The sequence below is a fragment of the Salmo trutta genome, unplaced genomic scaffold (genome assembly GCF_901001165.1).
Source record: "Salmo trutta unplaced genomic scaffold, fSalTru1.1, whole genome shotgun sequence".
NCBI classification, from domain to species: Eukaryota; Metazoa; Chordata; class Actinopteri; order Salmoniformes; family Salmonidae; genus Salmo; species Salmo trutta.
Genome location: NW_021822672.1, coordinates 209,456 through 281,544, shown reverse-complemented (window position 1 = coordinate 281,544; position 72,089 = coordinate 209,456). Strand labels below are relative to the sequence as shown.

Here is a 72,089-nt window from a genome sequence, read left to right as displayed (position 1 = left end):
CTCCCCTTACTGACATAGAACCCTGTTTAAGCTCCCCTTACTGACATAGAACCCTGTTAAATCTCCCCTTACTGACATAGAACCCTGGTATAGCTCCCCTTACTGACATAGAACCCTGTTTAAGATCCCCTTACTGACATAGAACCCTGTTACAGCTCCCCTTACTGACATAGAACCCTGTTAAATCTCCCCTTACTGACATAGAACCCTGTTACAGCTCCCCTTACTGACATAGAACCCTGTTACAGCTCCCCTTACTGACATAGAACCCTGTTACAGCTCCCCTTACTGACATAGAACCCTGATACAGCTCCCCTTACTGACATAGAACCCTGTTACAGCTCCCCTTACTGACATAGAACCCTGTTAAATCTCCCCTTACTGACATAGAACCCTGTTTAAGCTCCCCTTACTGACATAGAACCCTGTTTAAGCTCCCCTTACTGACATAGAACCCTGTTATAGCTCCCCTTACTGACATAGAACACTGTTACAGCTCCCCTTACTGACATAGAACACTGATACAGCTCCCCTTACTGACATAGAACCCTGATACAGCTCCCCTTACTGACATAGAACACTGATACAGCTCCCCTTACTGACATAAAACACTGATACAGCTCCCCTAACTCACATATAACCCTGTTACGCTCCCCTTACTGACATAGAACCCTTTTAAATCTCCCCTTACTGACTTAAAACACTGATACAGCTCCCCTTACTGACATAGAACCCTGTTACAGCTCTCCTTAATGACATAGAACCCTGTTATAGCTCCCCTTCCTGACATAGAACCCTGTTAAATCTCCCCTTACTGACATAGAACACTGATACAGCTCTCCTTACTGACATAGAACCCTGTTAAATCTCAACCCTTACTGACATAGAACCCTGTTACAGCTCTCCTTATTGACATAGAACCCTGTAACAGCACCCCTTACTGACATAGAACCCTGTTAAATCTCCCCTTAGTGACATAGAACACTGATACAGCTCCCCTTACTGACATAGAACCCTGTTACAGCTCCCCTTACTGACATAGATCCCTGTTATAGCTCCCTTACTGACATAGAACCCTGTTACAGCTCCCCTTACTGACATAGAACCCTGTTACAGCTCCCCTTACTGACATAGAACCCTGTTACAGCTCCATTACTGACATAGAACCCTGTTACAGCTCCCCTTACTGACATAGAACCCTGTTAAATCTCCCCTTACTGACATAGAACACTGATACAGCTCTCCTTACTGACATAGAACCCTGTTAAATCTCAACCCTTACTGACATAGAACCCTGTTACAGCTCTCCTTATTGACATAGAACCCTGTAACAGCACCCCTTACTGACATAGAACCCTGTTAAATCTCCCCTTAGTGACATAGAACCCTGTTACAGCTCCCCTTACTGACATAGAACCCTGTTACAGCTCCCCTTACTGACATAGAACCCTGTTTAAGCTCCCCTTACTGACATAGAACCCTGTTAAATCTCCCCTTACTGACATAGAACCCTGGTATAGCTCCCCTTACTGACATAGAACCCTGTTTAAGATCCCCTTACTGACATAGAACCCTGTTACAGCTCCCCTTACTGACATAGAACCCTGTTAAATCTCCCCTTACTGACATAGAACCCTGTTACAGCTCCCCTTATTGACATAGAACCCTGTTACAGCTCCCCTTACTGACATAGAACCCTGTTACAGCTCCCCTTACTGACATAGAACCCTGATACAGCTCCCCTTACTGACATAGAACCCTGTTACAGCTCCCCTTACTGACATAGAACCCTGTTAAATCTCCCCTTACTGACATAGAACCCTGTTTAAGCTCCCCTTACTGACATAGAACCCTGTTTAAGCTCCCCTTACTGACATAGAACCCTGTTATAGCTCCCCTTACTGACATAGAACACTGTTACAGCTCCCCTTACTGACATAGAACACTGATACAGCTCCCCTTACTGACATAGAACCCTGATACAGCTCCCCTTACTGACATAGAACACTGATACAGCTCCCCTTACTGACATAAAACACTGATACAGCTCCCCTAACTCACATATAACCCTGTTACGCTCCCCTTACTGACATAGAACCCTTTTAAATCTCCCCTTACTGACTTAAAACACTGATACAGCTCCCCTTACTGACATAGAACCCTGTTACAGCTCTCCTTAATGACATAGAACCCTGTTATAGCTCCCCTTCCTGACATAGAACCCTGTTAAATCTCCCCTTACTGACATAGAACACTGATACAGCTCTCCTTACTGACATAGAACCCTGTTAAATCTCAACCCTTACTGACATAGAACCCTGTTACAGCTCTCCTTATTGACATAGAACCCTGTAACAGCACCCCTTACTGACATAGAACCCTGTTAAATCTCCCCTTAGTGACATAGAACACTGATACAGCTCCCCTTACTGACATAGAACCCTGTTACAGCTCCCCTTACTGACATAGATCCCTGTTATAGCTCCCTTACTGACATAGAACCCTGTTACAGCTCCCCTTACTGACATAGAACCCTGTTACAGCTCCCCTTACTGACATAGAACCCTGTTACAGCTCCATTACTGACATAGAACCCTGTTACAGCTCCCCTTACTGACATAGAACCCTGTTAAATCTCCCCTTACTGACATAGAACACTGATACAGCTCTCCTTACTGACATAGAACCCTGTTAAATCTCAACCCTTACTGACATAGAACCCTGTTTAAGCTCCCCTTACTGACATAGAACCCTGTTAAATCTCCCCTTACTGACATAGAACCCTGTTATAGCTCCCCTTACTGACATAGAACCCTGTTTAAGATCCCCTTACTGACATAGAACCCTGTTACAGCTCCCCTTACTGACATAGAACCCTGTTACAGCTCCCCTTACTGACATATAACCCTGTTAAATCTCCCCTTACTGACATAGAACCCTGTTACAGCTCCCCTTACTGACATAGAACCCTGTTACAGCTCCCCTTACTGACATAGAACCCTGATACAGCTCCCCTTACTGACATAGAACACTGATACAGCTCCCCTTACTGACATAGATCCCTGTTAAAGCTCCCCTTACTGACATAGAACCCTGATACAGCTCCCCTTACTGACATAGAACCCTGTTACAGCTCCCCTTACTGACATAGAACCCTGTTACAGCTCCCCTTACTGACATAGAACCCTGATACAGCTCCCCTTACTGACATAGAACCCTGTTACAGCTCCCCTTACTGACATAGAACCCTGTTAAATCTCCCCTTACTGACATAGAACCCTGTTACAGCTCCCCTTACTGACATAGAACCCTGTTACAGCTCCCCTTACTGACATAGAACCCTGTTACAGCTCCCCTTACTGACATAGAACCCTGATACAGCTCCCCTTACTGACATAGAACACTGATACAGCTCCCCTTACTGACATAGATCCCTGTTACAGCTCCCCTTACTGACATAGAACCCTGATACAGCTCCCCTTACTGACATAGAACCCTGTTACAGCTCCCCTTACTGACATAGAACCCTGGTACAGCTCCCCTTACTGACATAGAACCCTGATACAGCTCCCCTTACTGACATAGAACCCTGTTAAAGCTCCCCTTACTGACATAGAACCCTGATACAGCTCCCCTTACTGACATAGAACCCTGTTACAGCTCCCCTTACTGACATAGAACCCTGTTACAGCTCCCCTTACTGACATAGAACCCTGTTACAGCTCCCCTTACTGACATAGAACCCTGTTACAGCTCCCCTTACTGACATAGAACCCTGTTACAGCTCCCCTTACTGACATAGAACCCTGTTACAGCTCCCCTTACTGACATAGAACCCTGTTATAGCTCCCCTTACTGACATAGAACCCTGTTACAGCTCCCCTTACTGACATAGAACACTGTTACAGCTCCCCTTCCTGACATAGAACCCTGCTACAGCTCCCCTTACTGACATAGAACCCTGTTACAGCTCCCCTTACTGACATAGAACACTGATACAGCTCCCCTTACTGACATAGAACCCTGTTACAGCTCCCCTTACTGACATAGAACCCTGATACAGCTCCCCTTACTGACATAGAACCCTGTTAAATCTCCCCTTACTGACATAGAACCCTGTTACAGCTCCCCTTCCTGACATAGAACCCTGTTACAGCTCTCCTTACTGACATAGAACCCTGTTACAGCTCCCTTTACTGACATAGAACCCTGTTAAAGCTCCCTTACTGACATAGAACCCTGTTACAGCTCCCCTTAATGACAGAACCCTGTCACAGCTCCCCTTACTGACATAGAACCCTGTTACAGCTCCCCTTACTGACATAGAACCCTGTTACAGCTCCCCTTCCTGACATAGAACCTTGTCACAGCTCCCCTTACTGACATAGAACCCTGATACAGCTCCCCTTACTGACATAGAACCCTGTTACAGCTCTCCTTACTGACATAGAACCCTGTCACAGCTCCCCTTACTGACATAGAACCCTGTTACAGCTCTCCTTACTGACATAGAACCCTGTCACAGCTCCCCTTACTGACATAGAACCCTGTTACAGCTCTCCTTACTGACATAGAACCCTGTCACAGCTCCCCTTACTGACATAGAACCCTGTTACAGCTCCCCTTACTGACATAGAACACTGATACATTTTCCATTTGTTTTGTCTTGTTTTCCCGCACACCTTAGAACCCTGTTATAGCTCCCTTACTGACATAGAACCCTGATACAGCTCCCCATTACTGACATAGATCCAATTCAGCCTTGCTGCACTAATCCTTCCCTCCACTACCTTCATCCACGTATAGCTCCTCCCTCCCTGGTTTCTGTCCCTCCACACATCCACTAGTCCATGCTGTTTCAACAGATTGGTTCAGACCACCCACAACTGTGGATTGGCTTATTTCCAGATCCCATCTAGTGTGTTATCTGTTGAACAGTTCCTGTCCCGTCCTCCATTACAATACAGCTCATCGCTGTCGTACTGCAGCAGCTCCTGTCTTAAGCGTCTCAAAAAGCTCCCCTGTACTGGGAGCATAGACATTTAACAAACAGAAACCTCCCCTATTTCTGACAGAACCACTAACACCCACCCCTACTCCACCTCTGAGGCAGATATTACTTTAAGATCGAGGCCTGATGAGAACAGATTTGCCGTAGTTACATTGGAACCAGGACTAAAGAAGTTCCCTCCCACTCCATGCACCACCACTACCTCATTAACACTATCACCGTGAGACTAATGTAAGAACAGCTGTTTAAAAGTTTACGCCTAGTGAGCTCAAACCCTACGGCCGTCCTATTCACATCTCTACCCTCCATTCATGGTTAAAGAACTCTTAAAGCTGCGGTGAACAGGAATGAGAAGGAAAGCAGGAAACCAAACGGAGGCAACATCATGATCCATCAACAGAGGAAACATCATGATCAGATCCATCAACAGAGGAAACATCATGATCAGATCCATCAACAGAGGAAACATCATGACCAGATCCATCAACAGAGGTAACATCATGATCAGATCCATCAACAGAGGAAACATCATGATCAGATCCATCAACAGAGGAAACATCATGATCAGATCCATCAACAGAGGAAACATCATGATCAGATCCATCAACAGAGGTAACATCATGATCAGATCCATCAACAGAGGAAACATCATGATCAGATCCATCAACAGAGGTAACATCATGATCAGATCCATCAACAGAGGTAACATCATGATCAGATCCATCAACAGAGGTAACATCATGACCAGATCCATCAACAGAGGTAACATCATGACCAGATCCATCAACAGAGGTAACATCATGATCAGATCCATCAACAGAGGAAACATCATGATCAGATCCATCAACAGAGGAAACATCATGATCAGATCCATCAACAGAGGAAACATCATGATCAGATCCATCAACAGAGGTAACATCATGATCAGATCCATCAACAGAGGAAACATCATGATCAGATCCATCAACAGAGGTAACATGATGATCAGATCCATCAACAGAGGTAACATCATGATCAGATCCATCAACAGAGGTAACATCATGACCAGATCCATCAACAGAGGTAACATCATGATCAGATCCATCAACAGAGGAAACATCATGATCAGATCCATCAACAGAGGAAACATCATGATCAGATCCATCAACAGAGGAAACATCATGATCAGATCCATCAACAGAGGTAACATCATGATCAGATCCATCAACAGAGGTAACATCATGATCAGATCCATCAACAGAGGTAACATCATGATCAGATCCATCAACAGAGGTAACATCATGATCCATCAACAGAGGTAACATCATGATCAGATCCATCAACAGAGGAAACATCATGATCAGATCCATCAACAGAGGTAACATCATGATCCATCAACAGAGGAAACATCATGATCAGATCCATCAACAGAGGTAACACCATGATCAGATCCATCAACAGAGGAAACATCATGATCCATCAACAGAGGTAACGTCATGATCAGATCCATCAACAGAGGTAACATCATGATCAGATCCATCAACAGAGGTAACATCATGATCAGATCCATCAACAGAGGCAACATCATGATCAGATCCATCAACAGAGGAAACATCATGATCAGATCCATCAACAGAGGTAACATCATGATCCATCAACAGAGGTAACATCATGATCAGATCCATCAACAGATGTAACATCATGATCTGATCCATCAACAGAGGTAACATCATGATCCATCAACAGAGGTAACATCATGATCCATCAACAGAGGTAACACCATGATCAGATCCATCAACAGAGGTAACATCATGATCCATCAACAGAGGTAACATCGTAATCAGATCCATCAACAGAGGTAACATCATGACCAGATCCATCAACAGAGGTAACATCATGAACCATCAACAGAGGTAACATCATGATCAGATCCATCAACAGAGGTAACATCATGATCCATCAACAGAGGAAACATCATGATCAGATCCATCAACAGAGGTAACATCAGATCCATCAACAGAGGTAACAGAGAGAGAGAGAGAGAGAGAGAGAGAGAGAGAGAGAGAGAGAGAGAGAGAGAGAGAGAGAGAGAGATCGTTTAAGCTCCGGAATAATTTAGCTTTTCTCTCCGAAGAGCATCAAATCTGCATTCATATAGTAATGCTGTTCCTATAGTAATGCTGTTCCATATATCTGTTCCTATAGTAATGATGTTCCTATAGTAATGCTGTTCCTATTGTAATGCTGTTCCATATAGCTGTTCCTATAGTAATGCTGTTCCCTATAGCTGTTCCTATAGTAATGCTGTTCCATATAGCTGTTCCTATAGTAATGCTGTTCCATATAGCTGTTCCTATAGAAAATGCTGTTCCCTATAGCTGTTCCTATAGTAATGCTGTTCCTATAGTAATGCTGTTCCATATAGCTGTTCCTATAGTAATGCTATTCCATATAGCTGTTCCTATAGTAATGCTGTTCCATATAGCTGTTCCTATAGTAATGTTGTTCCTATAGTAATGCTGTTCCATATAGCTGTTCCTATATTAATGCTGTTCATATAGTAATGCTGTTCCTATATTAATGCTGTTCCTATAGTAATGCTGTTCCTATAGTAATGCTGTTCCTATAGTAATGCTGTTCCTATATTAATGCTGTTCCATATAGCTGTTCCTATAGTAATGCTGTTCCATATAGCTGTTCCTATAGTAATGCTGTTCGTATAGTAATGCTGTTCCATATAGCTGTTCCTATAGTAATGCTGTTCCTATAGTAATGCTGTTCCTATAGTAATGCTGTTCCTATAGTAATGCTGTTCCATATAGCTGTTCCTATAGTAATGCTGTTCCTATAGTAATGCTGTTCCTATAGTAATGCTGTTCCTATAGTAATGCTGTTCCTATAGTAATGCTGTTCCATATAGTTGTTCCTATATTAATGCTGTTCCTATAGTAATGCTGTTCCTATAGTACTGCTGTTCCATATATCTGTTCCTATAGTAATGCTGTTCAATATAGATGTTCCTATATTAATGCTGTTCCATATAGCTGTTCCTATATTAATGCTGTTCCATATAGCTGTTCCTATAGTAATGCTGTTCCATATAGCTGTTCCTATAGTAATGCTGTTCCATATAGCTGTTCCATATGGTAATGCTGTTCCATATAGTAATGCTGTTCCTATATTAATGCTGTTCCTATATTAATGCTGTTCCATATAGCTGATCCTATAGTAATGCTGTTCCCTATAGTAATGCTGTTCCATATAGCTGTTCCTATATTAATGCTGTTCCTATATTAATGCTGTTCCATATAGCTGTTCCTATAGTAATGCTGTTCCCTATAGTAATGCCGTTCCATATAGCTGTTCCTATAGTAATGCTATTCCTATAGTAATGCTGTTCCATATAGCTGTTCCATATAGCTGTTCCTATAGTAATGCCGTTCCATATAGCTGTTCCATATAGCTGTTCCTATAGTAATGCTGTTTCATATAGCTGTTCTTATAGTAATGCTGTTCTATATAGCTGTTCCTATAGTAATGCTGTTCCATATAGCTGTTCCATATAGCTGTTCCTATATTAATGCTGTTCCATATAGCTGTTCCTATATTAATGCTGTTCCATATAGCTGTTCCTATAGTAATGCTGTTCCTATAGTAATGCTGTTCCATATAGCTGTTCCATATATCTGTTCCTATATTAATGCTGTTCCATATAGCTGTTCCTATAGTAATGCTGTTCCATATAGCTGTTCCATATATCTGTTCCTATATTAATGCTGTTCCATATAGCTGTTCCTATAGTAATGCTGTTCGATATAGCTGTTCCTTATAGCTGTTCCATATATCTGTTCCTATATTAATGCTGTTCCATATAGCTGTTCCTATAGTAATGCTGTTCCATATAGCTGTTCCATATAGCTGTTCCTATAGTAATGCTGTTCCATATAGCTGTTCCTATAGTAATGCTGTTCCATATGGCTGTTCCTATAGTAATGCTGTTCCTATAGTAATGCTGTTCCATATAGCTGTTCCATATAGCTGTTCCTATAGTAATGCGGTTCCATATAGCTGTTCCATATAGCTGTTCCTATAGTAATGCTGTTCCATATAGCTGTTCCATATAGCTGTTCCTATAGTAATGCTGTTCCATATAGCTGTTCCATATAGCTGTTCCTATAGTAATGCTGTTCCATATAGCTGTTCCTATAGTAATGCTGTTCTTATTTTCCTCATGGCAGAAACACACTTCTCCCCTCCGCTTCCCCCCTCTGGCTTTATTCCTCAATACAAGGCTTTATCTCAGTGAGGTGGATGAGCTAACATTCCACAACACAAGGCTTTATCTCAGTGAGGTGGATGAGAAACATTCCGCAACACAAGGCTTTATCTCAGTGAGGTGGATGAGAAACATTCCTCAATACAAGGCTTTATCTCAGTGAGGTGGATGAGAAACATTCCACAACACAAGGCTTTATCTCAGTGAGGTGGATGAGAAACATTCCACAATACAAGGCTTTATCTCAGTGAGGTGGATGAGAAACATTCCTCAACACAAGGCTTTATCTCAGTGAGGTGGATGAGAAACATTCCTCAATACAAGGCTTTATCTCAGTGAGGTGGATGAGAAACATTCCTCAACACAAGGCTTTATCTCAGTGAGGTGGATAAGAAACATTCTGCAATACAAGGCTTTATCTCAGTGAGGTGGATGAGAAACATTCCGCAACACAAGGCTTTTTATCTCAGTGAGGTAGATGAGAAACATTCCACAATACAAGGCTTTATCTCAGTGAGGTGGATGAGAAACATTCCACAATACAAGGCTTTATCTCAGTGAGGTGGATGAGAAACATTCTGCAACACAAGGCTTTATCTCAGTGAGGTGGATGAGAAACATTCTGCAACACAAGGCTTTATCTCAGTGAGGTGGATGAGAAACATTCTGCAACACAAGGCTTTATCTCAGTGAGGTGGACGAGAAACATTCTGCAACACAAGGCTTTATCTCAGTGAGGTGGATGAGAAACATTCTGCAACACAAGGCTTTATCTCAGTGAGGTGGATGAGAAACATTCCTCAATACAAGGCTTTATCTCAGTGAGGTGGATGAGAAACATTCCTCTATACAAGGCTTTATCTCAGTGAGGTGGATGAGAAACATTCCGTAACACAAGGCTTTATCTCAGTGAGGTGGATGAGAAACATTCCTCAACACAAGGCTTTATCTCAGTGAGGTGGATGAGAAACATTCCACAACACAAGGCTTTATCTCAGTGAGGTGGATGAGAAACATTCCTCAACACAAGGCTTTATCTCAGTGAGGTGGATGAGAAACATTCCACAATACAAGGCTTTATCTCAGTGAGGTGGATGAGAAACATTCCACAATACAAGGCTTTATCTCAGTGAGGTGGATGAGAAACATTCCTCAACACAAGGCTTTATCTCAGTGAGGTGGATGAGAAACATTCCTCAACACAAGGCTTTATCTCAGTGAGGTGGATGAGAAACATTCCTCTATACAAGGCTTTATCTCAGTGAGGTGGATGAGAAACATTCCACAATACAAGGCTTTATCTCAGTGAGGTGGATGAGAAACATTCCTCAATACAAGGCTTTATCTCAGTGAGGTGGATGAGAAACGTTCCTCTATACAAGGCTTTATCTCAGTGAGGTGGATGAGAAACATTCTGCAATACAAGGCTTTATCTCAGTGAGGTGGATGAGAAACATTCCTCAACACAAGGCTTTATCTCAGTGAGGTGGATGAGAAACATTCTGCAACACAAGGCTTTATCTTAGTGAGGTGGATGAGAAACATTCCTCAATACAAGGCTTTATCTCCGTGAGGTGGATGAGAAACATTCCACAACACAAGGCATTATCTCAGTGAGGTGGATGAGAAACATTCCACAACACAAGGCTTTATCTCAGTGAGGTGGATGAGAAACATTCCTCTATACAAGGCTTTATCTCAGTGAGGTGGATGAGAAACATTCCACAATACAAGGCTTTATCTCAGTGAGGTGGATGAGAAACATTCCTCTATACAAGGCTTTATCTCAGTGAGGTGGATGAGAAACATTCCCCAATACAAGGCTTTAGCTCGATGGCCTAACACAGTCTTGTCACCCAGATTCAATCCGTACAGGGTTAAACACCTCATCAAGCAGCAGCGTATATCTGTAGCCCCCGCCAGCCAACTACAGACACCTCTGTTCTCTCACTGTCACCCATTCACACAAACACAAAGCCTGCCGACTTTAATCATCACCATGGAAACCGCCTGTCAGTCGCACCATTAGGATTCCGTTGGCGACGAGACCGTCAGAGCGCCGTAGCAACGAGCCAAGCCTAACCTGCTTGTGGAGATGTGCTCCGAGCAAGAGACAAACAGCGTCAAGCCGAGAAAAAAAACAGCATCGGTAATAATCATACAGAACAAATCATGATAGGCAAGGAAAATGGAGAGGAGAGGAGAGGAGAGGAGAGGAGAGGAGAGGAGAGGAAAGGAGGGAAGAGGAGAGGAGAGGAGATGGAGGGAAGAGGAGAGGAGAGGAGAGGAGAGGAGGGAAGAGGAGAGGAGAGGAGATGGAGGGAAGAGGAGAGGAGAGGAGATGGAGGGAAGAGGAGAGGAGAGGAGAGGAGAGGAGATGGAGGGAAGAGGAGAGGAGAGGAGAGGAGAGGAGAGGAGAGGAGAGGAGAGGAGAGGAGAGGAGAGGAGGAGGAGGAGGAGGAGGAGAGGAGAGGAGATGGAGAAGGAAGGAGAGGAGAGGAGAGGAGAGGAGATGGAGGGAAGAGGAGAGGAGAGGAGAGGAGAGGAGAGGAGAGGAGAGGAGAGGAGAGGAGGAAGATGGAGAGGAGAGGAGAGGAGAGGAGGAGGAGGTGGAGAGGAGGAGGAGGAGGAGGAGGAGAGGAGAGGAGATGGAGATGGAGGAGGAAGGAGAGGAGAGGAGAGGAGAGGAGAGGAGAGGAGAGGAGAGGAGAGGAGAGGAGAGGAGAGGAGAGGAGAGGAGGAAGATGAAGGGAAGAGGAGCGACGAGGAGGAGGAGGAGGAGGAGGAGAGGAGAGGAGGAAGAGGAGGAGGAGGAGGAGGAGAGGAGTAGGAAGAGGAGAGGAGAGGAGAGGAGAGGAGAGGAGAGGAGAGGAGAGGAGAGGAGAGGAGAGGAAGAGGAGGAGGAGAGGAGAGGAAGAGGAGACGACAGCACCTGCTGTCTCGACCTTTGAATGATCGTCTATGAAAAGCCAATTGACATTTACTCCTGAGGTGCTGACCTTTCGCACCCTCGACAACCACTGTGATTATAATTTGACCCTCCTGGTAATCTATGAACGTTTGAACATCTTGAAGAACAATCAGGCCTTAATGGCCATGTTCTGTTATAATCTCCACCCGGCACAGCCAGAAGAGGACTGGCCACCCCTCATAGCCTGGTTCCTCTCTAGGGTTCTAATCTCCACCCGGCACAGCCAGAAGAGGACTGGCCGCCCCTCATAGCCTGGTTCCTCTCTACCCGGCACAGACAGAAGAGGACTGGCCACCCCTCATAGCCTGATTCCTCTCTACCCGGCACAGCCAGAAGAGGACTGGCCACCCCTCATAGCCTGGTTCCTCTCTACCCGGCACAGCCAGAAGAGGACTGGCCACCCCTCATAGCCTGGTTCCTCTCCACCCGGCACAGCCAGAAGAGGACTATCCACCCCTCATAGCCTGGTTCCTCTCTAGGTTTCTTCCTAGATTCCTGCCTTTCTAGAGAGTTTTTCCTAGCCACCATGCTTTGACATCTGTATTGCTTGATGTTTTGGGTTTTATGCTGGGTTTCTGTATTGGACACTCTCTCCCCCCCACCACAAAACATACACACACACACACACACACACACACAGTCTCTCTCTGAGTCAGAGATTTGTCTCCATTTGTTCTGGTGATCTGATCCATACAGAGCTATCTGCTGAATCTCTCAGCCGGTGGTGTGTGTGTGTGTGTGTGTGTGTGTGTGTGTGTGTGTGTGTGTGTGTGTGTGTGTGTGTGCTCCCATTATTGTTCAGTCTGTTTGAGAGGATCAGTGTGTTGACAGAGAGAGGAGAATCTCTCCCAGGTCTCAGATAGACAGACAAATGTTAGTCCCAAATAGCACCCTATTCCCTATATAGTGCACTACTTCAGACCAGGGCCCTATTCCCTATATAGTGCAGTACTTTTGACCAGGGCCGATAGGGAGTAGGGTGCCATTTGGGTAGCGGACAAAAGCCTGGCCCCCAGGTCAGCGAGAGACAGACCAGAACAGAGCCGGGCTTCAAACAGGATTTCACTGCATTTTATGTTCTATTCAATTATGTTTCAGTTAGTCAGCTGTTTATTAGCTGACTGGGTTCACGGTCCCGAACAGAGCTTATGACGGCACGTCTTATGTCTTGAAAGGACAGCAGAGATATTTCTCGAAAGATCAGTGACCAGGAGTTGGAGGAATATGAGAGAAAAATATATAAATGGCATCCCTATTACACCTCGTCACCAGCCTGAACTGCTGACACCAGGCAGGAAGTGGCCTGTTTCTAATCCTGTACCGGCCTGAACCGCTGACACCAGGCAGGAAGTGGCCTGTTTCTAATCCTGTACCGGCCTGAACCGCTGACACCAGGCAGGAAGTGGCCTGTTTCTAATCCTGTACCGGCCTGAACCGCTGACACCAGGCAGGAAGTGGCCTGTTTCTAATCCTGTACCGGCCTGAACCGCTGACACCAGGCAGGAAGTGACCTGTTTCTGGGGTGTCCCTGCCTTCCCTCCAGTGACTGGCTGGGTGGGTGAAGGTCGGGGGGTGTCCCTGCCTTCCCTCCAGTGACTGGCTGGGTGGGTGGTCTGGGGGTGTCCCTGCCTTCCCTCCAGTGACTGGCTGGGTGGGTGAAGGTCGGGGGGTGTCCCTGCATTCCCTCCAGTGACTGGCTGGCTGGGTGAAGGTCGGGGGAGTCCCTGCCTTCCCTCCAGTGACTGGCTGGGTGGGTGAAGGTCGGGGGGTGTCCCTGCCTTCCCTCCAGTGACTGGCTGGGTGGGTGAAGGTCGGGGGTGTCCCTGCCTTCTCTCCAGTGACTGGCTGGGTGGGTGAAGGTCTGGGGTGTCCCTGCCTTCCCTCCAGTGACTGGCTGGGTGGGTGAAGGTCGGGGGGTGTCCCTGCCTTCCCTCCAGTGACTGGCTGGGTGGGTGAAGGTCGGGGGTGTCCCTGCCTTCCCTCCAGTGACTGGCTGGGTGGGTGAAGGTCTGGGGTGTCCCTGCCTTCCCTCCAGTGACTGGCTGGGTGGGTGAAGGTCGGGGGTGTCCCTGCCTTCCCTCCAGTGACTGGCTGGGTGGGTGAAGGTTGGGGGGGTGTCCCTGCCTTCCCTCCAGTGACTGGCTGGGTGGGTGAAGGTCGGGGGGTGTCCCTGCCTTCCCTCCAGTGACTGACTGGGTGGGTGAAGGTCGGGGGTGTCCCTGCCTTCCCTCCAGTGACTGGCTGGGTGGGTGAAGGTCGGGGGGTGTCCCTGCATTCTCCACATTGACTAGGTTACTGTACATCTGCATTCTCCACAGTGGCTAGGTTACTGTATATCTGTATTCTCCACAGTGGCGAGGTTACTGTATATCTGTATTCTCCACAGTGGCTAGGTTACTGTATATCTGTATTCTCCACAGTGGCGAGGTTACTGTATATCTGCATTCTCCACAGTGGCTAGGTTACTGTATATCTGTATTCTCCACAGTGGCTAGGTTACTGTATATCTGTATTCTCCACAGTGGCTAGGTTACTGTATATCTGTATTCTCCACAGTGGCTAGGTTACTGTATATCTGTATTCTCCACAGTGGCTAGGTTACTGTATATCTGCATTCTCCACAGTGGCTAGGTTACTGTATATCTGTATTCTCCACAATGGCTAGATTACTGTATATCTGTATTCTCCACAGTGGCTAGGTTACTGTATATCTGTCAAAGGTGTCCCTGCATTCTCCACAGTGGCGAGGTTACTGTATATCTGTATTCTCCACAGTGGCGAGGTTACTGTATATCTGTATTCTCCACAGTGGCGAGGTTACTGTATATCTGTATTCTCCACAGTGGCTAGGTTACTGTATATCTGTATTCTCCACAGTGGCTAGGTTACTGTATATCTGTATTCTCCACAATGGCTAGATTACTGTATATCTGTATTCTCCACAGTGGCGAGGTTACTGTATATCTGTCGTCTCCACAGTGGCGAGGTTACTGTATATCTGTATTCTCCACAGTGGCGAGGTTACTGTATATCTGCATTCTCCACAGTGGCTAGGTTACTGTATATCTGTATTCTCCACAGTGGCTAGGTTACTGTATATCTGTATTCTCCACAGTGGCTAGGTTACTGTATATCTGTATTCTCCACAGTGGCTAGGTTACTGTATATCTGTATTCTCCACAGTGGCTAGGTTACTGTATATCTGTCAAAGGTGTCCCTGCATTCTCCACAGTGGCTAGGTTACTGTATATCTGTATTCTCCACAGTGGCGAGGTTACTGTATATCTGTATTCTCCACAGTGGCTAGGTTACTGTATATCTGTATTCTCCACAGTGGCTAGGTTACTGTATATCTGTATTCTTCACAGTGGCTAGGTTACTGTATATCTGTATTCTCCACAATGGCTAGATTACTGTATATCTGTATTCTCCACAGTGGCGAGGTTACTGTATATCTGTCTTCTCCACAGTGGCGAGGTTACTGTATATCTGTATTCTCCACAGTGGCGAGGTTACTGTATATCTGTCTTCTCCACAGTGGCTAGGTTACTGTATATCTGTATTCTCCACAGTGGCGAGGTTACTGTATATCTGTATTCTCCACAGTGGCGAGGTTACTGTATATCTGTATTCTCCACAGTGGCGAGGTTACTGTATATCTGTATTCTCCACAGTGGCGAGGTTACTGTATATCTGTATTCTCCACAGTGGCTAGTTTACTGTATATCTGTATTCTCCACAGTGGCGAGGTTACTGTGTATCTGTATTCTCCACAGTGGCTAGGTTACTGTATATCTGTATTCTCCACAGTGGCGAGGTTACTGTATATCTGTATTCTCCACAGTGGCGAGGTTACTGTATATCTGTATTCTCCACAGTGGCGAGGTTACTGTATATCTGTATTCTCCACAGTGGCGAGGTTACTGTATATCTGTATTCTCCACAGTGGCTAGGTTACTGTTTATCTGTATTCTCCACAGTGGCTAGGTTACTGTATATCTGTATTCTCCACAGTGGCGAGGTTACTGTATATCTGTATTCTCCACAGTGGCGAGGTTACTGTATATCTGTCTTCTCCACAGTGGCTAGGTTACTGTATATCTGTATTCTCCACAGTGGCGAGGTTACTGTATATCTGTATTCTCCACAGTGGCGAGGTTACTGTATATCTGTATTCTCCACAGTGGCGAGGTTACTGTATATCTGTATTCTCCACAGTGGCTAGGTTACTGTATATCTGTATTCTCCACAGTGGCTAGGTTACTGTATATCTGTATTCTCCACAGTGGCTAGGTTACTGTATATCTGTATTCTCCACAGTGGCTAGGTTACTGTATATCTGTATTCTCCACAGTGGCTAGGTTACTGTATATCTGTATTCTCCACAATGGCTAGATTACTGTATATCTGTATTCTCCACAGTGGCGAGGTTACTGTATATCTGTCTTCTCCACAGTGGCGAGGTTACTGTATATCTGTATTCTCCACAGTGGCGAGGTTACTGTATATCTGTCTTCTCCACAGTGGCTAGGTTACTGTATATCTGTATTCTCCACAGTGGCGAGGTTACTGTATATCTGTATTCTCCACAGTGGCGAGGTTACTGTATATCTGTATTCTCCACAGTGGCGAGGTTACTGTATATCTGTATTCTCCACAGTGGCGAGGTTACTGTATATCTGTATTCTCCACAGTGGCGAGGTTACTGTATATCTGTATTCTCCACAGTGGCGAGGTTACTGTATATCTGTATTCTCCACAGTGGCTAGGTTACTGTATATCTGTATTCTCCACAGTGGCGAGGTTACTGTATATCTGTATTCTCCACAGTGGCGAGGTTACTGTATATCTGTATTCTCCACAGTGGCGAGGTTACTGTATATCTGTATTCTCCACAGTGGCGAGGTTACTGTATATCTGTATTCTCCACAGTGGCGAGGTTACTGTATATCTGTATTCTCCACAGTGGCGAGGTTACTGTATATCTGTATTCTCCACAGTGGCGAGGTTACTGTATATCTGTATTCTCCACAGTGGCGAGGTTACTGTATATCTGTATTCTCCACAGTGGCGAGGTTACTGTATATCTGTATTCTCCACAGTGGCTAGGTTACTGTATATACCATAGTACCATTAAGCTGGTTTGGGGGGAAACCTCTCTGTTGAATGTAAATCATTTTTTAAGGGTTGAGAGTTTGAAAGACATTTTATTCCCTCGTCTCCATTCAGCCATGTGGACTTTAATTCCTAGTCTTGGAATCTCAATAAGAAGATGTATGGTCAATTATTAAATATGTTGGCTCTGAATTTCTTAGTAATAAACAAAGCAGGATAGAAAATCATGGTAAATCATTCATTCACACGAAAAATACATGATCAACTTCAAAGCAGTGCTCATTCAATATGTTAAACTAGTCAGAACAGTAATCATTGTGTTATATACTAGTCAGAACAGTAATCATTGTGTTATACTAGTCAGAACAGTAATCATTGTGTTATATACTAGTCAGAACAGTAATCATTGTGTTATACTAGTCAGAACAGTAATCATTGTGTTATATACTAGTCAGAACAGTAATCATTGTGTTAAACTAGTCAGAACAGTAATCATTGTGTTATATACTAGTCAGAACAGTAATCATTGTGTTATATACTAGTCAGAACAGTAATCATTATGTTAAACTAGTCAGAACAGTAATCATTGTGTTAAACTAGTCAGAACAGTAATCATTGCGTTAAACTAGTCAGAACAGTAATCATTGTGTTATACTAGTCAGAACAGTAATCATTGTGTTATATACAGTCAGGAACAGTAATCATTGTGTTAAACTAGCAGAACCGTAATCATTGTGTTATATACTAGTCAGAACAGTAATCATGTGTTAAACTAGTCAGACCAGTAATCATTGTGTTATATACTAGTCAGAACAGTCATCATTGTGTTATACTAGTCAGAACAGTCATCATTGTGTTAAACTAGTCAGAACGTAATCATTGTGTATATACTAGTCAGAACAGTAATCATTGTGTATATACTAGTCAGAACAGTAATCATTGTGTTATACTAGTCAGAACAGTAATCATTGTGTTATATACTAGTCAGAACAGTAAATCATTGTGTTATAATAGTCAGAACAGTAATCATTGTGTTAAACTAGTCAGAACAGTAATCATTGTGTTAAACTAGTCAGAACAGTAATCATTGGTTAATACTAGTCAAGAACAGTAATCATTGTGTTAATACTAGTCAGAACAGTAATCATTGTGTTATATACTAGTCCACGTAATCATTGGTTATATACTGTCGACAGTAATATTAACTAGTCCAGAACAGTAATCATTGTGTTATATACTAGTCAGAACAGTAATCATTGTGTTATATACTAGTCAGAACAGTAATCATTGTGTTAAACTAGTCAGAACAGTAATCATTGTGTTATATACTAGTCAGAACAGTAATCATTGTGTTATATACTAGTCAGAACAGTAATCATTGTGTTATATACTAGTCAGAACAGTAATCATTGTGTTATATACTAGTCAGAACAGTAATCATTGTGTTATATACTAGTCAGAACAGTAATCATTGTGTTATAACTAGTCAGAACAGTAATCATTGTGTTATATACTAGTCAGAACAGTAATCATTGTGTTTAAACTAGTCAGAACAGTAATCATTGGTTATATACTAGTCAGAACAGTAATCATTGTGTATATACTAGTCAGAACAGTAATCATTGTGTTAATACTAGTCAGAACAGAATCATGTGTTTATACTAGTCAGAACAGTAATCATGTGTTAAACTAGTCAGAACAGTACTCATTGTGTTATATATAGTCAGAAACAGTAATCATTGTGTTATATACTAGTCAGAACAGTATCATTGTGTTATATACTAGTCAGAACAGTAATCATTGTGTTAAACTAGTCAGAGCCAGTAATCATTGTGTTAATACTAGTAGAGCAGTAATCATTGTGTTATACTAGTCAGACCAGTAATCATTGTGTATACTAGTCAGAACAGTATCATTGTGTATAACTAGTCAGAACAGTAATCATTGTTTTAAACTAGTCAGAACAGTAATCATTGTGTTATACTAGTCAGAACAGTAATCATTGTGTTATATACTAGTCAGAACAGTAATCATTGTGTTAAACTAGTCAGAACAGTAATCATTGTGTTATATACTAGTCAGAACAGTAATCATTGTGTTATAAACTAGTCAGAACAGTAATCATTGTGTTATATACTAGTCAGAACAGTAATCATTGTGTTATATACTAGTCAGAACAGTAATCATTGTGTTAAACTAGTCAGAACAGTAATCATTGTGTTATATACTAGTCAGAACAGTAAACATTGTGTTATATACTAGTCAGAACAGTAATCATTGTGTTATATACTAGTCAGAACAGTAATCATTGTGTTATACTAGTCAGAACAGTAATCATTGTGTTAAACTAGTCAGAACAGTAATCATTGTGTTATATACTAGTCAGAACAGTAATCATTGTGTTATATACTAGTCAGAACAGTAATCATTGTGTTATATACTAGTCAGAACAGTAATCATTGTGTTAAACTAGTCAGAGCAGTAATCATTGTGTTAAACTAGTTAGAGCAGTAATCATTGTGTTATACTAGTCAGAACAGTAATCATTGTGTTATATACTAGTCAGAACAGTAATCATTGTGTTAAACTAGTCAGAACAGTAATCATTGTGTTATACTAGTCAGAACAGTAATCATTGTGTTAAACTAGTCAAAACAGTAATCATTGTGTTAAACTAGTCAGAACAGTAATCATTGTGTTAAACTAGTCAGAACAGTAATCATTGTGTTATATACTAGTCAGAACAGTAATCATTGTGTTAAACTAGTCAGAACAGTAATCATTGTGTTAAACTAGTCAGAACAGTAATCATTGTGTTATATATTAGTCAGAACAGTAATCATTGTGTTATACTAGTCAGAACAGTAATCATTGTGTTAAACTAGTCAGAACAGTAATCATTGTGTTATATACTAGTCAGAACAGTAATCATTGTGTTATATACTAGTCAGAACAGTAATCATTGTGTTAAACTAGTCAGAACAGTAATCATTGTGTTATATACTAGTCAGAACAGTAATCATTGTGTTATACTAGTCAGAACAGTAATCATTGTGTTAAACTAGTCAGAACAGTAATCATTGTGTTATATACTAGTCAGAACAGTAATCATTGTGTTATATACTAGTCAGAACAGTAATCATTGTGTTAAACTAGTCAGAACAGTAATCATTGTGTTAAACTAGTCAGAACAGTAATCATTGTGTTATATACTAGTCAGAACAGTAATCATTGGGTTATACTAGTCTTCCAAGGTTAATATTTGTTTGAAGTGGTGACTGTATTTGTTCTGTTTGTCAGAGCTACTGAACCCTTCAGAGAAATTATCCCCTGTTTGGTTTCGCATAGAATGGAGGACGATTAATACAACCCTCTCTCTCTCTCTCTCTCCTTCTCTTTAATCCAACCCTCTCTCTCTTCTCTTTAATACAACCCTCTCTCTCTCTCTCTCTTCTTCTCTCTCTTCTTCTCTTTAATCCAACCCCTCTCTCTCTCTCTCTCTCTCCTTCTCTTTAATACAACCCTCTCTTTCTCTCTCTCTGTCCGTCTTGCTTCCTCCTCCTCTCTCTCCCTTCCCAGCCTGTGCTGCTGTAGTACAGATTATCAGAGTAGATAGAAGACAAAGCTGCTGTCTCTCTGTAACGTCTCCCCGTTGATGTGAACAAGGCAGCAGTCTTGCATGTTTATATCATAATGTGTTTGTTTGTGGTTAAATCCTGCCCTCCAGGGCACCGTGCTGCTCAGTACTCAGCCCTGCAGCGCCACAGTACGGCCGCATCCTAAATGGCACCCTATTTCCTACATAGTGCACTACTCTCAACCCGAGCCTTACGGGCACTATAAAGGGAACAGGGAATCATTTGGGACGTAGGCTGAGCCATTAGAAGCAGCAGCTGTTTGACACAGAGCTTGATAGCAACTCATACATATTCATTTCTGGCTTATTGAGAGGATCAGTGGGCGGAGTCAGACACAAAAACACATTCTGGTTCTCAGCCACCATTCACCCCACCTCTCTCTCTCTCTCTGTCTCTCTCTCTCTCTCTGTCTCCCTCTGTCTCTCTCTCTCCCCCTCTCTCTCTCTCTGTCTGTCTCTCTCTCTCTCTCTTTGTCTCTCTCTCTTTGTCTCTCTCTCTCTCTCTCTGTCTCACTCTCTCTCTCTCTGTCTCTCTCTCTCTCTGTCTCCCTCTCTCTTTCTCTCTCCCCCTCTCTCTCTGCTTTAAGCCAGGGCTAAATCAAGCACCCGTTCTGTTTCAGCTGGATGTGTCCAGACATCAGAAGGAGGAGCGTAGCCATGGTGCAGGTGTGTGTTGGCATGAAGCAGACGTTGGCAGTGGGCACAGAGCTCTACGGCTTGCTGTGCTGGGATTGGTTAGCGGACGGTCATGTGGAGCAAGTCTCTGATGTCACTGCATCGTCTAGGAGCTCAGTACCAATCAGAGAGTGTTGGCGGGGGGGGGGGAATTATAGTTTGGCGTGGCTGGTATGAGGTGTCATGGGTGTTGGTGTGTGTGTGTGTTTTGTGTTGAGCTAGTGCTGATGGTTTTGGAGAACAGTCCCCAGGCTAGATGGTAAGCCAATAGGGAGCCAGCCATTCAAACCCACTACTGAACACTGTGCTGTTCCTCATCCCTCCACCAGGTGTCAGTATTTGTCTAGATTTTACCCCAGCCAGCTCCGACGAGCATCAGAATGTCATGCTGTTCAATGTGTTCCTGTCATGGAGTGTTCTGAACAGGACAGAGAATGGCACTGTTGCCAGACGACAGGACTGTTGCCAGACAACCGGACTGTTGCCAGACAACAGGACTGCTGCCTGACAACCGGACTGTTGCCAGACAACAGGGCTGCTGCCAGACCACCGGACTGCTGCCTGACAACCGGACTGCTGCCAGACAACCGGACTGCTGCCAGATGACAGGACTGCTGCCAGATGACAGGACTGCTGCCAGACCACCGGACTGCTGCCTGACAACAGGACTGCTGCCAGACCACCGGACTGCTGCCTGACAACCGGACTGTTGCCAGACAACCGGACTGCTGCCAGACAACAGGACTGCTGCCAGACAACCGGACTGTTGCCAGACGACAGGACTGTTGCCAGACCACCGGACTGTTGCCAGACGACAGGACTGTTGCCAGATGACAGGACTGCTGCCAGACGACAGGACTGCTGCCAGACGGCAGGACTGCTGCCAGACGACAGGACTGCTGCCAGACGACAGGACTGCTGCCAGACGACAGGACTGCTGCCAGACAACCGGACTGCTGCCAGACAACCAGACTGCTGCCAGACGACAGGACTGCTGCCAGACAACAGGACTGCTGCCAGACAACCGGACTGTTGCCAGACGACAGGACTGCTGCCAGACCACCGGACTGTTGCCAGACGACAGGACTGTTGCCAGACGACAGGACTGCTGCCAGACGGCAGGACTGCTGCCAGACGACAGGACTGCTGCCAGACGACAGGACTGCTGCCAGACGACAGCTGCAGACGACAGGACTGCTGCCAGACGACAGGACTGCTGCCAGACGACCGGACTGCTGCCAGACAACCGGACTGCTGCCAGACAACCAGACTGCTGCCAGACAACCAGACTGCTGCCAGACAACCAGACTGCTGCCAGACGACAGGACTGCTGCCAGACGACAGGACTGCTGCCAGACAACCGGACTGCTGCCAGACAACCGGACTGCTGCCAGACGACAGGACTGCTGCCAGACAGTTCAGTCTGCAGTTCGACAACATACAACAACACAGAGTTACACATGGAGTAAAACAAATATACAGTCAATAATACAGTAGAAAAATACGTCTATATACAATGTGAGCAAATGAGGTGAGATAAGGGAGGTAAAGGCAAAATAAGGCCATGGTGGCGAAGTAAATACAATATAGCAAGTAAAACACTGGAATGGTAGATTTGTAGTGGAAGAAAGTTCAAAGTAGAAATAGAAATAATGGGGTGCAAAATAAATAAATAAATAAATACAGTAGGGGAAGAGGTAGTTGTTTGGGCTAAATTATAGATGGGCTATGTACAGGTGCAGTGATCTGTGAGCTGCTCTGACAGCTGGTGCTTAAAGCTAGTGAGGAAGATATAACAGATAAAGACTGGCTTATTTGACGCCAAACCAACAACATTAGTTACTAATAACATAAATTGCTAACGTACGATGTAAAATGAGGATTTTATGATATAATGTCAACTTTATACATTTCTATCCCGGGACCAATTCAATTTTCAACTCACCCGCAGAAATTCTCCATAAATCTGCTGTGGATTACCCAGAATCCCATAATTTTATCACTGAGTGGATTAGAAAATGTAAACACACTAATCCACCAGGAGGTGGAATAACACCCATTTTATGCAGGAATTTAACAACTTAATCACACCGCTACATAGGCTACAGGACCAGTATGTTTCTATAGGCTACAGGACCAGTATGTTTCTGTAGGCTACAGGACCAGTATGTTTCTATAGGCTACAGGACCAGTATGTTTCTGTAGGCTACAGGACCAGTATGTTTCTGTAGGCTACAGGACCAGGATGTTTCTGTAGGCTACAGGTCCAGGATGTTTCTATAGGCTACAGGACCAGTATGTTTCTATAGGCTACAGGACCAGTATGTTTCTGTAGGCTACAGGACCAGGATGTTTCTATAGGCTACAGGACCAGGATGTTTCTATAGGCTACAGGACCAGTATGTTTCTATAGGCTACAGGACCAGGATGTTTCTGTAGGCTACAGGACCAGTATGTTTCTATAGGCTACAGGACCAGGATGTTTCTGTAGGCTACAGGACCAGTATGTTTCTATAGGCTACAGGACCAGTATGTTTCTGTAGGCTACAGGACCAGTATGTTTCTATAGGCTACAGGACCAGTATGTTTCTGTAGGCTACAGGACCAGTATGTTTCTGTAGGCTACAGGACCAGGATGTTTCTGTAGGCTACAGGTCCAGGATGTTTCTATAGGCTACAGGACCAGTATGTTTCTATAGGCTACAGGACCAGTATGTTTCTGTAGGCTACAGGACCAGGATGTTTCTATAGGCTACAGGACCAGGATGTTTCTATAGGCTACAGGACCAGTATGTTTCTATAGGCTACAGGACCAGGATGTTTCTGTAGGCTACAGGACCAGTATGTTTCTATAGGCTACAGGACCAGGATGTTTCTGTAGGCTACAGGACCAGTATGTTTCTATAGGCTACAGGACCAGGATGTTTCTGTAGGCTACAGGACCAGTATGTTTCTATAGGCTACAGGACCAGTATGTTTATATAGGCTACAAGACCAGGATGTTTCTGTAGGCTACAGGACCAGGATGTTTCTGTAGGCTACAGGACCAGTATGTTTCTATAGGCTACAGGACCAGTATGTTTCTGTAGGCTACAGGACCAGGATGTTTCTATAGGCTACAGGACCAGAATGTTTCTGTAGGCTACAGGACCAGAATGTTTCTGTAGGCTACAGGACCAGTATGTTTCTGTAGGCTACAGGACCAGTATGTTTCTGTAGGCTACAGGACCAGAATGTTTCTGTAGGCTACAGGACCAGTATGTTTCTGTAGGCTAGAGGACCAGTATGTTTCTGTAGGCTACAGGACCAGTATGTTTCTATAGACTACAGGACCAGTATGTTTCTGTAGGCTACAGGACCAGTATGTTTCTGTAGGCTACAGGACCAGTATGTTTCTATAGGCTACAGGACCAGTATGTTTCTGTAGGCTACAGGACCAGTATGTTTATATAGGCTACAGGACCAGGATGTTTCTATAGGCTACAGGACCAGGATGTTTCTGTAGGCTACAGGACCAGTATGTTTATATAGGCTACAGGACCAGGATGTTTCTATAGGCTACAGGACCAGTATGTTTCTATAGGCTACAGGACCAGTATGTTTCTGTAGGCTACAGGACCAGTATGTTTCTGTAGGCTACAGGACCAGTATGTTTCTGTAGGCTACAGGACCAGGATGTTTCTGTAGGCTACAGGACCAGTATGTTTCTATAGGCTACAGGACCGGTATGTTTCTATAGGCTACAGGACCAGTTTGTTTCTGTAGGCTACAGGACCAGTATGTTTCTGTAGGCTACAGGACCAGTATGTTTCTATAGGCTACAGGACCAGTATGTTTCTATAGGCTACAGGGCCAGTATGTTTCTGTAGGCTACAGGACCAGTATGTTTCTGTAGGCTACAGGACCAGTATGCTTCTGTAGGCTACAGGACCAGTATGTTTCTGTAGGCTACAGGACCAGTATGTTTCTGTAGGCTACAGGACCAGTATGTTTCTGTAGGCTACAGGACCAGTATGTTTCAGTAGGCTACAGGACCAGTATGTTTCTGTAGGCTACAGGACCAGTATGTTTCTGTAGGCTACAGGACCAGTATGTTTCTATAGGCTACAGGACCAGTATGTTTCTGTAGGTTACAGGACCAGAATGTTTCTATAGGCTACAGAACCAGGATGTTTATATAGGCTACAGGACCAGAATGTTTATATAGGCTACAGGTCCAGTATGTTTCTGTAGGCTGCAGGACCAGGATGTTTCTGTAGGCTACAGGACCAGTATGTTTCTGTAGGCTACAGGACCAGTATGTTTCTGTAGGCTACAGGACCAGTATGTTTCTATAGGCTACAGGACCAGTATGTTTCTGTAGGCTACAGGACCAGTATGTTTCTGTAGGCTACAGGACCAGTATGTTTCTGTAGGCTACAGGACCAGTATGTTTCTATAGGCTACGGGACCAGTATGTTTCTGTAGGCTACAGGACCAGTATGTTTCAGTAGGCTACAGGACCAGTATGTTTCTGTAGGCTACAGCACCAGTATGTTTCTATTGGCTACAGGACCAGGATGTTTCTATAGGCTACAGGACCAGTATGTTTCAGTAGGCTACAGGACCAGTATGTTTCTGTAGGCTACAGGACCAGTATGTTTCTGTAGGCTACAGGACCAGTATGTTTCTATAGGCTACGGGACCAGTATGTTTCTGTAGGCTACAGGACCAGTATGTTTCAGTAGGCTACAGGACCAGTATGTTTCTGTAGGCTACAGCACCAGTATGTTTCTATTGGCTACAGGACCAGGATGTTTCTATAGGCTACAGGACCAGTATGTTTCAGTAGCCTACAGGACCAGTATGTTTCTGTAGGCTACAGGACCAGTATGTTTCTGTAGGCTACAGGACCAGTATGTTTCTATAGGCTACAGGACCAGTATGTTTCTGTAGGCTACAGGACCAGTATGTTTCTGTAGGCTACAGGACCAGGATGTTTCTGTAGGCTACAGGTCCAGGATGTTTCTATAGGCTACAGGACCAGTATGTTTCTATAGGCTACAGGACCAGTATGTTTCTGTAGGCTACAGGACCAGGATGTTTCTATAGGCTACAGGACCAGGATGTTTCTATAGGCTACAGGACCAGTATGTTTCTATAGGCTACAGGACCAGGATGTTTATGTAGGCTACAGGACCAGTATGTTTCTATAGGCTACAGGACCAGGATGTTTCTGTAGGCTACAGGACCAGTATGTTTCTATAGGCTACAGGACCAGGATGTTTCTGTAGGCTACAGGACCAGTATGTTTCTATAGGCTACAGGACCAGTATGTTTATATAGGCTACAAGACCAGGATGTTTCTGTAGGCTACAGGACCAGGATGTTTCTGTAGGCTACAGGACCAGTATGTTTCTATAGGCTACAGGACCAGTATGTTTCTGTAGGCTACAGGACCAGGATGTTTCTATAGGCTACAGGACCAGAATGTTTCTGTAGGCTACAGGACCAGAATGTTTCTGTAGGCTACAGGACCAGTATGTTTCTGTAGGCTACAGGACCAGTATGTTTCTGTAGGCTACAGGACCAGAATGTTTCTGTAGGCTACAGGACCAGTATGTTTCTGTAGGCTACAGGACCAGTATGTTTCTATAGGCTACGGGACCAGTATGTTTCTGTAGGCTACAGGACCAGTATGTTTCAGTAGGCTACAGGACCAGTATGTTTCTGTAGGCTACAGCACCAGTATGTTTCTATTGGCTACAGGACCAGGATGTTTCTATAGGCTACAGGACCAGTATGTTTCAGTAGGCTACAGGACCAGTATGTTTCTGTAGGCTACAGGACCAGTATGTTTCTGTAGGCTACAGGACCAGTATGTTTCTATAGGCTACGGGACCAGTATGTTTCTGTAGGCTACAGGACCAGTATGTTTCAGTAGGCTACAGGACCAGTATGTTTCTGTAGGCTACAGCACCAGTATGTTTCTATTGGCTACAGGACCAGGATGTTTCTATAGGCTACAGGACCAGTATGTTTCAGTAGCCTACAGGACCAGTATGTTTCTGTAGGCTACAGGTCCAGTATGTTTCTGTAGGCTACAGGACCAGTATGTGTCTATAGGCTACAGGACCAGTATGTTTCTATAGGCTACAGGACCAGTATGCGTCTATAGGCTACAGGACCAGTATGTTTCAGTAGGCTACAGGACCAGTATGTTTCTGTAGGCTACAGGTCCAGTATGTTTCTATAGGCTACAGGACCAGTATGTTTCTGTAGGCTACAGGACCAGTATGTTTCTGTAGGCTACAGGACCAGTATGTTTCTGTAGGCTACAGGACCAGTATGTTTATTTAGGCTACAGGACCAGGATGTTTATTTAGGCTACAGGACCAGTATGTTTCTATAGGCTAGGCTACAGGACCAGTATGTTTCTGTAGGCTACAGGACCAGTATGTTTCTGTAGGCTACAGGACCAGTATGTTTCTATAGGCTACATGACCAGTATGTTTATTTAGGCTACAGGACCAGTATGTTTCTGTAGGCTACAGGACCAGTATGTTTCTGTAGGCTACAGGACCAGTATGTTTCTGTAGGCTACAGGACCAGTATGTTTCTGTAGGCTACAGGACCAGTATGTTTCTGTAGGCTACAGGACCAGTATGTTTCTGTAGGCTACAGGACCAGTATGTTTATGTAGGCTACAGGACCAGTATGTTTCTGTAGGCTACAGGACCAGTATGTTTCTGTAGGCTACAGGACCAGTATGTTTATATAGGCTACAGGACCAGGATGTTTCTATAGGCTACAGGACCGGGATGTTTCTATAGGCTACAGGACCAGTATGTTTCTGTAGACTACAGGACCAGTATGTTTCTGTAGGCTACAGGACCAGTATGTTTATATAGGCTACAGGACCAGGATGTTTCTATAGGCTACAGGACCAGTATGTTTCTGTAGGCTACAGGACCAGTATGTTTCAATAGGCTACAGGACCAGTAACGTTAGCTGCTGGATGAGGCATATTGCTCCATCTCCCTGAGTGACCATCATGTCATTTGTATTTATTTTATTTCACCTTTATTTAACCAGGTAGGCTAGTTGAGAACAAGTCCTTTATTTAACCAGGTAGGCTAGTAGAGAACAAGTCCTTTATTTAACCAGGTAGGTTAGTAGAGAACAAGTCCTTTATTTAACCAGGTAGGCTAGTAGAGAACAAGTCCTTTATTTAACCAGGTAGGCTAGTTGAGAACAAGTCCTTTATTTAACCAGGTAGGCTAGTAGAGAACAAGTTCTAATTTACAACTGTGACCTGGCCAAGATAAAGCAAAGCAGTTCGACACAAACAACAACACAGAGTTACACATAAACAAACGTACCGACCAATAACACAATAGAAAAACAAATAGAAAACAAAAATAAAAAAATGTCGTCATGAAATCCACTAGAGTGTAGCCTACTGAGGGCCTACTCATCATTAGTCATAGAAAACTTCCTGCTTTCACCACCAACCAACCTCTTTTAGCGCAAATATAATAATTCAGGAAACCTGAAGTCCCGCTGAGCAAGTTGTCCATCGAGACAGCATATAATTGCAATACATGGAGATTTCAGATAGCCATCTACATTTCCCCTTCCTGTTATAAAGTCAAATATTTTCTCTCTTTTAGACATTCACTTCCTTGTAATCAGGGGAGAAGAAGAATATATCAGGGGACTTACTTTTGTTTTCTTACCATTTTTAATTCCTACTTTTTCTTCTTCTTCCCCATATCGGACTACTGGTTTGATTGAATAGCGCAGGAGGACTCTGTTTGAGCATGCGCATTACCCTGTCAGCATGGAAGAGGAAGTTTCGTTCCAGAAACACCTGAGCAGAACATGTCTCCTATTCAAACCGCTACGGAAGGTAAGGGTCATATTTCATTGTTCTTAGTAGGATCATGTCGTTGTTCTCATGTTGTGTTTCGGGTCAGAATAGTTAGAAAACAGTCTCTAACTCAAACTAACGTTATTTTAATCAGCTATCAAGGAGTTGTGTCCAGGTGTAGTTGAGTATCAATCGCACACGCGGAATGTTTCCGTCCTTTACGCCTTTTCCGTAGTCTCGTCCGTTTTTTACCGGATTTAATAAAGGATTATTCACTTCCAGTTGTGTTCCAGTCTAGTTTAATACAGGAACAACAGTATGGAGGAGACTGTGCATGTTAAACTGAACGGACAGAACAGGAGTCCATGGGCTCTGCTCAGGTCGTCTAGTTATTCTGTGTTATGAGAAAACATTGAAAGACGTGAGACTTTTGTACCGAAGTAAAGTTGGTTTTTATATTCACACATTCATCACACATTCGACCAAAAAAAGACATTTAAAAATGTAAAAATCAATAACTAATTCACCGTTTGTCACAGAATCATCAAGCTAGATATGATTTCATTTTTTTTTATAAATGTCTAATATACTTTTACAACTTTTTTGGTTTTGAGTAGAAATTCCAGTTTTGACTTGATAGAAATACATCAAATCTATGAAATCAATAACTAATTCACTGTTTGTCACAGAGATGGAAACCATTCAGCTTGTTTGGGGACGACAACAAAGGACTTCAACAAAGACAAAATGGAAAGTAATTGAATGGGCCTGTTTGCTGTTAAATTAGAGACATATTATATATATATATATATATATATTTATATATATAAATAAGACTGTTGTGCCTTGTAACTACTTTAACATGTGGAACTGTTGCACTAACAATACAAACATTACTTTGGCATACAATTTAAGATGGAAAACATTGTACAATTTTATGTAAATATTGTTTAATTTCATATAGAACAAATTGCACTTGAAATTAAACATTTTATTTTAAAAAGTTATTGCAAATAAATGCATTTTGTCTCTGAAAAAAAAGTGAAAATCAATGAATTAGTTATTGATTTGTTCATCTTTTAAAACGCAATATTTAAGATTTAATTTATTTCTATTGAATCAAAACTGGAATTTTTCATTGAAAACAAAAGTTGTAAAAGTAAGCTAGACATTTCATAGAATAAATCATACATAGTTTGATGTTTCTGCGACAAACGGTGAATTAATTATTGATTTATACGTTTTTTAAAATGGCTTTTGGCGAATGTCTGTCGAATGTTCGAATGTATGAAATATAAAACCAACTTTTACCTCGATGACATTTGGCTACTTGGATGAAAAATAACAGGAGTCACACACAAGCTGATTTAAAAAATGAAACCCTTTCCCAGCATGCAATGTAGATGAGGAAAAGATTGTTCTCCTTTAGTGGGATGATTTCCATCATCCCTGTCAACAGGTTTATATAATTTCTGTATCCTCCGGGCAACCATTTATAAATTCACCACTCAACTGATGTTAAACCTTCCTACAGTTCATTACAGATTGTAAACCAGGTCATGTGATATAACCAAAGATGTTGTTTGTCCATTACTGGGCGTTACATTAACCCCGTACAAACCCGCCGCCAGACCGTGTGTTGTTGTCCACCCACACCAGACGCCATAGAGTCGAACTAACATGGGGAACGGACCGTGTGTTGTTGTCCACCCACACCAGACGCCATAGAGTCGAACTAACATGGGGACCGGACCGTGTGTTGTTGTCCACCCACACCAGACGCCGTCAGGACACGCAGCTGGAAATATCAAAAGCTTGGATTAAACATGGGTTGTTATTTTACCTGAAATGCACAAGGTCCTTTACTCTGACAATTAATCCACAGATAAAAAAATGGTCAACCGTTTCTAGTCATCTCTCCTTCAGTCTTCTTCTGTGGACTTTATATGGCAGTTGGCAAACAACTTTAAGGTGCATTACCACCACCAGCTGGCCTGGAGTAGCGGACCTCAGTTCATCTTTCAATCACCCACGTGGGTATATGCTCCTAACATCCAATGAGGAGATGGCATGTGGGTATACGCTCCTAACAACCAATGAGGAGATGGCATGTGTGTATATGCTCCTAACAACCAATGAGGAGATGGCACGTGGGTATATGCTCCTAACAACCAATGAGGAGATGGCACGTGGGTATACGCTCCTAACATCCAATGAGGAGACGGCATGTGGGTATACACTCCTATAAACCAATGAGGAGATGGCATGTGGGTATACGCTCCTAACAACCAATGAGGAGATGGCATGTGGGTATACGCTCCTAACAACCAATGAGGAGATGGCATGTGGGTATACGCTCCTAACAACCAAGGAGGAGATGGCATGTGGGTATATGCTCCTAACATCCAATGAGGAGATGGCATGTGGGTATATGCTCCTAACAACCAATGAGGAGATGGCATGTGGGTATATGCTCCTAACATCCAATGAGGAGATGGGAGAAGCGGGACTTGCAGCGCATCAAGCGTCACAAATGGGACCAGGTTTAATTTTAGCGCTTGGCTACGCTGACGCAAAGGTTGAATAACATATTATGTGTACATTTATTTTGCGACGCTCGAGTCGTGTGCGGTGTGTTCAGCCTGTTACATACAGTGTTTCCTGTAAACCCCCCAGTAATGGACACCACAAATCTTTGGTTATATCATGTTATGTGGCCTAGAATCTATAGCTGGCCTACAGTATGTGCAGTCAACCCCCAGGTGTACTGGGTAGGGTCCCACAGTCAACCCCCAGGTGTACTGGGTAGGGTCCCACAGTCAACCCCCAGGTGTACTGGGTAGGGTCCCACAGTCAACCCCCAGGTGTACTGGGTAGGGTCCTACAGTCAACCCCCAGGTGTACTGGGTAGGGTCCTACAGTCAACCCCCAGGTGTACTGGGTAGGGTCCCACAGTCAACCCCCAGGTGTACTGGGTAGGGTCCCACAGTCAACCCCCAGGTGTACTGGGTAGGGTCCCACAGTCAACCCCCAGGTGTACTGGGTAGGGTCCCACAGTCAACCCCCAGGTGTACTGGGTAGGGTCCTCAGTCAACCCCCAGGTGTACTGGGTAGGGTCCCGCAGTCAACCCCCAGGTGTACTGGGTAGGGTCCCACAGTCAACCCCCAGGTGTACTAGGTAGGGTCCTCAGTCAACCCCCAGGTGTACTGGGTAGGTTCCTACAGTCAACCCCCAGGTGTACTGGATAGGGTCCTACAGTCAACCCCCAGGTGTACTGGGTAGGGTCCTACAGTCAACCCCCAGGTGTACTGGGTAGGGTCCACAGTCAACCCCCAGGTGTACTGGGTAGGGTCCTACAGTCAACCCCCAGGTGTACTGGGTAGGGTCCTACAGTCATCCTCCAGGTGTACTGGGTAGGGTCCCACAGTCAACCCCCAGGTGTACTGGGTAGGGTCCTCAGTCAACCCCCAGGTGTACTGGGTAGGGTCCCACAGTCAACCCCCAGGTGTACTGGGTAGGGTCCCACAGTCAACCCCCAGGTGTACTGGGTAGGGTCCCACGGTCAACCCCCAGGTGTACTGGGTAGGGTCCCACGGTCAACCCCCAGGTGTACTGGGTAGGGTCCCACGGTCAACCCCCAGGTGTACTGGGTAGGGTCCTACGGTCAACCCCCAGGTGTACTGGGTAGGGTCCTACAGTCAACCTCCAGGTGTACTGGGTAGGGTTCCACAGTCAACCCCCAGGTGTACTGGGTAGGGTTCCACAGTCAACCCCCAGGTGGTAATGAGACGGGGTCTACGGTGGTAATGAGACAGACGGGGTCTACGGTGGTAATGAGACAGACGGGGTCTACGGTGGTAATGAGACAGACGGGGTCTACGGTGGTAATGAGACAGACGGGGTCTACGGTGGTAATGAGACAGACGGGGTCTACAGTGGTAATGAGACAGACGGGGTCTACAGTGGTAATGAGACAGACGGGGTCTACAGTGGTAATGAGACAGACGGGGTCTACAGTGGTAATGAGACAGACGGGGTCTACAGTGGTAATGAGACAGACGGGGTCTACAGTGGTAATGAGACAGACGGGGTCTACAGTGGTAATGAGACAGACGGGGTCTACAGTGGTAATGAGACAGACGGGGTCTACAGTGGTAATGAGACAGACGGGGTCTACAGTGGTAATGAGACAGACGGGGTCTACAGTGGTAATGAGACAGACTGGGTCTACGGTGGTAATGAGACGGGGTCTACAGTGGTAATGAGACGGGGTCTACAGTGGTAATGAGACAGACGGGGTCTACGGTGGTAATGAGACAGACGGGGTCTACGGTGGTAATGAGATAGACGGGGTCTACGGTGGTAATGAGACAGACGGGGTCTACAGTGGTAATGAGACAGACGGGGTCTACAGTGGCAATGAGACAGACGGGGTCTACAGTGGCAATGAGACAGACGGGGTCTACAGTGGTAATGAGACAGACGGGGTCTACAGTGGTAATGAGACAGACGGGGTCTACGGTGGTAATGAGACGGGGTCTACAGTGGTAATGAGACGGGGTCTACAGTGGTAATGAGACGGGGTCTACGGTGGTAATGAGACAGACTGGGTCTACGGTGGTAATGAGACGGGGTCTACAGTGGTAATGAGACAGACGGGGTCTACGGTGGTAATGAGACAGACGGGGTCTACGGTGGTAATGAGACAGACGGGGTCTACGGTGGTAATGAGACAGACGGGGTCTACGGTGGTAATGAGACAGACGGGGTCTACGGTGGTAATGAGACAGACGGGGTCTACGGTGGTAATGAGACAGACGGGGTCTACGGTGGTAATGAGACAGACGGGGTCTACGGTGGTAATGAGACAGACGGGGTCTACGGTGGTAATGAGACAGACGGGGTCTACGGTGGTAATGAGACAGACGGGGTCTACGGTGGTAATGAGACAGACGGGGTCTACGGTGGTAATGAGACGGGGTCTACGGTGGTAATGAGACGGGGTCTACGGTGGTAATGAGACAGACGGGGTCTACGGTGGTAATGAGACAGACGGGGTCTACGGTGGTAATGAGACAGACGGGGTCTACGGTGGTAATGAGACAGACGGGGTCTACGGTGGTAATGAGACAGACGGGGTCTACGGTGGTAATGAGACAGACGGGGTCTACGGTGGTAATGAGACAGACGGGGTCTACAGTGGTAATGAGACAGACGGGGTCTACGGTGGTAATGAGACAGACGGGGTCTACAGTGTTTACATAATCATGTCATCTGTGTTTTCAGTGTTGACAGTGGAAGGTGAAAGTGAAAACTAGAGTTCAATGGCAACGATCTCAGCTACCGATCTGGAGCAGCTGGCTGAAATAGGTGACGTGCACACACACACACACACACACACACACACACACACACACACACACACTATTTAATAGTTGAGATTGTAACACTATTCGTCCATGAAACACGAATAGTGTAAAATGTACATCGTCTTCCTACCTTCTATTCCTCTAAATATATTTATACCCGTTTATACCCTATATATATATTATTACCACTATATATATATTATTACCACTATATATATATTATTACCACTATATATATATTATTACCACTATATATATATTATTACCACTATATATATATTATTACCACTATATATTATTATTACCACTATATATATATTATTACCACTATATATATATATATATATTATTACCACTATATATATTATTATTACCACTATATATATTATTATTATTACCACTATATATATATTATTACCACTATATATATATATTATTACCACTATATATATTATTATTACCACTATATATATATATTATTACCACTATATATATTATTATTATTACCACTATATATATATTATTACCACTATATATATATATTATTACCACTATATATATTATTATTATTACCACTATATATATTATTATTATTACCACTATATATATTACCACTATATTACCACTATATTATTATTATATTACCACTATATATATTATTACCACTATATATATTATTATTATTACCACTATATATATATTATTACCACTATATATATATATTATTACCACTATATATATTATTATTATTACCACTATATATATTATTATTATTACCACTATATATATATATTATTACCACTATATATATATATTATTACCACTATATATATTATTATTCTTACCACTATATATATATTATTACCACTATATATATTATTATTATTACCACTATATATATATTATTACCACTATATATATATATATATATATATATTATTACCACTATATATTCCACTATATATTACAACTTAATACCACTATATATATATATATATATATTTATTATTATTATTACCACTATATATTACAACTTATTACCACTATATATATATATATATATATATATATATATATATTTATTATTATTATTACCACTATATATTACAACTTATTACCACTATATATATATATATATATATATTATTACCACATATATATATATATATATATATATGTATATATGTTTATTATTATTATATATATATATATTATTACCACTATATATTACAACTTATTACCACTATATATATATATATTTTTTTTACCACTATATATATATATATCTTATTACCACTAATATATATATATATACCAGTTAGAATTCAAAGAGGTCCAGTGACTAACAGTTCATCCCCCCAAAGGTCCAATGTAGCTCTTGTATATGTATATCTAATTATCAAAGTACTACATTTCAATAACATTTCAACAATATTTATTGCACATTTTCAATGCAGACACATTAAACATGAGGTGAAATACATGTGCAGCCGAATCGTAAATAAAAGTAGGTCTGTCACAAATGTTCTCATTTCAAACACAACGAGACGGCGTCTTCAAACGCAACGAGACGGCGTCTTCAAACGCAACGAGACGGCGTCTTCAAACGCAACGAGACGGCGTCTTCAAACGCAACGAGACGGCGTCTTCAAACGCAACGAGACGGCGTCTTCAAACGCAACGAGACGGCGTCTTCAAACACAACGAGACGGCGTCTTCAAACGCAACGAGACGGCGTCTTCAAACACAACTAGACTGCGTCTTCACACGCAACGAGACGGCGTCTTCAAACGCAACTAGACGGCGTCTTCAAACATGTTCAAACGCGACGAGACGGCGTCTTCACACATCTTCAAACGCAACTAGACGGCGTCTTCAAACATCTTCAAACGCAACGAGACGGCGTCTTCGAACGCAACGAGACGGCGTCTTCGAACGCAACGAGACGGCGTCTTCGAACGCAACGAGACGGCGTCTTCGAACGCAACGAGACGGCGTCTTCGAACGCAACGAGACGGCGTCTTCGAACGCAACGAGACGGCGTCTTCGAACGCAACGAGGACGGCGTCTTCGAACGCAACGAGACTGCGTCTTCGAACGCAACGAGACGGCCGTCTTCGAACGCAACGAGACGGCGTCTTCGAACGCAACGAGACGGCGTCTTCGAACGCAACGAGACGGCGTCTTCGAACGCAACGAGACGGCGTCTTCGAACGCACGAGACGGCGTCTTCAAACGCAACGAGACGGCGTCTTCAAACGCAACGAGACGGCGTCTTCGAACGCAACGAGACGGCGTCTTCGAACGCAACGAGACGGCGTCTTCGAACGCAACGAGACGGCGTCTTCGAACGCAACGAGACGGCGTCTTCGAACGCAACGAGACGGCGTCTTCGAACGCAACGAGACGGCTTCTTCGAACGCAACGAGACGGCGTCTTCGAACGCAACGAGACGGCGTCTTCGAACGCAACGAGACGGCTTCTTCGAACGCAACGAGACGGCGTCTTCGAACGCAACGAGACGGCGTCTTCGAACGCAACGAGACGGCGTCTTCGAACGCAACGAGACGGCGTCTTCGAACGCAACGAGACGGCGTCTTCGAACGCAACGAGACGGCGTCTTCGAACGCAACGAGACGGCGTCTTCGAACGCAACGAGACGGCTTCTTCACACGCAACGAGACGGCGTCTTCGAACAAAACAAACGCAACGAGACCGCGTCTTCAAACAAAACAAACGCAACGAGACCGTGTCTTCAAACGCAACGAGACGGCGTCTTCGAACAAAACAAACGCAACGAGACCGCGTCTTCAAACAAAACAAACGCAACGAGACCGTGTCTTCAAACGCAACGAGACCGTGTCTTCAAACGCAACGAGACGGCGTCTTCACACGCAACGAGACGGCTTCTTCACACGCAACGAGACGGCTTCTTCACACGCAACGAGACGGCTTCTTCACACGCAACGAGACGGCGTCTTCGAACGCAACGAGACGGCGTCTTCGAACGCAACGAGACGGCGTCTTCGAACACAACGAGACGGCGTCTTCAAACGCAACGAGACCGCGTCTTCAAACAAAACAAACGCAACGAGACCGCGTCTTCAAACGCAACGAGACGGCGTCTTCAAACGCAACGAGACGGCGTCGTCTCCTACAGCATCATGGGCATTAGAAGGGGGAAATTATCAATGCCCTAGATCTAACTGAAGAGGTACCAATCTCTCACCATGACCCACAAACACTCAGGCTGTCATTGCCATGTAGCTAAGATCTTTCTGACCCCCCCCCCTCTGTGAGTCAGACTTACTGACTCTGTTCTCTGGAACAGAGGATATGATTCAGTCAGGGGACCCAAACACAAACAGGCTTAGTTTCCTCCCAACCACATTCTGCACCTCACCATACAAAGCTGTTTTTAGAACGGGCGATCTTGCAAGAAGGAGGAGGAGGAGAGGGATATGAAGAAGGAGAGGGATATGAAGGAGGAGGGATATGGAGGAGGAGGGATATGAAGGAGGAGAGGGATATGAAGGAGGAGGAGGAGGAGGAGAGGGGATATGAAGGAGGAGGAGGAGGAGAGGGGATATGAAGGAGGAGGAGGAGGAGAGGGGATATGAAGGAGGAGGAGGAGGAGAGGGGATATGAAGGAGGAGGAGGAGGAGAGGGGATATGAAGGAGGAGGAGAGGGGATATGAAGGAGGAGGAGGAGGAGAGGGGATATGAAGGAGGAGAGGGGATATGGAGGAGGAGAGGGGATATGGAGGAGGAGGAGGAGGAGAGGGGATATGGAGGAGGAGGAGGAGGAGAGGGGATATGGAGGAGGAGGAGAGGGGATATGAGGGAGCAGAACGGGTCATCTTGCTGATAAGAGGCCCAGCTCATAATTGTATCTGGAGGGGCTTGGAGAGGGAGAGGAGGAGGAGGAGGAGGGAAGCTGGTAGCTGGTCATTGTTAATTAACAAATTTGGGCAGGGCTCACACTCCCTCCTCTCTGCCTCCTCTCTCCCTCCTCTCTCCCTCTCTCCCTCCTTCCTCCTCTCTCCCTCCTTCCTCCTCTCTGCCTCCTTCCTTCCTCCTCTCTCTCTCCTTCCCTCCCTCCCTCCTCTCTCCCTCCCTCCTTCCTCCTCTCTCCCTCCTTCCTCCTCTCTCCCTCCTCTCTCCCTCCTCTCTCCCTCCCTCCTTCCTCCTCTCTCCCTCCTTCCTCTTCTCTCCCTCCTCTCTCCCTCTCTCCCTCCTCTCTCCCTCCTTCCTCCTCTCTGCCAAGCCAAGGACTGGGAGGTCATCTGGCCGAGTGTTAGCTGCTTAACATTCCGTCACACCACTTCAAGGAAAACCAGGCAGCTGGAAAGCACCTAGAATATCAACACGTCTTTTGATGTTTTTTGTGACCACAGCTGACTGTGTTCTCCTTCCAATGTTTATTCCTGGAAGGAGGATCATTAAGAATATCCTCCCCGTTCCACAGTTAGTCCATTAGTTAGACTGAGCCGTTCCACAGTTAGTCCATTAGTTAGACTGAGCCGTTCAACAGTTAGTCCATTAGTTAGACTGAGCCGTTCCACAGTTAGTCCATTAGTTAGACTGAGCCGTTCCACAGTTAGTCCATTAGTTAGACTGAGCCGTTCCACAGTTAGTCCATTAGTTAGACTGAGCCGTTCCACAGTTAGTCCATTAGTTTGACTGAGCCGTTCCACAGTTAGTCCATTAGTTAGACTGAGCCGTTCCACAGTTAGTCCATTAGTTAGACTGAGCCGTTCCACAGTTAGTCCATTAGTTAGACTGAGCCGTTCCACAGTTAGTCCATTAGTAGACTGAGCCGTTCCACAGTTAGTCATAGTTAGACTGAGCCGTTCCACAGTTAGTCCATTAGTTAGACTGAGCCGTTCCACAGTTAGTCCATTAGTTAGACTGAGCCGTTCCACAGTTAGTCCATTAGTTAGACTGAGCCGTTCCACAGTTAGTCCATTAGTTAGACTGAGCCGTTCCACAGTTAGTCCATTAGTTAGACTGAGCCGTTCCACAGTTAGTCCATTAGTTAGACTGAGCCGTTCCACAGTTAGTCCATTAGTTAGACTGAGCCGTTCCACAGTTAGTCCATTAGTTAGACTGAGCCGTTCCACAGTTAGTCCATTAGTTAGACTGAGCCGTTCCACAGTTAGTCCATTAGTTAGACTAGACTGAGCCGTTCCACAGTTAGTCCATTAGTTAGACTGAGCCGTTCCACAGTTAGTCCATTAGTTAGACTGAGCCGTTCCACAGTTAGGCCATTAGTTAGACTGAGCCGTTCCACAGTTAGTCCATTAGTTAGACTGAGCCGTTCCACAGTTAGTCCATTAGTTAGACTGAGCCGTTCCACAGTTAGTCCATTAGTTAGACTGAGCCTTTCACAGTTAGTCCATTAGTTAGACTGAGCCGTTCCACAGTTAGTCCATTAGTTAGACTGAGCCGTTCCACAGTTAGTCCATTAGTTAGACTGAGCCGTTCCACAGTTAGTCCATTAGTTAGACTGAGCCGTTCCACAGTTAGTCCATTAGTTAGACTGAGCCGTTCCACAGTTAGTCCATTAGTTAGACTGAGCCGTTCCACAGTTAGTCCATTAGTTACACTGAGCCGTTCCACAGTTAGTCCATTAGTTAGACTGAGCCGTTCCACAGTTAGTCCATTAGTTAGACTGAGCCGTTCCACAGTTAGTCCATTAGTTAGACTGAGCCGTTCCACAGTTAGTCCATTAGTTAGACTGAGCCGTTCCACAGTTAGTCCGTTCCACAGTTAGTCCATTAGTTAGACTGAGCCGTTCCACATTTAGTCCATTAGTTAGACTGAGCCGTTCCACAGTTAGTCCATTAGTTAGACTGAGCCGTTCCACAGTTAGTCCATTAGTTAGACTGAGCCGTTCCACAGTTAGTCCATAAGTTAGACTGAGCCGTTCCACAGTTAGTCCATTAGTTAGACTGAGCCGTTCCACAGTTAGTCCATTAGTTAGACTGAGCCGTTCCACAGTTAGTCCATTAGTTAGACTGAGCCGTTCCACAGTTAGTCCATTAGTTAGACTGAGCCGTTCCACAGTTAGTCCATTAGTTAGACTGAGCCGTTCCACATTTAGTCCATTAGTTAGACTGAGCCGTTCCACAGTTAGTCCATTAGTTAGACTGAGCCGTTCCACAGTTAGTCCATTAGTTAGACTGAGCCGTTCCACAGTTAGTCCATTAGTTAGACTGAGCCGTTCCACAGTTAGTTTAGTCCATTAGTTAGACTGAGCCGTTCCACAGTTAGTCCATTAGTTTAGACTGAGCCGTTCCACAGTTAGTCCATTAGTTAGACTGAGCCGTTCCACAGTTAGTCCATTAGTTAGACTGAGCCGTTCCACAGTTAGTCCATTAGTTAGACTGAGCCGTTCCACAGTTAGTCCATTAGTTAGACTGAGCCGTTCCACAGTTAGTCCATTAGTTAGACTGAGCCGTTCCACAGTTAGTCCATTAGTTAGACTGAGCCGTTCCACAGTTAGTCATTAGTTAGACTGAGCCGTTCCACAGTTAGTCCATTAGTTAGACTGAGCCGTTCCACAGTTAGTCCATTAGTTAGACTGAGCCGTTCCACAGTTAGTCCATTAGTTAGACTGAGCCGTTCCACGTTAGTCCATTAGTTAGACTGAGCCGTTCCACAGTTAGTCCATTAGTTAGACTGAGCCGTTCCACAGTTAGTCCATTAGTTAGACTGAGCCGTTCCACAGTTAGTCCATTAGTTAGACTGAGCCGTTCCACAGTTAGTCCATTAGTTAGACTGAGCCGTTCCACAGTTAGTCCATTAGTTAGACTGAGCCGTTCCACAGTTAGTCCATTAGTTAGACTGAGCCGTTCCACAGTTAGTCCATTAGTTAGACTGAGCCGTTCCACAGTTAGTCCATTAGTTAGACTGAGCCGTTCCACAGTTAGTCCATTAGTTAGACTGAGCCGTTCCACAGTTAGTCCATTAGTTAGACTGAGCCGTTCCACAGTTAGTCCATTAGTTAGACTGAGCCGTTCCACAGTTAGTCCATTAGTTAGACTGAGCCGTTCCACAGTTAGTCCATTAGTTAGACTGAGCCGTTCCACAGTTAGTCCATTAGTTAGACTGAGCCGTTCCACAGTTAGTCCATTAGTTAGACTGAGCCGTTCCACAGTTAGTCCATTAGTTAGACTGAGCCGTTCCATCAGTTAGTCCATTAGTTAGACTGAGCAGTAGTGTTGAGATCTGTATTGTTGTTGGAACTATCCCAGTAGACATGAGAGAGGCAGTAGAAACTAAAAGGTTAAATGGTCTCATTGTCCCCCAGAATAAACAACAGAGAACTCTGGGTAGCTTTTCCCAACCCGGCTCCCTATATCAGTACACTACACTTGACAAGGGCCCTTAGGGCTCTGCTCATAATAGGGTGTCATTTGGGACACAATCAGTAATTCTGGTTTCCTTCCCTCTGGACCGCTGGGCAGAGCAGGGTAAATACCCATCTAGATTAGGACACAGTTTCCAGTCTCTTGTTTTGGAACTTTTTTTTTTTATCCGTTTTTTTGTTTTCTGTGGATTATCAGTTTTTGGGGGCGGAAACAGCAACGGACAGGAAAGGCCCGACACGACCCAGGAAGTGGATGTGAATTTATAGAGAGATTTATATGGTTGTCATATATTATTGTTATTAATCTAAATGTTTAGACGGGAATGGGCCAATAACCTAGTCAGTAGTCTGTACAGGACTAGTTATGTGTCGTTGAAGTGATGTCATAACCTAGTCAGTAGTCTGTACAGGACTAGTTATGTGTCGTATTTTGAAAGAACAGCATGTATAACATTGTCTTCAGCCTCCTCAGTGAGCTACAGAACAACACTGACATTTACCGTCTACTTTTTTGGGTTTCAACATGGCTGTTTAATCAACGTTTGGTGCTATCTGGGATCCCTGGGATGTCCATATCCTTAAATCCTAATCCTAATCCATTGCCCTATACAATCCAGTACATTCGTTTGGCCTGATTCTGTTTCGGGTTTTTTTTCCCAGGTTTCCATTTTTTCAGGTTTTCGGTCTCTAAATCACTATTTTGTTGTTGTTTTTGTAATAGAAAAACAACTAAATTGAAGCACTTTGTGACAACTGCTGATGTAGAAAATACTTTATAAATAAATAAATCTGATCTACCAGAAGGTTTCTCATTACAATTGTTGTTAACGGCTAGACAGCGGTCTCGTCTCTTCAGTGAGTTGTTAACGGCTAGACAGCGGTCTCGTCTCTTCAGTGAGTTGTTAACGGCTAGACAGCGGTCTCGTTGTCTCTTCAGTGAGTTGTTAACGGCTAGACAGCGGTCTCGTTGTCTCTTCAGTGAGTTGTTAACGGCTAGACAGCGGTCTCGTTGTCTCTTCAGTGAGTTGTTAACGGCTAGACAGTGGTCTCGTCTCTTCAGTGAGTTGTTAACGGCTAGACAGTGGTCTCATTGTCTCTTCAGTGAGTTGTTAACGGCTAGACAGTGGTCTCGTCTCTTCAGTGAGTTGTTAACGGCTAGACAGTGGTCTCGTTGTCTCTTCAGTGAGTTGTTAACGGCTAGACAGTGGTCTCGTTGTCTCTTCAGTGAGTTGTTAACGGCTAGACAGTGGTCTCGTTGTCTCTTCAGTAAGTTGTTAACGGCTAGACAGTGGTCTCGTCGTCTCTTCAGTGAGTTGTTAACGGCTAGACAGTGGTCTCGTTGTCTCTTCAGTGAGTTGTTAACGGTTAGACAGTGGTCTCGTCTCTTCAGTGAGTTATTAACGGCTAGACAGTGGTCTCGTCTCTTCAGTGAGTTGTTAACGGCTAGACAGCGGTCTCGTTGTCTCTTCAGTGAGTTGTTAACGGCTAGACAGTGGTCTCGTCTCTTCAGTGAGTTGTTAACGGCTAGACAGCGGTCTCGTTGTCTCTTCAGTGTGTTGTTAACGGCTAGACAGCGGTCTCGTTGTCTCTTCAGTGAGTTGTTAACGGCTAGACAGTGGTCTCGTCCTTCAGTGAGTTGTTAACGGCTAGACAGTGGTCTCATTGTCTCTTCAGTGTGTTGTTAACGGCTAGACAGCGGTCTCGTTGTCTCTTCAGTGAGTTGTTAACGGCTAGACAGTGGTCTCGTCCTTCAGTGAGTTGTTAACGGCTAGACAGCGGTCTCGTTGTCTCTTCAGTAAGTTGTTAACCTCTTACATCTAGACGTTCCGCTAGCGGAACACCTGCTCCAATATGGCGCGAAATACAAACTCCTCTAAAATCCGAAAACTTCCATTTTTCAAACATATGACTATTTTACAGCATTTTAAAGACAAGACTCTCGTTAATCTAACCACACTGTCCGATTTCAAAAAGGCTTTACAGCGAAAGCAAAACAGTAGATTATGTCAGCAGAGTACCCAGCCAGAAATAATCAGACACCCATTTTTCAAGCTAGCATATAATGTCACAAAAAACAAAACCACAGCTAGATGCAGCACTAACCTTTGATGATCTTCATCAGATGACAACCCTAGGACATTATGTTATACAATGCATGCATGTTTTGTTCAATCAAGTTCATATTTGTATCAAAAACCAGCTTTTTTACATTAGCATGTGACGTTCAGAACTAGCATACCCCCCGCAAACCTCCGGTGAATTTACTAAATTACTCACGATAAACGTTCACAAAAAACATAATAATTATTTTAAGAATTATAGATACAGAACTCCTCTATGCACTCGATATGTCCGATTTTAAAATAGCTTTTCGGTGAAAGCACATTTTACAATATTCTCAGTAGATAGCCCGGCATCACAGGGCTAGCTATTTAGACACCCAGCAAGTTTAGCCTTCACCAAACTCCGATTTACTATTAGAAAAGTTTGATTACCTTTGATGTTCTTCGTCAGAATGCACTCCCAGGACTTCTACTTCAATAACAAATGTTGGTTTGGTCCCAAATAATCCATAGTTATGTTCCAACAGCGACGTTTTGTTCGTGCGTTCAAGACACTATCCGAATGGTAAAGAAGGGTCACGCGCATGGCGCATTTCATGACAAAAGATTTCGAAATATTTCATTACCGTACTTCGAAGCATGTCAACCGCTGTTTAAAATCAAATTTTCTCTTCAGTGAGTTGTTAACGGCTAGACAGTGGTCTCGTTGTCTCTTCAGTAAGTTGTTAACGGCTAGACAGTGGTCTCGTCTCTTCAGTGAGTTGTTAACAGCTAGACAGTGGTCTCGTTGTCTCTTCAGTGAGTTGTTAACGGCTAGACAGCGGTCTCGTTGTCTCTTCAGTGAGTTGTTAACGGCTAGACAGTGGTCTCGTTGTCGTCTCTTCAGTGAGTTGTTAACGGCTAGACAGTGGTCTCGTTGTCTCTTCAGTAAGTTGTAGGAAATGAAATCACTGATGCGTTATGTTCATATCTTATAATAAACTCGAATACATTTAGTTGATTCCCTACTAAGTTCAATACATTTAGTTGATTCCCTACTGAGTTCAATACATTTAGTTGATTCCCTACTGAGTTCAATACATTTAGTTGATTCCCTACTGAGTTCAATACATTTAGTTGACTCCCTACTGAGTTCAGTAGATTTTTGAATATTGTTGAATTCCGTTTTATTGTCTGGATTCTGTGACTCCGTCCGCGTTCTCCACATGACGTATTTTATAGAGCCCTGCTAACCTGAACCATTTTAAATGGGTTAGGGACGTCCCGAGGATCCCAGAGCCCTGCTGACCTGAACCATTTTAAATGGGTTAGGGACGTCCCGAGGATCCCAGAGCCCTGCTAACCCGAACCATTTTAAATGGGTTAGGGACATCCCGAGGATCCCAGAGCCCTGCTGACCCGAACCATTTTAAATGGGTTAGGGACGTCCCGAGGATCCCAGAGTCCTGCTAACCTTAACCATTTTAAATGGGTTAGGGACGTCCCGAGGATCCCAGAGCCCTGCTGACCTTAACCATTTTAAATGGGTTAGGGACGTCCCGAGGATCCCAGAGCCCTGCTAACCTTAACCATTTTAAATGGGTTAGGGACGTCCCGAGGATCCCATATAGCACAGTAGGATCCCATCAACCGCAGTAGTCTACAGAGTAGGCCTAAGACTGGTACTGCAACATTGCCAGTTTTGGTGTAACAATGCGACCCTCTATTTGTCTCCTCAGAGCTGCAGAAGGAGGAAGATGAGGAACAGGGTCGTCACGGATACCGTCCGGATCGCCCTCCACCCCCACGTAGAGTCAGCTTCAGCCAGGACACCTCTCACCCCTACTACGATGTGGCTCGACACGGGATCCTACAGGTCACAGGTAACCAGGACACCTCTCACCCCTACTATGATGTGGCTCGACACGGGATCCTACAGGTCACAGGTAACCAGGACACCTCTCACCTCCTACTACGATGTGGCTCGACACGGGATCCTACAGGTCACAGGTAACCAGGACACCTCTCACCTCCTACTACGATGTGGCTCGACACGGGATCCTACAGGTCACAGGTAACCAGGACACCTCTCACCTCCTACTACGGTGTGGCTCGACACGGGATCCTACAGGTAACCAGGACACCTCTCACCTCCTACTACGATGTGGCTCGACACGGGATCCTACAGGTAACCAGGACACCTCTCACCTCCTACTACGATGTGGCTCGACACGGGATCCTACAGGTAACCAGGACACCTCTCACCTCCTACTACGATGTGGCTCGACACGGGATCCTACAGGTAACCAGGACACCTCTCACCCCTACTACGATGTGGCTCGACACGGGATCCTACAGGTAACCAGGACACCTCTCACCTCCTACTATGATGTGGCTCGACACGGGATCCTACAGGTAACCAGGACACCTCCTACTAGGATGTGGCTCGACACGGGATCCTCCAGGTAACCAGGACACCTCTCACCTCCTACTACGATGTGGCTCGACACGGGATCCTCCAGGTAACCAGGACACCTCTCACCTCCTACTATGATGTGGCTCGACACGGGATCCTCCAGGTAACCAGGACACCTCTCACCTCCTACTACGATGTGGCTCGACACGGGATCCTACAGGTAACCAGGACACCTCCTACTACGATGTGGCTCGACACGGGATCCTACAGGTAACCAGGTAACCAGGACACCTCCTACTACAGTGTGGCTCGACACGGGATCCTACAGGTAACCAGGTAACCAGGACACCTCCTACTACAGTGTGGCTCGACACGGGATCCTACAGGTAACCAGGACACCTCTCACCCCTACTACGATGTGGCTCGACACGGGATCCTACAGGTAACCAGGACACCTCTCACCTCCTACTACGTTGTGGCTCGACACGGGATCCTACAGGTAACCAGGACACCTCTCACCTCCTACTACGATGTGGCTCGACACGGGATCCTCCAGGTAACCAGGACACCTCTCACCCCTACTATGATGTGGCTCGACACGGGATCCTACAGGTCACAGGTAACCAGGACACCTCTCACCTCCTACTACGATGTGGCTCGACACGGGATCCTACAGGTCACAGGTAACCAGGACACCTCTCACCTCCTACTACGATGTGGCTCGACACGGGATCCTACAGGTCACAGGTAACCAGGACACCTCTCACCTCCTACTACGGTGTGGCTCGACACGGGATCCTACAGGTAACCAGGACACCTCTCACCTCCTACTACGATGTGGCTCGACACGGGATCCTACAGGTAACCAGGACACCTCTCACCTCCTACTACGATGTGGCTCGACACGGGATCCTACAGGTAACCAGGACACCTCTCACCTCCTACTACGATGTGGCTCGACACGGGATCCTACAGGTAACCAGGACACCTCTCACCCCTACTACGATGTGGCTCGACACGGGATCCTACAGGTAACCAGGACACCTCTCACCTCCTACTATGATGTGGCTCGACACGGGATCCTACAGGTAACCAGGACACCTCCTACTAGGATGTGGCTCGACACGGGATCCTCCAGGTAACCAGGACACCTCTCACCTCCTACTACGATGTGGCTCGACACGGGATCCTCCAGGTAACCAGGACACCTCTCACCTCCTACTATGATGTGGCTCGACACGGGATCCTCCAGGTAACCAGGACACCTCTCACCTCCTACTACGATGTGGCTCGACACGGGATCCTACAGGTAACCAGGACACCTCCTACTACGATGTGGCTCGACACGGGATCCTACAGGTAACCAGGTAACCAGGACACCTCCTACTACAGTGTGGCTCGACACGGGATCCTACAGGTAACCAGGTAACCAGGACACCTCCTACTACAGTGTGGCTCGACACGGGATCCTACAGGTAACCAGGACACCTCTCACCCCTACTACGATGTGGCTCGACACGGGATCCTACAGGTAACCAGGACACCTCTCACCTCCTACTACGTTGTGGCTCGACACGGGATCCTACAGGTAACCAGGACACCTCTCACCTCCTACTACGATGTGGCTCGACACGGGATCCTACAGGTAACCAGGACACCTCCTACTACGATGTGGCTCGACACGGGATCCTACAGGTAACCAGGACACCTCTCACCTCCTACTACGATGTGGCTCGACACAGGATCCTACAGGTAACCAGGACACCTCTCACCTCCTACTACGATGTGGCTCGACACGGGATCCTACAGGTAACCAGGTAACCAGGACACCTCCTACTACAGTGTGGCTCGACACGGGATCCTACAGGTAACCAGGACACCTCTACCCTCCTACTACGATGTGGCTCGACACGGGATCCTCCAGGTAACCAGGACACCTCTCACCTCCTACTACGATGTGGCTCGACACGGGATCCTCCAGGTAACCAGGACACCTCTCACCTACTACGATGTGGCTCGACACGGGATCCTACAGGTAACCAGGACACCTCTACCCTCCTACTACGATGTGGCTCGACACGGGATCCTACAGGTAACCAGGACACCTCTCACCTACTACAATGTGGCTCGACACGGGATCCTACAGGTAACAGGTGAGTTATTAGGGCTGTACCCCCAATTAGGGCTGTGGTGGTAAGTACATTTTGTCAGCCGGTGATTGTCAAATAAATAATAATAATAATTAACATAAACCCGTTTAGCATTTCCTGGCTTCCAGACACAGCCTACAAGCCACTGATGCAGACCTTTAGGAACATCTACATTTAAAAAAAAAAGAAAGTCCAATAAATCCATGTAATATAGTCTACACCTTCACAATAAATCCATAATTTATTTTAGACAGGTCTAAAGAAACATGATATGAAGAAAATGTAGTCTATTTCAGAAGAACAGAATAGCATCCTCTGAGTTGTCCTGATCTGGTTATGTCATATGGCTGTGGGGCGACACTAGTTCATTAAGCAGGTCCTGATCTGGTTATGTCATGTGGCTGTGGGGCGACACTAGTTCATTAAGCAGGTCCTGATCTGGTTATGTCATGTGGCTGTGGGCGACACTAGTTCATTTAGCAGGTCCTGATGTGGTTATGCCATATGGCTGTGGGGCGACACTAGTTCATTTAGCAGGTCCTGATGTGGTTATGTCATATGGCTGTGGGGCGACACTAGTTCATTTAGCAGGTCCTGATGTGGTTATGTCATATGGCTGTGGGGCGACACTAGTTCATTTAGCAGGTCCTGATCTGGTTATGTCATATGGCTGTGGGGCGACACTAGTTCATTAAGCAGGTCCTGATCTGGTTATGTCATATGGCTGTGGGCGACACTAGTTCATTAAGCAGGTCCTGATCTGGTTATGTCATGTGGCTGTGGGGCGACACTAGTTCATTTAGCAGGTCCTGATCTGGTTATGTCATATGGCTGTGGGGCGACACTAGTTCATTTAGCAGGTCCACCTTTTAAAAGCAATGAAGCTGATGCACCAGATCAGAACCGTTTTTTTAACGTTTTTATTCAACCTTTATTTAAACTAGGCAAGTCGGTTAAGAACACATTCTTATTTACAATGACATTTTTACATTTACATTTGTCATTTAGCAGACACTCTTATCCAGAGCGACTTACAGTAGTGAATGTATACATTTCATACATTTAATTTTTATTTTATTTATTTATTTATTTTCCCCTGTGCTGGCCCCCCGTGGGAATCAAACCCACAACCCTGGCGTTACAAACACCATGCTCTACCAACTGAGCTACAGGGAAGGCCAAATTTAGCCTGAAAATCTTCACGAAATGGCAGCCATGCACACAGCAGGAGGCTACGAGCACGAATGTTCCAACATGCTATTAGTGGGAAAACACCATCCTCCAAAGGGATTCTGCGTGTAATGCTTTATTATAAAGGTGTTATGGTGAAACATGATCTTCCCCAAATGTGGAACTGACACGCTGCCTGTGTATTCCAGTTCGGTTCTACACCGGTTCTAATGAGGATTAATGTGTTCTCTCTCCTCCTGTTCTCTCTCCTGTTCTCTCTCTCCTGTTCTCTCCTCTTGATCTCTCCTCCGGTTCTCTCCTCCTGTTCTCTCCTCCTGTTCTCTCCTCCTGTTCTCTCCTCCTGTTCTCTCCTCCTGTTCTCTCTCCTGTTCTCTCCTCCTGTTCTCTCTCCTGTTCTCTCTCCTGTTCTCTCTCTCCTGTTCTCTCTCTCTCCTCCTGTTCTCTCTCTCTCCTGTTCTCTCTCTCTCTCTCCCTGTTCTCTCTCTCTCTCTCCTGTTCTCTCCTCCTGTTCTCTCTCCTGTTCTCTCTCTCCTGTTCTCTCCTCCTGTTCTCTCCTCCTGTTCTCTCTCCTGTTCTCTCTCCTGTTCTCTCTCCTGTTCTCTCCTCCTGTTCTCTCTCTCTCCTGTTCTCTCTCTCTCCTGTTCTCTCTCTCTCCTGTTCTCTCTCTCCTGTTCTCTCCTCCTGTTCTCTCTCCTGTTCTCTCCTCCTGTTCTCTCTCCTGTTCTCTCCTCCTGTTCTCTCTCTCTCCTGTTCTCTCTCTCTCCTGTTCTCTCTCTCTCCTGTTCTCTCTCTCTCCTGTTCTCTCTCTCCTGTTCTCTCCTCCTGTTCTCTCTCCTGTTCTCTCCTCCTGTTCTCTCTCCTGTTCTCTCCTCCTGTTCTCTCTCCTGTTCTCTCTCCTCCTGTTCTCTCCTCCTGTTCTCTCCTCCTGTTCTCTCTCTCTCCTGTTCTCTCTCTCCTGTTCTCTCCTCCTGTTCTCTCTCCTGTTCTCTCTCTCTCCTGTTCTCTCTCTCCTGTTCTCTCCTCCTGTTCTCTCTCCTGTTCTCTCCTCCTGTTCTCTCCTCCTGTTCTCTCCTCCTGTTCTCTCCTCCTGTTCTCTCCTCCTGTTCTCTCTCCTGTTCTCTCTCCTGTTCTCTCTCCTGTTCTCTCCTCCTGTTCTCTCTCTCTTCTGTTCTCTCCTCCTGTTCTCTCTCCTGTTCTCTCTCTCTCCTGTTCTCTCTCTCTCTGTTCTCTCCTCCTGTTCTCTCTCCTGTTCTCTCTCTCCTGTTCTCTCTCTCCTGTTCTCTCCTCCTGTTCTCTCTCCTGTTCTCTCCTCCTGTTCTCTCTCCTGTTCTCTCTCTCTCCTGTTCTCTCTCTCTCCTGTTCTCTCTCCTGTTCTCTTCTCCTGTTCTCTCTCTCCTGTTCTCTCCTCCTGTTCTCTCTCTCCTGTTCTCTCTCCTGTTCTCTCTCTCTCCTGTTCTCTCCTCCTGTTCTCTCTCCCTGTTCTCTCTCTCCTGTTCTCTCTCTCTCCTGTTCTCTCTCTCTCTGTTCTCTCCTCCTGTTCTCTCTCCTGTTCTCTCTCTCCTGTTCTCTCTCTCCTGTTCTCTCCTCCTGTTCTCTCTCTCCTGTTATCTCCTGTTCTCTCCTCCTGTTCTCTCCTCCTGTTCTCTCTGTTCTCTCCTCCTGTTTTCTCCTCCTGTTCTCTCTGTTCTCTCCTCCTGTTCTCTCTCCTGTTCTCTCCTCCTGTTCTCTCTCCTGTTCTCTCTCTCCTGTTCTCTCCTCCTGTTCTCTCTCTCCTGTTATCTCCTGTTCTCTCCTCCTGTTCTCTCCTCCTGTTCTCTCTGTTCTCTCCTCCTGTTTTCTCCTCCTGTTCTCTCCTCTCCTCCTGTTCTCTCTGTTCTCTCCTCCTGTTCTCTCTGTTCTCTCCTCCTGTTCTCTCTCCTCCTGTGTTCTCTCCTCCTGTTCTCTCTGTTCTCTCCTCCTGTTTTCTCCTCCTGTTCTCTCTGTTCTCTCCTCCTGTTCTCTCTGTTCTCTCCTCCTGTTCTCTCTGTTCTCTCCTCCTGTTCTCTCTCCTCCTGTGTTCTCTCCTGCTGTTCCCTCCTGTTCCCTCCTGTTCTCCCTGTTTTCTCCTCCTGTTCTCTCCTCCTGTTCTCTATGTTATCTCCTCCTGTTCTCTCCTCCTGTTCCCCCCTGTTCTCCCTGTTCTCTCCTCCTGTTCCCTCCTGTTCTCTCTGTTCTCTCCTCCTGTTCTCTCTGTTCTCTCTCCTGTTCTCTCCTGTTCTCTCCAGGTGATGATAACTACGGCAGGAAGCTAGTTATCTTCAGTAGCTGCCTGATGCCCCCCTCCCATCAGCTCAACCACCACCACCTACTGCAGTGAGTCAGGACGACCATCATAAGATATGTTCTACTCAGTGTACATAAACACAACATATCTCCCTCTGTAGAACGTTCTCTATGTTCTGTTCTGCTATATGTAGTCCATATCTCTGTAGAACGTTCTCTATGATCTGTTCTGCTATATGTAGTCCATATCTCTGTAGAACGTCCTCTATGTTCTGTTCTGCTATATGTAGTCCATATCTCTGTAGAACGTCCTCTATGTTCTGTTCTGCTATGTGTAGTCCATATCTCTGTAGAACGTCCTCTATGATCTGTTCTGCTATATGTAGTCCATATCTCCCTCTGTAGAACGTCCTCTATGATCTGTTCTGCTATGTGTAGTCCATATCTCCCTCTGTAGAACGTCCTCTATGTTCTGTTCTGCTATATGTAGTCCATATCTCCCTCTGTAGAACGTCCTCTATGTTCTGTTCTGCTATATGTAGTCCATATCTCTGTAGAACGTCCTCTATGTTCTGTTCTGCTATATGTAGTCCATATCTCTGTAGAACGTCCTCTATGTTCTGTTCTGCTATATGTAGTCCATATCTCCCTCTGTAGAACGTCCTCTATGATCTGTTCTGCTATGTGTAGTCCATATCTCCCTCTGTAGAACGTCCTCTATGTTCTGTTCTGCTATGTGTAGTCCATATCTACAGGGCCTTCAGAAAGTATTCATACCCCTGGACTTATTCCACATTGTATTGTGTTACAGCTTGAATTCAAAATGGATTCATTCTACACACAAATACCCTGTAATGACGACGTGAAAACATGTTTTTAGACATTTTAGCAAATTGTTTGAAAATTTAATTACAGAATTATCTAATTTACATCAGTATCTCACACCCCTGAGTCAATACATGTTAGAATCACCTTTTGGTAGCGATTTTACAGCAGTGAGTGTTTCTGGGTAATTCTCCCGATTGGCACGTGTTTTTTCTGTTGCTCGTTAGATAAACTGACGTATCCCACGTTGGACTGGGTGATATGACGATATTTATATCGTTTGACGATTGGAAAAACGTTTCCATATTCTGCTCTGTCGTTTTATTTCGTTGTGTCGCAAAATCGCACTCTTTACGACAATATTTCTCTGTCCATTGGACGTGCCGTTTGGAAGGAAATTTGCAACACAAACAAACATGGAGGAGAGTGAAGGTGACACAGAGTGAAGGTGACACAGAGTGAAGTTGACAGAGAGTGAAGGAGACAGAGAGTGAAGGAGACAGAGAGTGAAGGAGACAGAGAGTGAAGGAGACAGAGAGTGAAGAGTGAAGGAGACAGAGAGTGAAGAGTGAAGGAGACAGAGAGTGAAGGAGACAGAGAGTGAAGGAGACAGAGAGTGAAGGAGACAGAGAGTGAAGGAGACAGAGAGTGAAGGAGACAGAGAGTGAAGGAGACAGAGAGTGAAGGAGACAGAGAGTGAAGGAGACACAGAGTGAAGGAGACACAGAGTGAAGGAGACACAGAGCTCGGACCTAACATAGGGGCTATGTACATTTCAGCTTTACATTTTTTTTATTAATTTGTAAAAAAAATAAAATAATCTAAAAACATATTGTGTTTAAGGTCAGTGACACAATTTTCAATTGAATCAATTTGGCGCCGCTCCAGAATCTCCCATAAGTGTTCAGTTGAGATCTGGTGACTGAAACGGCCATGGAATACAGTTTACATGGGGTTTCATGCTCATCAAACCATTCAGTGAAGCTTCCTGTCTTGTGGATGGGGGGGGGTATTGGCATCCTATGGGGACATACTGGCATCCTATGGGGACATACCCATGGTACCCAAAAAAACAGCCTGCCCTGCATTTTTATACATGACCCCTAAGCATGATGGGATGTTAATTGCTTAATGAACTCAGGAATCACACCTGTGTGGATGCATGCTTTCAATATACTTTGGATCCTTCATTTTACATTTTACATTTTAGTCATTTAGCAGACGCTCTTATCCAGAGCAACTTACAGTAGTGAATGCATACATTTCATTTTATTTCATGCATTTTTTTGTACTGGCCCCCCCGTGGGAATCGAACCCACAACCCTGGCGTTGCACACACCATGCTCTACCAACTGAGCCAAGAGTTTCCTTTTTATTGTTGGGCCAGTTACCTGAGTGCTCTGCTCTACTCTCCTCCTCCCTGGCTGTAGGTATCTGATGTACACTCTGGACCAGTACGTAGAGAGTGATTATACGGTAGTGTACTTCCACCATGGTCTCCGCAGCAACAACAAGCCCTCACTACACTGGCTACGAAACGCATACAGAGAATTTGACAGGAAGTAAGTCACGCTGATCTCTAACCTACGACTTTTCAAGCCCTCTCAATCAAAATATAACTCGATATGAGCCAGTTTTTTCCAGAATTATGTTTACTGTGTGTGTGTGTGTGTGTGTGTGTGTGTGTGTGTGTGTGTGTGTGTGTGTGTGTGTGTGTGTGTGTGTGTGTGTGTGTGTGTGTGTGTGTGTGTGTGTGTGTGTGTGTGTGTATTTCCTGACAGGTACAAGAAGAACCTGAAAGCCCTCTATGTCGTCCATCCAACTAACTTTATCAGAATCATCTGGAATATATTCCAACCACTCATCAGGTATGGTGCTCAGTCATCATTCTACAGTAAAGATCTAGAATACAGTAAATTCTAACCACTCATCAGGTATGGTGCCCAGTCATCATTCTACAGTAAAGATCTAGAATACAGTATATTCCAACCACTCATCAGGTATGGTGCCCAGTCATCTTTCTACAGTAAAGATCTAGAATACAGTATATTCCAACCACTCATCAGGTATGGTGCCCAGTCATCATTCTACAGTAAAGATCTAGAATACAGTAAATTCCAACCACTCATCAGGTATGGTGCCCAGTCATCATTCTACAGTAAAGATCTAGAATACAGTATATTCCAACCACTCATCAGGTATGGTGACCAATCATCTTTCTACAGTAAAGATCTAGAATACAGTAAATTCCAACCACTCATCAGGTATGGTGACCAATAATCTTTCTACAGTAAAGATCTAGAATACAGTAAATTCCAACCACTCATCAGGTATGGTGCCCAGTCATCTTTCTACAGTAAAGATCTAGAATACAGTATATTCCAACCAATCATCAGGTATGGTGCCCAATCATCATTCTACAGTAAAGATCTAGAATACAGTACATTCCAACCACTCATCAGGTATGGTGACCAATCATCATTCTACAGTAAAGATCTAGAATACAGTAAATTCCAACCACTCATCAGGTATGGTGCCCAGTCATCATTCTACAGTAAAGATCTAGAATACAGTAAATTCCAACCACTCATCAGGTTTGGTGCCCAGTCATCATTCTACAGTAAAGATCTATAATACAGTAAATTCCAACCACTCATCAGGTATGGTGACCAATCATCTTTCTACAGTAAAGATCTAGAATACAGTAAATTCCAACCACTCATCAGGTATGGTGCCCAGTCATCATTCTACAGTAAAGATCTAGAATACAGTATATTCCAACCACTCATCAGGTATGGTGCCCAGTCATCATTCTACAGTAAAGATCTAGAATACAGTAAATTCCAACCACTCATCAGGTATGGTGCCCAGTCATCTTTCTACAGTAAAGATCTAGAATACAGTAAATTCCAACCACTCATCAGGTATGGTGCCCAGTCATCATTCTACAGTAAAGATCTAGAATACAGTAAATTCCAACCACTCATCAGGTATGGTGCCCAGTCATCATTCTACAGTAAAGATCTGGAATACAGTAAATTCCAACCACTCATCAGGTATGGTGACCAATCATCATTCTACAGTAAAGATCTAGAATACAGTAAATTCCAACCACTCATCAGGTATGGTGACCAATCATCATTCTACAGTAAAGTTGCCGTTCAGGCCTGTACTGTACATTTCTAAGTCTCGTCTCCACAACAGTATTCATGGCTATGAAAGACATTTGTCATATTGACTGACCTTTCCAACACTCTGTTCTCCCTGTGTTTTTTTTAGTCACAAGTTTGGTAAGAAGCTGACCTATGTGAACTACCTGGCTGAGCTCAGAGATCACCTGAGCTGCGATCAGCTCCTCATCCCACCTGATGTCCTCAGGTAGGTTACACCTTTATACCACTACCTTAACCCCTGATCCCTGACCTTAACCCTAACTACCTGACCTTAATCCTAACTACCTGGCTGAGCTCAGAGATCACCTGATGTCCTCAGGTAGGTAACACCTCTATACCACTACCTTAACCCCTGACCTTAACCCTAACTACCTGGCTGAGCTCAGAGATCACCTGATGTCCTCAGGTAGGTTACACCTCTATACCACTACCTTAACCCCTGACCCCTGACCTTAACCCTAACTACCTGACCTTAACCCTAACTACCTGACCTTAACCCTAACTACCTGACCTTAACCCTAACTACCTGACCTTAACCCTAACTACCTGACCTTAACCCTAACTACCTGACCTTAACCTGACCTTAACCCTAACTACCTGACCTTAACCCTAACTACCTGACCCTGACCCCTGACCTTAACCCTAACTACCTGACCTTAACCCTAACTACCTGACCCTGACCCCTGACCTTAACCCTAACTACCTGACCTTAACCCTAACTACCTGACCCTGACCCCTGACCTTAACCCTAACTACCTGACCTTAACCCTAACTACCTGACCTTAACCCTAACTACCTGACCTTAACCCTAACTACCTGACCTTAACCCTAACTACCTGACCTTAACCTGACCTTAACCCTAACTACCTGACCTTAACCCTAACTACCTGACACCTGAAACCCCACCTCTTTAAGGAATACCTAGGATAGGATAAAGTAATCCTTCTAACCCCCCCTAAAAGATTTAGATGCACTATTGTAAAGTGGTTGTTCCACTGGATATCATAAGGTGAATGCACCAATTTGTAAGTCGCTCTGGATAAGAGCGTCTGCTAAATTACTTAAATATAATGTAAATGTTAACCCTAACTACCTGACCTTAACCCTAACTACCTGACCCCTGACCTTAACCCTAACTACCTGACCTTAACCCTAACTACCTGACCTTAACCCTAACCCCTGACCTTAACCCTAACCCCTGACCTTAACCCTGACCCCTGACCTTAACCCTAACTACTTGACCTTAACCCTAACTACCTGACCTTAGCCCTAACCCCTGACCTTAACCCTAACTACCTGACCTTAACCCTAACCCCTGTATCCATGTATCCAACCACGGAGGTACTGTACTGTATTCATGTATCCAACCAACCACGGAGGTACTGTACTGTATTCATGTATCCAACCAGCCACGGAGGTACTGTACTGTATTCATGTATCCAACCAACCACGGAGGTACTGTACTGTATTCATGTATCCAACCAGCCACGGAGGTACTGTACTGTATTCATGTATCCAACCAGCCACGGAGTTACTGTACTGTATTCATGTATCCAACCACGGAGGTACTGTACTGTATTCATGTATCCAACCACGGAGGTACTGTACTGTATTCATGTATCCAACCAGCCACGGAGGTACTGTACTGTATTCATGTATCCAACCAGCCACGGAGGTACTGTATTCATGTATCCAACCAGCCACAGAGGTACTGTACTGTATTCATGTATCCAACCAGCCACGGAGGTACTGTATTCATGTATCCAACCAGCCACGGAGGTACTGTATTCATGTATCCAACCAGCCACGGAGGTACTGTATTCATGTTTCCAACCAGCCACGGAGGTACTGTACTGTATTCATGTATCCATCCAGCCACGGAGGTACTGTACTGTATTCATGTATCCAACCAGCCACGGAGGTACTGTATTCATGTATCCAACCAGCCACGGAGGTACTGTATTCATGTTTCCAACCAGCCACGGAGGTACTGTACTGTATTCATGTATCCATCCAGCCACGGAGGTACTGTATTCATGTATCCATCCAGCCACGGAGGTACTGTACTGTATTCATGTATCCAACCAGCCACGGAGGTACTGTATTCATGTATCCAACCAGCCACGGAGGTACTGTACTGTATTCATGTATCCAACCAACCACGGAGGTACTGTATTCATGTATCCAACCAGCCACGGAGGTACTGTACTGTATTCATGTATCCAACCAACCACGGAGGTACTGTATTCATGTATCCAACCAACCACGGAGGTACTGTATTCATGTATCCAACCAGCCACGGAGGTACTGTACTGTATTCATGTATCCAACCAGCCACGGAGGTACTGTACTGTATTCATGTATCCAACCAGCCATTGAGGTACTGTATTCATGTATCCAACCAGCCACGGAGGTACTGTACTGTATTCATCTATGTAACATACAGTTGAAGTCAGAAGTTAATACATTTAATATACATTTAAACTACATTTATATAGTAGTTTAGTGGAGGTCAACATTTTTTTTCCTGAGATCTTGGCTGATTTCTTTTGATTTTCCCATGATGTCAAGCAAAGAGGTACTGCGTTTGAAGGTTGACCTTGAAATACATCCACAGATACACCTCCAATTGACTCAAATTATGTCAATTAGCCTATCAGAAGCTTCTAAAGACATGACATCATTTTCTGGAATTTTCCAAGCTGTTTAAAGGCACAGTCAACTTAGTGTATGTAAACTTCTGACCCACTGGAATTGTGATACAGTGAGTTATAAGTGAAATAATCTGTCTGTAAACAATTGTTGGAAAAATTACTTGTCATGCAGAAAGTAGATGTCCTAACCGACTTGCCAAAACTATAGTTTGTTAACAAGAAATTTGTGGAGTGGTTGAAAAAACACGTTTTTTTAATGACTCCAACCTAAGTGTATGTAAACATCCCGACTTCAACTTTATATGACCATGTATTTACTACAGGCATGACGAGAGGCTGCGGGCGGCCCAGAAGGGAGGTCCGCACCCCTCATCTAAGACTCCTCCCCCCAGACCTCCCCTGCCCACTCAGCAGTTTGGAGTCAGCCTACAATAGTGAGTATTTAGCCGAGTCCCCTTTAATCGTCCCCTACGCCCCCCCCCCCCCTAGCCGCTCCATATTTCCACCATGGTTATGCCAACTAATATGATGTACCAATACTGCAAGCCGACTGAACTAGACGTGTTCTGTTTCCAGTATTGTTGAGAAGAACCAGGGTGTTATGATCCCTCCTGTGATGTCCCAGACTGTGTCTTATCTCAAAGACAAAGGTAAGAAGCTAGGAGCTGTCTGGTAGGACCTTGGATCAGCTACAGGACCTCTACAGTAATAGTTGAGGTAGGAGCTGTCTGGTAGGACCTTGGATCAGCTACAGGTCCTCTACAGTAATAGTTGAGGTAGGAGCTGTCTGGTAGGACCTCGGATCAGGTACAGGACCTCTACAGTAATAGTTGAGGTAGGAACTTGGATCAGCTACAGGACCTCTACAGTAATAGTTGAGGTAGGTGCTGTCTGGTAGGACCTCTACAGTAATAGTTGAGGTAGGAGCTGTCTGGTAGGACCTCTACAGTAATAGTTGAGGTAGGAGCTGTCTGGTAGGACCTTTACAGTAATAGCTGTTGAAGCCTTTCACTCCCTCCCACCTCTCCTCAGGCCTCCAGACAGAAGGTATCTTCAGGAGGTCCGCTCGTGTTCAGCTCATCAAGGACGTCCAGAAGCTCTACAACCAGGGTGAGATGGAACCTCTATAACATCCATAATAACCTTTATAACCTCTATTAGCTGTACAACCAGAGGGAGATGGAACCTCTATAACATCCATAATAACCTTTATAACCTCTATTAGCTCTACAACCAGGGTGAGATGGAACCTCTATAACATCCATAATAACCTTTATAACATCCATAATAACCTTTATAACCTCCTATAAGCTTTTTAACCAGAGGGAGATGGAACCTCTATAACATCCATAATAACCTTTATAACCTCTATTAGCTCTTTACCCAGAGGGAGACGGAACCTCTATAACATCCATAATAACCTTTATAACCTCTATTAGCTCTACAACCAGGGTGAGATGGAAACCTCTATAACATCCATAATAACCTTTATAACATCCATAATAACCTGTATAACCTCCTATAAGCTCTTTAACCAGAGGGAGATGGAACCTCTATAACATCCATAATAACCTTTATAACCTCTATTAGCTCTTTAACCAGAGGGAGATGGAACCTCTATAACATCCATAATAACCTTTATAACCTCTATTAGCTCTACAAACAGGGTGAGATGGAACCCTCTATAACATCCATAATAACCTTTATAACCTCTATTAGCTCTACAACCAGGGTGAGATGGAACCTCTAACATCCATAATAACCTTTATAATCTCTATTAGCTCTACAACCAGGGTGAGATGGAACCTCTATAACATCCATAATAACCTTTATAATCTCTATTAGCTCTACAACCAGGGTGAGATGGAACCTCTATAACATCCATAATAACCTTTATAATCTCTATTAGCTCTACAACCAGGGTGAGATGGAACCTCTATAACATCCATAATAACCTTTATAATCTCTATTAGCTCTACAACCAGGGTGAGATGGAAACCTCTATAACATCCATAATAACCTTTATAACATCCTTAATAACCTTTATAACCTCATTAGCTCTATAACCTCTATTAGCTCTACAACCAGGGTGAGATGGAAACCTCTATAACATCCATAATAACCTTTATAACATCCTTAATAACCTTTATAACATCCTTAATAACCTTTATAACCTCTATTAGCTCTACAACCAGGGTGAGATGGAAACCTCTATAACATCCATAATAACCTTTATAACCTCTATTAGCTCTACAACCAGAGGGAGATGGAACCTCTATAACATCCATAATAACCTTTATAACCTCTATTAGCTCTGCAACCAGAGGTAGAGGAGCTGGAATGTTGAGCCGAGGCAGGGCCCGGAGGCGGGGTCTCCCGGGGCCAGAGGCGGGGTCTCCCGGGGCCAGAGGCGGGGTCTCCCGGGGCCAGAGGCGGGGCTTTTATCTCTCACTACCAGAAAGCAGAGATCAATAATAAACCAGATCAACCTCCTATCTCCTCTGTCTCAGATGACATCACACCGCAGCCCCATGTCCCCCCCCCCCCCAGACTTCTGTTGACTGCAGCAGGCTGAGTTTCCATGAGTCAAACCCCTTACTGTCTGAGAACATGTAGAATCAATCCACCACATACTAGAAACTGTACAGAGAGAGATTTGTAGAAAAAAATGACAATTATAACAATCAATAATTCCATTTCAATACTTTGAATGTAGCATTTGCATCAGGGTTGTCCATGGGATGGTTTTACTCTGGACTCAGATAGACATCCTGTGTGCTCAGTATTCATAAAGAAGTCCAATGGCCACCATCAGTCAGAGGATGAATTTGTGGTCCAGGTTTTTTAGCTGCTCAGTTAGTCTGTTATCAGGTCTCTGGATAGCTGGTCTATGTGCAGAAAGAAGAGTACAACTCTCTGTCTCTCTTCCTCAGGGAAGCTCAGTTAGTCTGTTATCAGGTCTCTGTCTCTCCTCCTCAGGGAAGCTCAGTTAGTCTGTTATCAGGTCTCTGTCTCTCTTCCTCAGGGAAGCTCAGTTAGTCTGTTATCAGGTCTCTGTCTCTCCTCCTCAGGGAAGCTCAGTTAGTCTGTTACCAGGTCTCTGTCTCTCTTCCTCAGGGAAGCTCAGTTAGTCTGTTACCAGGTCTCTGTCTCTCTTCCTCAGGGAAGCTCAGTTAGTCTGTTATCAGGTCTCTGTCTCTCCTCCTCAGAGAAGCTCAGTTAGTCTGTTATCAGGTCTCTGTCTCTCTTCCTCAGGGAAGCTCAGTTAGTCTGTTATCAGGTCTCTGTCTCTCCTCCTCAGGGAAGCTCAGTTAGTCTGTTATCAGGTCTCTGTCTCTCCTCCTCAGGGAAGCTCAGTTAGTCTGTTATCAGGTCTCTGTCTCTCTTCCTCAGGGAAGCCAGTGGTGTTCGAGCAGTATGGAGACATCCATGTGCCTGCTGTCATCCTGAAGACCTTCCTCAGAGAGCTTCCTGAACCCCTGCTCACCTTCCCCCTCTACCACCAGATACAGGACATCGTCCGTGAGTACATGTTCCTGCCGAGGCTTTTTCAGCTCTGCAGGCTAACACGCTGTTGGAACACGCTGTTGGAACACGCTGTTGGAACACGCTGTTGGAACACGCTGTTGAAACACGCTGTTGAACACGCTGTTGGAACACGCTGTTGGAACACGCTGTTGGAACACGCTGTTGAACACGCTGTTGGAACACGCTGTTGGAACACGCTGTTGAACACGCTGTTGAACACGCTGTTGGAACACGCTGTTGGAACACGCTGTTGGAACACGCTGTTGGAACACGCTGTTGGAACACGCTGTTGGAACACGCTGTTGAACACGCTGTTGAACACGCTGTTGAACACGCTGTTGGAACACGCTGTTGAACACGCTGTTAAACACGCTGTTGTGAGACGTAGGACACGGGTCCAATAATATTCGTTTTTCTAGAGTTTCTCCGTCAGCATCGTTCACACGCCCTCTTAAGCCTTAGCTCCACCCATCTCTTTAAAATGTCTCATGTCGACGGCTCTCTCCGTCGTCGACGGCGCTCTCTCTGTTGAGAGAGATTTGTGATTCGAAATGGTCGGTGATTTGTTTATTTTCTTGGCTTTCGAAGATTTTAGAAAGCCAGGGAGGGATATAGGTCTATAACAGTTTGGGTCTAGAGTGTCTCCCCTTTTGAAGAGGGGGATGACCGCTGCAGCTTTCCAATCTTTGGGGATCTCAGATGATATGAAAAAGAGGTTGAACAGGCTAGTAATAGGGATTGCAACAATATCGGCGGATAAATTTAGAAAGAGAGGGTCCAGATTGTCTAGCCCGGCTGATTTGTAGGGATCCAGATTTTGCAGCTCTTTCAGAATATCAGCTGTCTGGATTTGGGTGAAGGAGAAAGTGGGGGGGGGGGGGGGGGGCTTGGGCAAGTTTCTGTGGGAGGTGCAGAGCTGTTGGCCGGGGTTGGGGTAGCCAGGTGGAAAGCATTGCCAGCCGTAGAAAAATTCTTATTGAAATCATCGATTATCGTAGATTTATCAGTGGTAACAGTGTTTCCTAGCCTCAGAGCAGTGGGCAGCTGGGAGGAGGTGCTCTTATTCTCCATGGACTTTACAGCGTCCCAGAACTTTTTGGAGTTTATGCTACAGGATGCAAATTTCTGTTTGAAAAAGCTAGCCTTAGCTTTCCTAACTGACTGTGTATATTGGTTCCTGACTTCCTGGGAAAGTTGCATATTGCGGGGGCTATTCGATGCTAATTCAGTACGCCACAGGATGTTTTTGTGCTGGTCAAGGGCAGTCTGGAGTGAACCAAGGGCTATATTCTTAGTTGTACATTATTTGAAAGGGGCATGCTTATTTAAGATGGTGAGGAAAGCACTTTTAAAGAATAACCTGGCATCCTCTACTGATGGGATGAGGTCAATAATCCTTCCAGGATACCAGGGCCAGGTCGATTAGAAAGGCCTGCTCGCAGAAGTGTTTTAGGGTGCGTTTGACAATGATGAGGGGTGGTTGTTTGACCGCAGACCCATTACGGACGCAGGCAATGAGTCAGTGATCGCTGAGATCCTGGTTGAAGACAGCAGAGGTGTATTTAGAGGGCAAGTTGGTCAGGATGATATCTATGAGGGTGCACATGGTTACGGATTTAGGGTTGTACCTGGTAGGTTCCTTGATAATTTGTGTGATTGTAGGACGGACAGGGTGTTAAGCATATCCCAGTTTAGGTCAACATTGGAATTCATATCTCCAGATCCCAGACCATTGTGAAGTAGGAACCTGCATCAATTGCCCAACTTCCTGAATTGGGTCACATATGAAACCGACCGTTGTGACCCAGTCTATCTGAACTGAAAAGAGAACCTCAACATGCATTGTAATGTGTGACATACAGCTTTATTGTTCCAGGAGTGGAGAGCAGCCTACGAGTGACCACCTGTAAAAGCATCCTAGAGAGTCTACCAGAACACAACTACATGGTGTTGAAGTACCTGCTCTGTTTCCTGAACATGGTAACGGCACCGCACGGCAACGCACAACGCCGCACGGCAACGCACAACGCCGCACGGAAACACACCACGCCGCACGGCGACACACCACGCCGCACGGCGACACACCACGCCGCACGGCGACACACCACGCCGCACGGAAACACACAGCACGGCAACGCACAACACTGCACGGCAACACACCGCACCGCACGGCAACACACCGCACCGCACGGCAACACACCACGCCGCACGGCGACACACCACGCCGCACGGAAACACACAGCACGGCAACACACCGCACGGCAACGCACAACACTGCACGGCAACACACCGCACCGCACGGCAACACACCGCAACCACACCACGCCGCACAGCAACCACACCACACGGCGACTACACAACACCGCACGGCAACGCACAACACCGCACGGCAACGCAAAACACCGCACGGCAACGCACAACACCGCACGGCAACGCACAACACCGCACGGCAACACACAACACCGCACGGCAACACACCGCAACACACAACACCGCACGGCGACACACCACTCCGCACGGCGACACACCACTCCGCACGGCGACACACCACTCCGCACGGCGACACACAACTCCGCACGGCAACACACAACTCCGCACGGCAACACACCACTCCGCACGGCGACACACCACTCCGCACGGCGACACACCACTCCGCACGGCGACACACCACTCCGCACGGCGACACACAACTCCGCACGGCGACACACAACTCCGCACGGCGACACACGACCCCACACAACATGATACAACAACACACGACAACATAGTGCTGAAGTACCGCTCTGCTTCCTGCTCGTGATCAGAACCACGTCATTGAAACAGATCCCCATTATCCTTCTATCAGGCTGCACGGCTGATGTTCTGGCTCATCTCCAGAATACAACCCAACTGCCAAAACATCTCGCTTTGTTCTTCATATGAAGACAGTCTCTTTACTTTACTTTCTGTAAATGAATGCCGTGTAGACATTTTAGGAAAGGCCTGACCACCAAAAACAGACCACTACAATAATATACCACTGTTGCGAAAAATCAAACCCACTTCCCCTCTGTCCCATGTGAAATGCTGAGCTTTCAATTGTAGAAACCCTTCTCTCCATTCACACTGACCTTAACTAACCAGCCATAGACAGAACTAACCCACAAGGCCTCAGACAGGAAGACTGCAGATGTGTCCCAAACAGCACCCTGGCCCCTATATAGTGCACTACCTTTAACCAGGATCCGTAGGGAATAGGGAGCCATTTTGGGATGAGGACTTGCTCTGATCCAGATTGTAAAGACTCCCAGGCTATGTATAAAGCTCTCCAGTAGACAGAATAATGCTGAGCTTCACTCTCTGAGACTTTACATTCACTTCTCATGGTGATGTTAATATAATGCTGCTTGTCTGTAACCCGCATGTTAATATGGTGAGACTGTATTAGACTGTATCATCTAGTCAGATCTCTCCTGGGTGACCGGGCTGACGGGGGGGACTGGTTACCAGACCGGGCTGATGGGGGACTGGTTACCAGACCGGGCTGATGGGGGACTGGTTACCAGACCGGGCTGATGGAGGACTGGTTACCAGACCGGGCTGATGGGGGACTGGTTACCAGACCGGGCTGATGGGGGAGACTGGTTACCAGACCGGGCTGATGGGGGAGACTGGTTACCAGACCGGGCTGACGGGGGAGACTGGTTACCAGACCGGGCTGATGGGGGAGACTGGTTACCAGACCGGGCTGATGGGGGACTGGTTACCAGACCGGGCTGATGGAGGACTGGTTACCAGACCGGGCTGATGGGGGACTGGTTACCAGACCGGGCTGATGGGGGAGACTGGTTACCAGACCGGGCTGACGGGGGGGACTGGTTACCAGACCGGGCTGATGGGGGACTGGTTACCAGACCGGGCTGATGGAGGACTGGTTACCAGACCGGGCTGACGGGGGGGACTGGTTACCAGACCGGGCTGATGGGGGACTGGTTACCAGACCGGGCTGATGGGGGGACTGGTTACCAGACCGGGCTGATGGGGGGACTGGTTACCAGACCGGGCTGATGGAGGAGACTGGTTACCAGACCGGGCTGACGGGGGAGACTGGTTACCAGACCGGGCTGATGGGGGGACTGGTTACCAGACCGGGCTGATGGAGGAGACTGGTTACCAGACCGGGCTGACGGGGGAGACTGGTTACCAGACCGGGCTGACGGGGGGGACTGGTTACCAGACCGGGCTGATGGGGGGGACTGGTTACCAGACCGGGCTGATGGGGGGGACTGGTTACCAGACCGGGCTGATGGAGGACTGGTTACCAGACCGGGCTGATGGGGAGGGGAGACTGGTTACCAGACCGGGCTGATGGGGGACTGGTTACCAGACCGGGCTGATGGGGGGACTGGTTACCAGACCGGGCTGATGGGGGAGACTGGTTACCAGACCGGGCTGACGGGGGGACTGGTTACCAGACCGGGCTGACGGGGGGACTGGTTACCAGACCGGGCTGATGGGGGGGACTGGTTACCAGACCGGGCTGACGGAGGACTGGTTACCAGACCGGGCTGATGGGGGACTGGTTACCAGACCGGGCTGATGGGGGACTGGTTACCAGACCGGGCTGATGGGGGACTGGTTACCAGACCGGGCTGATGGGGGGGACTGGTTACCAGACCGGGCTGATGGGGGACTGGTTACCAGACCGGGCTGATGGGGGGGACTGGTTACCAGACCGGGCTGATGGGGGAGACTGGTTACCAGACCGGGCTGATGGGGGAGACTGGTTACCAGACCGGGCTGATGGGGGAGACTGGTTACCAGACCGGGCTGATGGGGGAGACTGGTTACCAGACCGGGCTGATGGGGGAGACTGGTTACCAGACCGGGCTGATGGGGGAGACTGGTTACCAGACCGGGCTGACGGGGGGACTGGTTACCAGACCGGGCTGATGGGGGACTGGTTACCAGACCGGGCTGATGGGGGACTGGTTACCAGACCGGGCTGATGGGGGACTGGTTACCAGACCGGGCTGATGGGGGAGACTGGTTACCAGACCAGGCTGATGGGGGAGACTGGTTACCAGACCGGGCTGATGGGGGAGACTGGTTACCAGACCGGGCTGATGGGGGACTGGTTACCAGACCGGGCTGATGGGGGAGACTGGTTACCAGACCGGGCTGACGGGGGGACTGGTTACCAGACCGGGCTGATGGGGGGACTGGTTACCAGACCGGGCTGATGGGGGACTGGTTACCAGACCGGGCTGATGGGGGGGACTGGTTACCAGACCGGGCCGACGGGGGAGACTGGTTACCAGACCGGGCCGACGGGGGAGACTGGTTACCAGACCGGGCTGATGGGGGACTGGTTACTAGACCGGGCTGACGGGGAAGACTGGTTACCAGACCGGGCTGATGGGGGAGACTGGTTACCAGACCGGGCTGACGGGGGACTGGTTACCAGACCGGGCTGATGGGGGACTGGTTACTAGACCGGGCTGACGGGGGAGACTGGTTACCAGACCGGGCTGATGGGGGAGACTGGTTACCAGACCGGGCTGATGGGTTTATTAAAGGGCTTTTTTGTGGATTAGCAGGCTTCTGTTCCACCATGTACTGTGTCAAACCAATAGGAGTAAAATACATTCCTGGAATAACAGGTCTTCTGTTGTCATACAGATCATTAGGATGTTGCCATTTTATATGTGGACTAGGTTGAATGGCAGGCAGTCTGTTTAGTCATGATCAAGTGTAAACACTTTCTCTCTCTCTCTCCCTCTTCTCCTCCCTTCCTCCTCCTCCTCCTCCTCCTCCTCCTCCTCCAGGTCTCTCAGCAGAGTATCGTCAACAAGATGTCTCCCTCCAACCTGGCTTGTGTGTTTGGTGTCAATCTGTCCTGGCCTTCTCAGGGTTCTGTCTCTCTGACATCTCTAACGCCGCTCAACATCTTCACTGAGATCCTTATAGAACATTATCATACAGTCTTCAGCTCCCGCTGCCCACAAGCAGAGGTACTGCCCTGATACCAGCCCTGGTACCAGCCCTGATACCAGCCCTGATACCGATACCAGCCCTGATACCTGCCCTGGTACCAGCCCTGATACCTGCCCTGGTACCAGCCCTGATACCTGCCCTGATACCAGCCCTGATACCAGCCCTGATACCAGCCCTGGTACCAGCCCTGATACCAGCCCTGATACCAGCCCTGGTACCAGCCCTGATACTAGCCCTGATACCAGCCCTGGTACCTGCCCTGGTACCTGCCCTGGTACCAGCCCTTGTACCTGCCCTGATACCTGCCCTGATACCTGCCCTGATACCTGCCCTGATACCTGCCCTGGTACCTGCCCTGGTACCTGCCCTGGTACCTGCCCTGATACCAGCCCTGATACCAGCCCTGATACCTGCCCTGGTACCTGCCCTGATACCTGCCCTGGTACCTGCCCTGGTACCTGCCCTGGTACCAGCCCTGATACCTGCCCTGATACCTGCCCTGATACCTGCCCTGATACCAGCCCTGACATACCTGCCCTGATATACCTGCCCTGATATACCTGCCCTGATATACCTGCCCTGATATACCTGCCCTGGTACCTGCCCTGGTACCTGCCCTGGTACCTGCCCTGGTACCTGCCCTGGTACCTGCCCTGGTACCTGCCCTGGTACCTGCCCTGATACCTGCCCTGATACCTGCCCTGATACCTGCCCTGATACCAGCCCTGATACCAGCCCTGATACCAGCCCTGGTACCTGCCCTGGTACCTGCCCTGATATACCTGCCCTGATATACCTGCCCTGATATACCTGCCCTGATATACCTGCCCTGATACCTGCCCTGATACCTGCCCTGATACCTGCCCTGATACCTGCCCTGGTACCAGCCCTGATACCAGCCCTGGTACCTGCCTTGATACCTGCCCTGATATACCTGCCCTGATATACCTGCCCTGATACCAGCCCTGATACCAGCCCTGATACCAGGCACAGCCCACCACCGCACAGACAGGCTCCACTACACAGCCCCGACACCTTGCTACCAACCCAACAAAACAGACATGCTGTGATTGCCTCCTGGGATGACCTGTTTTGAAGAAGGTCCCGACCACCTGTTGCTCCTGAAACAAGATGGCTGCCAGAATCTGTTCCTTTCTCCTGTGACATAATCCAGTTTGTTTTGCTACATTACTGACTGACATGTTGCTGTGTCATGTACACATTTAAAGTGGCGTTTAAATACAAAACAACAGTTACATACCAATATATTTTTTTTAATAATAAATAAAGAAATAAAACTGTTTTTGTTTGTTAAAAGACTAGCCTGCTCATATGGTTCTTGAACACTTCAACAGATTGTGGTTTTCCTGCTGGAGTTACATTTTTACAAAAAGAGAGAAATAGAATGTTTAAAGATGAGCTGGGTTGGAGAGGTCTATACTGCCCCCTACTGTAGTAACAACAGGTCTATACTGCCCCCTACTGTAGTAACAGGTCTATACTGCCCCCTACTGTAGTAACAACAGGTCTATACTGCCCCCTACTGTAGTAACAGGTCTATACTGCCCCCTACTGTAGTAACGACAGGTCTATACTGCCCCCTACTGTAGTAACAGGTCTATACTGCCCCCTACTGTAGTAACAACAGGTCTATACTGCCCCCTACTGTAGTAACAGGTCTATACTGCCCCCTACTGTAGTAACAGGTACTGCCCCTACTGTAGTAACAACAGGTCTATACTGCCCCCTACTGTAGTAACAACAGGTCTATACTGCCCCCTACTGTAGTAACAACAGGCCTATACTGCCCCCTACTGTAGTAACAACAGGTCTATACTGCCCCCTACTGTAGTAACAACAGGTCTATACTGCCCCCTACTGTAGTAACAACAGGTCTATACTGCCCCCCTACTGTAGTAACAACAGGTCTATACTGCCCCCCTACTGTAGTAACAACAGGTCTATACTGCCCCCCTACTGTAGTAACAACAGGTCTATACTGCCCCCCTACTGTAGTAACAACAGGTCTATACTGCCCCCCTACTTTAGTAACAACAGGTCCTATACTGCCCCCTACTGTAGTAACAACAGGCTCTATACTGCCCCCTACTGTAGTAACACAGGTCTATACTGCCCCCTACTGTAGTAACAACAGGTCTATACTGCCCCCTACTGTAGTAACAACAGGTCTATACTGCCCCCTACTGTAGTAACAACAGGTCTATACTGCCCCCTGCTGTAGTAACAACAGGTCTATACTGCCCCCTGCTGTAGTAACAACAGGTCTATACTGCCCCCTACTGTAGTAACAGCAGGTCTATACTGCCCCCTACTGTAGTAACAGCAGGTCTATACTGCCCCCTGCTGTAGTAACAGCAGGTCTATACTGCCCCCTGCTGTAGTAACAACAGGTCTATACTGCCCCCTACTGTAGTAACAACAGGTCTATACTGCCCCCTACTGTAGTAACAACAGGTCTATACTGCCCCCTACTGTAGTAACAACAGGTCTATACTGCCCCCTACTGTAGTAACAACAGGTCTATACTGCCCCCTGCTGTAGTAACAACAGGTCTATACTGCCCCCTGCTGTAGTAACAACAGGTCTATACTGCCCCCTACCGTAGTAAACAGGTCTATACTGCCCCTACCTGTCGTAACAGGTCTATACTGCCCCCTACTGTAGTAACAACAGGCCTATACTGCCCCCTACTGTAGTAACAACAGGTCTATACTGCCCCCTACTGTAGTAACAACAGGTCTATACTGCCCCCTACTGTAGTAACAACAGGTCTATACTGCCCCCTACTGTAGTAACAGGTCTATACTGCCCCCTACTGTAGTAACAACAGGTCTATACTGCCCCCCTACTGTAGTAACAACAGATGTCTATACTGCCCCCTACTGTAGTAACAACAGATGTCTATACTGCCCCCTACTGTAGTAACAACAGATGTCTATACTGCCCCCTACTGTAGTAACAACAGATGTCTATACTGCCCCCTACTGTAGTAACAACAGGTCTATACTGCCCCCTACTGTAGTAACAACAGGTCTATACTGCCCCCTACTGTAGTAACGGCAGGTCTATACTGCCCCCTACTGTAGTAACAACAGGTCTATACTGCCCCCTACTGTAGTAACAGCAGGTCTATACTGCCCCCTACTGTAGTAACAACAGGTCTATACTGCCCCCTACTGTAGTAACAACAGGTCTATACTGCCCCCTACTGTAGTAACAACAGGTCTATACTGCCCCCTACTGTAGTAACAACAGGTCTATACTGCCCCCTACTGTAGTAACAACAGGTCTATACTGCCCCCTACTGTAGTAACAACAGGTCTATACTGCCCCCTACTGTAGTAACAACAGGTCTATACTGCCCCCTACTGTAGTAACAACAGGTCTATACTGCCCCCTACTGTAGTAACAACAGGTCTATACTGCCCCCTGCTGTAGTAACAACAGGTCTATACTGCCCCCTGCTGTAGTAACAACAGGTCTATACTGCCCCCTACCGTCGTAACAGGTCTATACTGCCCCCTACTGTCGTAACAGGTCTATACTGCCCCCTACTGTAGTAACAACAGGCCTATACTGCCCCCTACTGT

At 46.0% G+C, this 72,089-nt stretch overlaps 3 protein-coding genes and 1 long non-coding RNA gene across 7 annotated transcripts; 3 read left to right on the top strand and 1 right to left on the bottom strand.

Annotated features, from left to right (window-relative positions):
* Positions 1-13,598: 13,598 nt before the first annotated feature.
* Positions 13,599-14,546, bottom strand: LOC115183149 (proline-rich protein 2-like). Its single transcript, XM_029744476.1, has one exon. It carries the CDS (start codon positions 14,544-14,546, stop codon positions 13,599-13,601), a length of 948 nt encoding a protein of 315 aa, XP_029600336.1.
* A 7,948-nt stretch (positions 14,547-22,494) lies between these two features.
* Positions 22,495-34,809, top strand: LOC115183148 (keratin-associated protein 4-1-like). Its single transcript, XM_029744475.1, has 2 exons — positions 22,495-23,085; positions 34,804-34,809. Exons 1-2 carry the CDS (start codon positions 22,495-22,497, stop codon positions 34,807-34,809), a joined length of 597 nt encoding a protein of 198 aa, XP_029600335.1.
* On the top strand, positions 29,283-68,885 carry LOC115183140 (rho GTPase-activating protein 8). Of its 4 annotated transcripts, XM_029744470.1 has the most exons (13): positions 29,417-29,555; positions 34,804-34,887; positions 46,043-46,186; positions 52,325-52,412; positions 54,578-54,709; positions 54,929-55,015; positions 56,427-56,525; positions 59,298-59,408; positions 59,551-59,624; positions 60,007-60,084; positions 62,368-62,496; positions 64,379-64,482; positions 68,310-68,885. In XM_029744470.1, the coding sequence occupies exons 2-13, from the start codon at positions 34,842-34,844 to the stop codon at positions 68,505-68,507; spliced, it is 1,290 nt and encodes a 429-aa protein (XP_029600330.1). In that variant the 5' UTR covers positions 29,417-29,555; positions 34,804-34,841; the 3' UTR covers positions 68,508-68,885. The 4 variants fall into 4 exon arrangements, 2 of the variants coding, with proteins under 2 accessions (XP_029600330.1, XP_029600331.1); XM_029744471.1 differs by lacking the exons at positions 29,417-29,555; positions 34,804-34,887; positions 46,043-46,186 and adding an exon at positions 47,355-47,466; XR_003873967.1 differs by lacking the exons at positions 52,325-52,412; positions 54,578-54,709; positions 54,929-55,015; ... (5 more) ...; positions 64,379-64,482; positions 68,310-68,885 and adding exons at positions 46,435-46,718; positions 46,769-46,939; positions 47,162-47,338; positions 47,524-47,807; positions 47,915-47,962 and having other exon boundaries at positions 29,283-29,555.
* On the top strand, positions 57,601-58,872 carry LOC115183142 (uncharacterized). Its single transcript, XR_003873968.1, has 3 exons — positions 57,601-57,737; positions 58,029-58,416; positions 58,592-58,872. It is a non-coding gene; the product is annotated as an uncharacterized LOC115183142 (long non-coding RNA).
* Positions 68,886-72,089: the final 3,204 nt, after the last annotated feature.

Excerpts from the sequence above, each read along its gene's own strand:
- LOC115183149 (XM_029744476.1), bottom strand. The coding sequence starts at position 14,546 with ATGCAGATGTACAGTAACCTAGTCAATGTGGAGAATGCAGGGACACCC.
- LOC115183148 (XM_029744475.1), top strand. The coding sequence starts at position 22,495 with ATGACAGGACTGCTGCCAGACGACAGGACTGCTGCCAGACGGCAGGAC.
- LOC115183140 (XM_029744470.1), top strand. The coding sequence starts at position 34,842 with ATGGCAACGATCTCAGCTACCGATCTGGAGCAGCTGGCTGAAATAG. Across the intron at positions 46,187-52,324 it reads CGGGATCCTACAGGTCACAG|GTGATGATAACTACGGCAGG; the intron begins GTAACCAGGACA and ends TGTTCTCTCCAG. Across the intron at positions 60,085-62,367 it reads CCAGAAGCTCTACAACCAGG|GGAAGCCAGTGGTGTTCGAG; the intron begins GTGAGATGGAAC and ends TCTCTTCCTCAG.